We start from the raw sequence: 62216 nt of genomic DNA, 5'->3' as shown, positions 1-62216 counted from the left end.
CACCCCCCCGTGCGCGTCTCTCACCCACCCCCCCGTGCGCGTCTCTCACCCACCCCCCCGTGCGCGTCTCTCACCCACCCCCCCGTGCGCGTCTCTCACCCACCCCCCCGTGCGCGTCTCTCACCCACCCCCCCGTGCGCGTCTCTCACCCACCCCCCCGTGCGCGTCTCTCACCCACCCCCCCGTGCGCGTCTCTCACCCACCCCCCCGTGCGCGTCTCTCACCCACCCCCCCGTGCGCGTCTCTCACCCACCCCCCCGTGCGCGTCTCTCACCCACCCCCCCGTGCGCGTCTCTCACCCACCCCCCCGTGCGCGTCTCTCACCCACCCCCCCGTGCGCGTCTCTCACCCACCCCCCCGTGCGCGTCTCTCACCCACCCCCCCGTGCGCGTCTCTCACCCACCCCCCCGTGCGCGTCTCTCACCCACCCCCCCGTGCGCGTCTCTCACCCACCCCCCCGTGCGCGTCTCTCACCCACCCCCCCGTGCGCGTCTCTCACCCACCCCCCCGTGCGCGTCTCTCACCCACCCCCCCGTGCGCGTCTCTCACCCACCCCCCCGTGCGCGTCTCTCACCCACCCCCCCGTGCGCGTCTCTCACCCACCCCCCCGTGCGCGTCTCTCACCCACCCCCCCGTGCGCGTCTCTCACCCACCCCCCCGTGCGCGTCTCTCACCCACCCCCCCGTGCGCGTCTCTCACCCACCCCCCCGTGCGCGTCTCTCACCCACCCCCCCGTGCGCGTCTCTCACCCACCCCCCCGTGCGCGTCTCTCACCCACCCCCCCGTGCGCGTCTCTCACCCACCCCCCCGTGCGCGTCTCTCACCCACCCCCCCGTGCGCGTCTCTCACCCACCCCCCCGTGCGCGTCTCTCACCCACCCCCCCGTGCGCGTCTCTCACCCACCCCCCCGTGCGCGTCTCTCACCCACCCCCCCGTGCGCGTCTCTCACCCACCCCCCCGTGCGCGTCTCTCACCCACCCCCCCGTGCGCGTCTCTCACCCACCCCCCCGTGCGCGTCTCTCACCCACCCCCCCGTGCGCGTCTCTCACCCACCCCCCCGTGCGCGTCTCTCACCCACCCCCCCGTGCGCGTCTCTCACCCACCCCCCCGTGCGCGTCTCTCACCCACCCCCCCGTGCGCGTCTCTCACCCACCCCCCCGTGCGCGTCTCTCACCCACCCCCCCGTGCGCGTCTCTCACCCACCCCCCCGTGCGCGTCTCTCACCCACCCCCCCGTGCGCGTCTCTCACCCACCCCCCCGTGCGCGTCTCTCACCCACCCCCCCGTGCGCGTCTCTCACCCACCCCCCCGTGCGCGTCTCTCACCCACCCCCCCGTGCGCGTCTCTCACCCACCCCCCCGTGCGCGTCTCTCACCCACCCCCCCGTGCGCGTCTCTCACCCACCCCCCCGTGCGCGTCTCTCACCCACCCCCCCGTGCGCGTCTCTCACCCACCCCCCCGTGCGCGTCTCTCACCCACCCCCCCGTGCGCGTCTCTCACCCACCCCCCCGTGCGCGTCTCTCACCCACCCCCCCGTGCGCGTCTCTCACCCACCCCCCCGTGCGCGTCTCTCACCCACCCCCCCGTGCGCGTCTCTCACCCACCCCCCCGTGCGCGTCTCTCACCCACCCCCCCGTGCGCGTCTCTCACCCACCCCCCCGTGCGCGTCTCTCACCCACCCCCCCGTGCGCGTCTCTCACCCACCCCCCCGTGCGCGTCTCTCACCCACCCCCCCGTGCGCGTCTCTCACCCACCCCCCCGTGCGCGTCTCTCACCCACCCCCCCGTGCGCGTCTCTCACCCACCCCCCCGTGCGCGTCTCTCACCCACCCCCCCGTGCGCGTCTCTCACCCACCCCCCCGTGCGCGTCTCTCACCCACCCCCCCGTGCGCGTCTCTCACCCACCCCCCCGTGCGCGTCTCTCACCCACCCCCCCGTGCGCGTCTCTCACCCACCCCCCCGTGCGCGTCTCTCACCCACCCCCCCGTGCGCGTCTCTCACCCACCCCCCCGTGCGCGTCTCTCACCCACCCCCCCGTGCGCGTCTCTCACCCACCCCCCCGTGCGCGTCTCTCACCCACCCCCCCGTGCGCGTCTCTCACCCACCCCCCCGTGCGCGTCTCTCACCCACCCCCCCGTGCGCGTCTCTCACCCACCCCCCCGTGCGCGTCTCTCACCCACCCCCCCGTGCGCGTCTCTCACCCACCCCCCCGTGCGCGTCTCTCACCCACCCCCCCGTGCGCGTCTCTCACCCACCCCCCCGTGCGCGTCTCTCACCCACCCCCCCGTGCGCGTCTCTCACCCACCCCCCCGTGCGCGTCTCTCACCCACCCCCCCGTGCGCGTCTCTCACCCACCCCCCCGTGCGCGTCTCTCACCCACCCCCCCGTGCGCGTCTCTCACCCACCCCCCCGTGCGCGTCTCTCACCCACCCCCCCGTGCGCGTCTCTCACCCACCCCCCCGTGCGCGTCTCTCACCCACCCCCCCGTGCGCGTCTCTCACCCACCCCCCCGTGCGCGTCTCTCACCCACCCCCCCGTGCGCGTCTCTCACCCACCCCCCCGTGCGCGTCTCTCACCCACCCCCCCGTGCGCGTCTCTCACCCACCCCCCCGTGCGCGTCTCTCACCCACCCCCCCGTGCGCGTCTCTCACCCACCCCCCCGTGCGCGTCTCTCACCCACCCCCCCGTGCGCGTCTCTCACCCACCCCCCCGTGCGCGTCTCTCACCCACCCCCCCGTGCGCGTCTCTCACCCACCCCCCCGTGCGCGTCTCTCACCCACCCCCCCGTGCGCGTCTCTCACCCACCCCCCCGTGCGCGTCTCTCACCCACCCCCCCGTGCGCGTCTCTCACCCACCCCCCCGTGCGCGTCTCTCACCCACCCCCCCGTGCGCGTCTCTCACCCACCCCCCCGTGCGCGTCTCTCACCCACCCCCCCGTGCGCGTCTCTCACCCACCCCCCCGTGCGCGTCTCTCACCCACCCCCCCGTGCGCGTCTCTCACCCACCCCCCCGTGCGCGTCTCTCACCCACCCCCCCGTGCGCGTCTCTCACCCACCCCCCCGTGCGCGTCTCTCACCCACCCCCCCGTGCGCGTCTCTCACCCACCCCCCCGTGCGCGTCTCTCACCCACCCCCCCGTGCGCGTCTCTCACCCACCCCCCCGTGCGCGTCTCTCACCCACCCCCCCGTGCGCGTCTCTCACCCACCCCCCCGTGCGCGTCTCTCACCCACCCCCCCGTGCGCGTCTCTCACCCACCCCCCCGTGCGCGTCTCTCACCCACCCCCCCGTGCGCGTCTCTCACCCACCCCCCCGTGCGCGTCTCTCACCCACCCCCCCGTGCGCGTCTCTCACCCACCCCCCCGTGCGCGTCTCTCACCCACCCCCCCGTGCGCGTCTCTCACCCACCCCCCCGTGCGCGTCTCTCACCCACCCCCCCGTGCGCGTCTCTCACCCACCCCCCCGTGCGCGTCTCTCACCCACCCCCCCGTGCGCGTCTCTCACCCACCCCCCCGTGCGCGTCTCTCACCCACCCCCCCGTGCGCGTCTCTCACCCACCCCCCCGTGCGCGTCTCTCACCCACCCCCCCGTGCGCGTCTCTCACCCACCCCCCCGTGCGCGTCTCTCACCCACCCCCCCGTGCGCGTCTCTCACCCACCCCCCCGTGCGCGTCTCTCACCCACCCCCCCGTGCGCGTCTCTCACCCACCCCCCCGTGCGCGTCTCTCACCCACCCCCCCGTGCGCGTCTCTCACCCACCCCCCCGTGCGCGTCTCTCACCCACCCCCCCGTGCGCGTCTCTCACCCACCCCCCCGTGCGCGTCTCTCACCCACCCCCCCGTGCGCGTCTCTCACCCACCCCCCCGTGCGCGTCTCTCACCCACCCCCCCGTGCGCGTCTCTCACCCACCCCCCCGTGCGCGTCTCTCACCCACCCCCCCGTGCGCGTCTCTCACCCACCCCCCCGTGCGCGTCTCTCACCCACCCCCCCGTGCGCGTCTCTCACCCACCCCCCCGTGCGCGTCTCTCACCCACCCCCCCGTGCGCGTCTCTCACCCACCCCCCCGTGCGCGTCTCTCACCCACCCCCCCGTGCGCGTCTCTCACCCACCCCCCCGTGCGCGTCTCTCACCCACCCCCCCGTGCGCGTCTCTCACCCACCCCCCCGTGCGCGTCTCTCACCCACCCCCCCGTGCGCGTCTCTCACCCACCCCCCCGTGCGCGTCTCTCACCCACCCCCCCGTGCGCGTCTCTCACCCACCCCCCCGTGCGCGTCTCTCACCCACCCCCCCCGTGCGCGTCTCTCACCCACCCCCCCGTGCGCGTCTCTCACCCACCCCCCCCGTGCGCGTCTCTCACCCACCCCCCCCGTGCGCGTCTCTCACCCACCCCCCCCGTGCGCGTCTCTCACCCACCCCCCCGTGCGCGTCTCTCACCCACCCCCCCCGTGCGCGTCTCTCACCCACCCCCCCCGTGCGCGTCTCTCACCCACCCCCCCCGTGCGCGTCTCTCACCCACCCCCCCCGTGCGCGTCTCTCACCCACCCCCCCCGTGCGCGTCTCTCACCCACCCCCCCCGTGCGCGTCTCTCACCCACCCCCCCCGTGCGCGTCTCTCACCCACCCCCCCCGTGCGCGTCTCTCACCCACCCCCCCCGTGCGCGTCTCTCACCCACCCCCCCCGTGCGCGTCTCTCACCCACCCCCCCCGTGCGCGTCTCTCACCCACCCCCCCGTGCGCGTCTCTCACCCACCCCCCCGTGCGCGTCTCTCACCCACCCCCCCCGTGCGCGTCTCTCACCCACCCCCCCGTGCGCGTCTCTCACCCACCCCCCCGTGCGCGTCTCTCACCCACCCCCCCGTGCGCGTCTCTCACCCACCCCCCCGTGCGCGTCTCTCACCCACCCCCCCGTGCGCGTCTCTCACCCACCCCCCCCGTGCGCGTCTCTCACCCACCCCCCCGTGCGCGTCTCTCACCCACCCCCCCGTGCGCGTCTCTCACCCACCCCCCCGTGCGCGTCTCTCACCCACCCCCCCGTGCGCGTCTCTCACCCACCCCCCCGTGCGCGTCTCTCACCCACCCCCCCGTGCGCGTCTCTCACCCACCCCCCCGTGCGCGTCTCTCACCCACCCCCCCGTGCGCGTCTCTCACCCACCCCCCCGTGCGCGTCTCTCACCCACCCCCCCGTGCGCGTCTCTCACCCACCCCCCCGTGCGCGTCTCTCACCCACCCCCCCGTGCGCGTCTCTCACCCACCCCCCCGTGCGCGTCTCTCACCCACCCCCCCGTGCGCGTCTCTCACCCACCCCCCCGTGCGCGTCTCTCACCCACCCCCCCGTGCGCGTCTCTCACCCACCCCCCCGTGCGCGTCTCTCACCCACCCCCCCGTGCGCGTCTCTCACCCACCCCCCCGTGCGCGTCTCTCACCCACCCCCCCGTGCGCGTCTCTCACCCACCCCCCCGTGCGCGTCTCTCACCCACCCCCCCGTGCGCGTCTCTCACCCACCCCCCCGTGCGCGTCTCTCACCCACCCCCCCGTGCGCGTCTCTCACCCACCCCCCCGTGCGCGTCTCTCACCCACCCCCCCGTGCGCGTCTCTCACCCACCCCCCCGTGCGCGTCTCTCACCCACCCCCCCGTGCGCGTCTCTCACCCACCCCCCCGTGCGCGTCTCTCACCCACCCCCCCGTGCGCGTCTCTCACCCACCCCCCCGTGCGCGTCTCTCACCCACCCCCCCGTGCGCGTCTCTCACCCACCCCCCCGTGCGCGTCTCTCACCCACCCCCCCGTGCGCGTCTCTCACCCACCCCCCCGTGCGCGTCTCTCACCCACCCCCCCGTGCGCGTCTCTCACCCACCCCCCCGTGCGCGTCTCTCACCCACCCCCCCGTGCGCGTCTCTCACCCACCCCCCCGTGCGCGTCTCTCACCCACCCCCCCGTGCGCGTCTCTCACCCACCCCCCCGTGCGCGTCTCTCACCCACCCCCCCGTGCGCGTCTCTCACCCACCCCCCCGTGCGCGTCTCTCACCCACCCCCCCGTGCGCGTCTCTCACCCACCCCCCCGTGCGCGTCTCTCACCCACCCCCCCGTGCGCGTCTCTCACCCACCCCCCCGTGCGCGTCTCTCACCCACCCCCCCGTGCGCGTCTCTCACCCACCCCCCCGTGCGCGTCTCTCACCCACCCCCCCGTGCGCGTCTCTCACCCACCCCCCCGTGCGCGTCTCTCACCCACCCCCCCGTGCGCGTCTCTCACCCACCCCCCCGTGCGCGTCTCTCACCCACCCCCCCGTGCGCGTCTCTCACCCACCCCCCCGTGCGCGTCTCTCACCCACCCCCCCGTGCGCGTCTCTCACCCACCCCCCCGTGCGCGTCTCTCACCCACCCCCCCGTGCGCGTCTCTCACCCACCCCCCCGTGCGCGTCTCTCACCCACCCCCCCGTGCGCGTCTCTCACCCACCCCCCCGTGCGCGTCTCTCACCCACCCCCCCGTGCGCGTCTCTCACCCACCCCCCCGTGCGCGTCTCTCACCCACCCCCCCCGTGCGCGTCTCTCACCCACCCCCCCCGTGCGCGTCTCTCACCCACCCCCCCCGTGCGCGTCTCTCACCCACCCCCCCGTGCGCGTCTCTCACCCACCCCCCCGTGCGCGTCTCTCACCCACCCCCCCGTGCGCGTCTCTCACCCACCCCCCCGTGCGCGTCTCTCACCCACCCCCCCGTGCGCGTCTCTCACCCACCCCCCCGTGCGCGTCTCTCACCCACCCCCCCGTGCGCGTCTCTCACCCACCCCCCCGTGCGCGTCTCTCACCCACCCCCCCGTGCGCGTCTCTCACCCACCCCCCCGTGCGCGTCTCTCACCCACCCCCCCGTGCGCGTCTCTCACCCACCCCCCCGTGCGCGTCTCTCACCCACCCCCCCGTGCGCGTCTCTCACCCACCCCCCCGTGCGCGTCTCTCACCCACCCCCCCGTGCGCGTCTCTCACCCACCCCCCCGTGCGCGTCTCTCACCCACCCCCCCGTGCGCATCTCTCCGTGCGCATCTCCCATTCCCCCCACTCCTAGTTAATTGTATTTAAAAAAAAATAAAACTTGTTATACTTACCCCCATGCGATCCCTGCAGAATCCTGGCGCTCGTCCAAATCGCTGACACCAGGTTCTCCTGACTTCCGGCCATGTGACGGCGCCGTCACATGACCGGAAGTCAGGGGAATCATGAAGTTGCTGCCGCAGCAGCGCAGCGCTAAGATGTCCCGGACCCGGCGCTTAGCATGCGGCCGGGGGCCCCATGAGGAGAGAGACGCACAAGAGGGGGGCTCCGAGGGGGCTCCTACCGGCCGGGCCCCATACTGGAGTCAGGGCAGTCATGCCCTGATGGCGGCCCTGCTGGAGGCTGGAGGGGCCCCCTCTCCCCGTGGACCGGCTGAAAAACCCCAACGGCCCGGTCCTGGTCCGCGGACCGGCGGTTGGGGACCTCTGTTCTAGGGAACAAATGGATCGGCCGTTGGAAATCAACAAGCCTGATCCTTCCCTGACATATGTTGGTGACGCGTCGGGAGGCCCCCGTGCACATTACTGTTGGCCGATATTGGCAATTTCGGACTGCTTCATTCTAATCCGTCTGGCGGCCTTTAAACTAAAGTTCACCATTTATCTAATGTGCATGGAGCCTCCCGACTCTCCCTCGATAGGAGATGATGAGGACAGATGGATTTCATCCGCCTGGTCTTTGTGTTCCCTGGGAGATAAGACTCTGTCAGAGGGGTCTATCGGCAGCTTGCGCCCCTCTTTCTACCAATAACACATTGGGCAGAGCGCCTGGAGAGCTGTGTATGCGATGTGTATGGCCAGCGGACGTGGTGTGTGCCGTATCCCCGCTGTGTTTCTTGGCTTTGTCCTCTGTATGTCTCAGACATGTGTAATGGTTCCTGGGGATACACGCTACAGATAATTGCAGGTATTGTTGACTTGGTCTTAGAAGGGCAGATGTGTACACTGAGCAGCACATTCCCATGAATGGGACACAACATACTTACAGTTATATGAAAAAGTTTGGGCACCCCTATTAATCTTGAGCTTAATGTTTTATAAAAATTGGTGTTTTTGCAACAGCTATTTCAGTTTGATATATGTAATAACTGTTGGACACAGTAATGTTTCTGCCTTGAAATGAGGTTTACTGTACTAACAGAAAATGTGCAATCTGCATTCAAACAAAATTTGACAGGTGCATAAGTATGGGCACCCTTATCATTTTCTTGTTTTAAATACTCCTACCTACTTTTTACTGACTTAGTAAAGCACTTTTTTTGGTTTTGTAACCTCATTGAGCTTTGAACTTCATAGCCAGGTGTATGCAATCATGAGAAAAGCTACTTAAAGTGGCCACTTGCAAGTTGTTCTCCTGTTTGAATCTCCTCTGAAGAGTGGCATCATGGGCTCCTCAAAACAACTGTCAAATGATCTGAAAACAAAGATTATTCAACATAGTTGTTCAGGGGAAGGATACAAAAAGCTGTCTCAGAGATTTAACCTGTCAGTTTCCACTGTGAGGAACATAGTAAGGAAATGGAAGAACACAGGGACAGTTCTTGTTAAGGCCAGAAGTGGCAGGCCAAGAAAAACATCAGAAAGGCAGAGAAGAAGAATGATGAGATCAGTCAAGGACAATCCTCAGACCACCTCCAGAGAGCTGCAGCATCAACTTGCTGCAGATGGTGTCACTGTGCATCGGTCAACTATACAAGGCACTTTGCACAAGGAGAAGCTGTATGGGAGAGTGATGTGAAAGAAGCCGTTTCTGCAAGCACGCCACAAACAGAGTCGGCTGAGGTATGCAAAAGCACATTTGGAGAAGCCAATTTCTTTTTGGAAGAAGGTCCTGTGGACTGATGAAACCAAGATTGAGTTGTTTGGTCATACAAAAAGGCGTTATGTATGGCGGCAAAAAAACACAGCATTCCAAGAAAAACACTTGCTACCCACAGTAAAATTTGGTGGAGGTTCCATCATGCTTTGGGGCTGTGTGGCCAATGCCGGCACCGGGAATCTTGTTAAAGTTGAGGGATGCATGGATTCCACTCAGTATCAGCAGATTCTTGACAATAATGTTCAAGAATCAGTGATAAAGTTGAAGTTACGCAGGGGATGGATCTTTCAGCAAGACAATGATCCAAAACACCGCTCCAAATCTACTCAGCCATTCATGCAGAGGAACAATTACAATGTTCTGGAATGGCCATCCCAGTCCCCAGACCTGAATATCATTGAACATCTGTGGGATCATTTGAAGAGGGCTGTCCATGCTCGGCGACCATCAAACTTAACTGAACTGGAATTGTTTTGTAAAGAGGAATGGTCAAAAATACCTTCATCCAGGATCCAGGAACTCATTAAAAGCTACAGGAAGCGACTAGAGGCGGTTATTTTTGCAAAAGGAGGATCTACTAAATATTAATGTCACTTTTCTGGTGAGGTGCCCATACTTATGCACCTGTCAAATTTTGTTTGAATGCAGATTGCACATTTTCTGTTAGTACAATAAACCTCATTTCAAGGCAGAAACATTACTGTGTCCAGCAGTTATTACATATATCAAACTGAAATAGCTGTTGCAAAAACACCAATTTTTATAAAACAATAAGCTTAAGATTAATAGGGGTGCCCAAACTTTTTCATATAACTGTATATAACCAGTGTGTGGACAACTGCTACTATAGTGTAGAATGAAAATTGTCCCCTGGACTGAAGTGAGGCTGCCATCTATTCTGGTTCCTCTTTCACAGGCACCGTATCATATGTGACCTTTGCCCGTCGAGTCACAAGCTGTCTCTGGGCATCTGCCGGCTGTTTTACAGTTGTGGACATGCGGCCACCCGACCTCACATTGTGATCTATGCAAAAAAAGCTCCGCACCCAAATGGGCACGACAGCTGCCAGCTGTTGTTGTTTCAGTCAATGTCGGCTGCTGTGAAATGTGGTCATTGTAAAAAGTGAGACTGAGACAGTGCTGCTGTTTGCAGAATATGGCAGATGGCTTAACCCCTTCCTGACATTCACTGTATATGTATGACGCATGTCTGGTGCGGGAGGGCTGGGCCGGCCCCATACCCAGAAGATGACGTCTAAACTAAAAAAGAAAAAGCTATATAAGTTTAGATTTGCCATAATTGTACTGTCCTGGAGATCAATTTTACCTCACAATCAATACTGTTACAACAAGACCAAAGAAACTATGTCAGAATTATGTTTTTTATGCCATTTCACTGCACTTAGAATTTTTTTTTTACCAATTTTAGTACATTATATGGTAAAATGAATGGTTTAGCTACAACTCCTCCTGCAGACTAATAAAACCTCATGGCTATGTCCACAGTGATTAAAAGTAATTGCCTTTTGAAGAAGGCGAAGAAAAAATGAAAGCACAAAAATTGGAAGAAGTGGGAAGGGGTTAAGTACAGGCAGTGAATGCAGACATTTCAGTAAGTGCACCAAGTGCCAGGAGGCTGCTGTAAAGTCACTGAGACGTGACTGACTACAGGAGACCACAGCACTAATGTCAATCACATTTACTTGATCCCAGCAGCAGTGATGGGGGAGATGTGCCCGCTGAGCCCACACTATGGGGGGCACGCCCTGGGTTGTAGAGGTTTTCAGCTGTGTCCACTGAAGACAGTCTGATCCTCACAGGCCACATTACCATAAGAGATATTTAGTGTAAAACTGTGGGCAGATGGCACAGGATCACTCCTCTAAGTGATGGTCAGCACTCACCTCCTCCCCCTCTCTGCACAGTCGCTTCTCTATCTCTGTCAGAGCGGGCGAATGAGATGCATTTTATTTAACATATAGGACTGTGTTCACATTGGTTTAATAACCTCTTTAATGTGTGTACCAGAAAAAGGTCCTTTCAATCAAGGCTATATGAGAAGAAACTTGGCACGCTAATGATATGGGATGATTTTTTACTGCAATCCACACATTTCATATACTTGTTTCTTATTAAAGTGAACCTGTCACCAGATATTTGACACATAATCTGCAAGCAGCATAATGTAGGTGTAGATACCCTGATTCCAGCGATGTGTCACTCAGAGATGCTTAGTGTATCTTTATAAAATCACTGTTTTATCAGCAGGAGATTATCACTAGAGGACTACATGGCTTGCTGCCAAGTTGTCCAACCGCTCTACTCTACTACTACCTCTACTGATTATCAGCTTTCTGCCTATGCACAGTGTTCACACAGCTGCCAATCAGTGGTGTGGGCGGGGTTATACAGGGCTCCGCATTGAGAGCACTGCTATAACTGCAGCAGAGAAAACGATGATTGTATCAAAACTGCAGCAAGCAGCCCAGTAAGTGACAAATCATTGGAATGAGGATCTTTGCCCCTGCATCATGCTGCTCTCAGATGGAGTAGCAAAAACTTGGTGTCAGATTCACTAGCGAAACTGATCCAAAAGTTAAAGTGAATCAGTGGAAACCGGTAATGGAGAAAGTACATTTATAAGTTTCTTACTAATGTGTTGTCTCCATATCCGGTATCCACTGGTCCACTAGCGCCTCTGCCTAAATCACCTGTGACCGAAACGTAATAGGAAATGTGTGGGTTGCATTGAAAAATAATAATTTATACATCATTTGAGTACCAAATTTCTTTTCATATCGTACTTCGAGGTGGGATTCTACTTTGGTGTCGTCGTCTTGTTTTATCTGCTGTACCGGGTGCCTGAGGGACATCCATCGTGAGGGACATCCATCGTGAGGGACATCCATCGTGAGGGACATCCATCACCCAAGGGCTGATGTGGTATCTGATCAACAGATGTCGGTTTCCCACTTATGGATTGGGCACAGTCTAGTGCCCTAGTCCATTTTTAGCACCCTGACCTGTAATAACATGAAGACGCTGTATTGGGCTCTTAGGAGATGTTTGGCATGTGTTCTTTCATAGGGTATAAGGGTATGACGTAGCCATAGCCCATCAGCTTCTCCCGCCGCTCCACTACCTCATGCTTGGATGACTCCGCTTTGCCCGACCTGAAAGTTTCCTAGGTGCAGACTGGAGATGATGTAAATGTCTGCTCTACTCCTTGTCTTCATTCTTGTGCAAGTAGTAACAAGCCGGTGAGACTAATCTCCATCCATGGTTTAAAGACTATGATTCTTGTGATTACTTGTCTCATATAATAATTACAGTTCATTAATGTTGCTTCAATTTCTTATTAGTAAAATCTTTCATGAGGACGGCCATATTGGAAACACATTCTTCCTGTTGTGCCCATGTAACAGCAGGAAGTTTTGTGCTTTTTGGCAACTCTGATCAGTGGAAGTCTATAGACTTTCTCCAGTCTTCAGGCCTTGCAGGTTGTTACAAGGTGCTGCATAACGAGCCTAACCTGGGTGTATTGTGATCGTAATCTGCTTTATTTCAGCCTCCAGCAGCTCACTTAAGCTCATCATTTAAAGTTAGCCTTTAATTAGAGATTAAACATGGCTGACCCTTCGCTTCCCTTAACATCTGCTGTCAGGGAAGACCTGAGACACAACAGTACAAAAAAAATGTTTGTCAATAGTAGTCTCTTTCAACATTCATCTTATGAATATGGGCAACTTATATCCTCTGGAGATCCTGTCACAGTCTACACAGCAAAGCTAACAAATGACTTGCTATTCTGTGTTCCCTGGTGGCTACTGAGAAAACCTGAATAGATTAAAGGTTTTTTTTATTTATTTTTTTAAGGGGGTGGTTGGTCATACAAAAAAAATGAAATGCCCCAAAATATAATATAAGGCCAATTTTAGATAGTTATTTTCTAATTCTGTATTCCATGTAAATACACATCCGTTATTTCTCCAGAAGTCTCTTTGCCTCCATGTGAGATCGTACGTGGTTTGTATATATGGACTATAGTTTTATACTGCTTGTAGGGAAATGTTCTGACACTTGGGGGATTGTGTTACAAGCTATGTGCCCACGATGCAGAAATGCTCCGGATTTTTTCCTGAGCATTTCTGCATCTCCCTGGCAGAAAAAACACATGTGGATTGTACATGCGGATTGTACATGTGTTTTCCTGCCAGGGACATGCGGATGTGAAGCGTTCTTCACTTGCATTTCCGCATGCGGGTTGACAAGCGCTTTTCCAAGCGATTTTAGCATCACTTGGAAAGTGCTTGACAACTTGGTCACACTATATAAATCCATGCAACCGGCATGGATTTATATACTTTGACCGAAAGAATGGTAAAAAAATAAATATCGCACTTACCTTCTGATGGCCCCGGTGTCTTTATTCGATGCATTTCTGCTTGCCGGCAGCTCGCGGTACACTGAAATGACCTGCCGACGTCAGTGGTCGCGTGACCCGTCACATGACTAAATGACGTCATGGCAGGTCCTTGAGTCCACTGCCATCTGCCGGCAAGCCAAGACAAAGACACCGGGGGCCATCAGAAGGTAAGTATGATATTTATTTTTTATTTTTGTTCTTTTTTTTTTTTTTTTTACAGGTTCTATGGTACCCGGGTGCGGAGGAGAGTCTCCTCTCCTCCAGACCAGAGTACCATCCGCACATTGAAACGCATGGAATCCGTATGTAGTGATGCAGATTCCATTCGTTCCAATGCAAGTCAATGGCGGCGAAAACGCAATGCTTCCGCAAAATAATTGGTAGTGCTGCGTATTTTTCCGCAATGATAATCCGCAGTGGAAATTTCCGCAGCATGTGCACAGCACATGCGGATTATCATTGGGGAACATAGCAGACCTTCTGCCAAGCGTATGTAAGCATTTTCTGCAGCGGAATTGCCGCTGCGGAAACGCTTAAAAAAAAAACGCATCGTGGGCACACAGCCTTAAAGTTGTTCTAAACTGGAACTTCACTTGGGATATGAGGTTTCCAGCGCCTGCTGACAGTGGCAGAAGCCAATCTCGTGTTTTGCTTATAAAAATGTCTAATTGCGTAATTTGCTTGTGGTTCCCAATAGGAAGTTGAGTCACAGCAATGTGCACATGAAGCTAAAGACGTTGCCTGGTTTCTAGATAGTCGGATTAGTTTCATACTAGTTTTGCTCTTTTACTGTGTTTTCTGTTATGCCCGGTGCTTTATATGGGCCCAGTATGCTGCTGCCTCTTTTATGGGTAAATGGGGTCATTAAAAATGTACTATGGGTAATCTTGAGTAATGCCATCCCACCTGCAATATTGTAGGTGAGTAATCTGTTTCATCCCGGATCACTTTATTATGGGCAGCTGTTGTGATGCCCAGTTTTGTGCAGACAGGAGGTCAATCTCTTAACTTGCTGTGAACGTCAGGATATTGTTCCTCCGTATGTTCCCCATACGTGGTTGTGCTGAAGATGTCCTTTCTGTTGTACTTGATCCTTGCAATGATTAGTCACAGGTCTAAACCTCCCCTGGGTTATTCTGCCTTCCTATAGTTTTGTAAGTTCTGTATGCAGGTTCTCCTGTGTACTCTGTGAGATGCAGCTTTAGTTTCTCTTCTGCCTTCTGCTTGTAATAGGTTTCTCCCTGTTAGCTGTCACAATTAAGAAGCGGGATAGATTGGCTAAAGCTGTATAACACAAAATAGACTAGAACCCTGCTGTGTGAGATTACTGCAATCATATGTCACTGATGTATTACTGCTGCATTTTATATGGTCTGTTTGCAGTACTGTGCAAAAGGTTTAGACAGGTGTGAAAAAAATTCTGCAAAGAGAGTGCTTTCAAAAATACATTTGTTTAAAAGTTTTTTTACAGGTTTTTAACAAAATACAAAGTGAGTGAACAAAAGAGAAATCTAAATCAAATCACCCTTTTGCTTTAAAAATGTCAACAGTTCTTCGAACTCTTGCACAAAGTGAGGTCTTTTTTGGATTGTCAGGTGTGTGAGTAACCAATCATACCAACAGATGATAATATCATCATTTTCATATTTGGGTTAAAATCGTCATTAACAGAAACAGCTGCATAGGAGGCTAAAAACTGGGTGAGGAAGAGCCAAACTCTGCTGCAAAGGTGAGGTTGTGAAAGATGGTCTCATGTCACAGGTTATACGCTATATAGCAAGACTGAGCACAGCAACAAAACACAAGGAAGGAAGTATACTGTATTAGCAACATATCTCCCAGGCAAATATTTCAAAGCAAATTGGGGTTTGAAGCTTTTTTTGACAAAGCATCAAGAAATAGACAATGTTGAGGGTGCAGCGGATGAGACACATAATGTTTCACTTCAAAATAACATGTTCAGTGCCATTATGTCAGAACTGTCAGCAACCAGAGGGACCCAGCTACACCCATATAAAGTTCAGTTGTTTTCATAGAATAGTTGTGTACAAAAGGCCATTCTTTCGACAAGTAAACAGGCCTCAATTATACACAATTTTATTTGTTTGCCAAAAAGGTGGAGATTTGTACAATAATAAGTGTCTGCAGGCAACAGTGAAGCATAGTGGGGGTTCCTTGCAAGTTTGGGGATGTTATTCATTAAATGGTGGTCTCAATGTTGAGAAATACAGGCAGACATGTAATCATCATGCAATAGCACCAGGGAGGCTTCTGGCTCCTAATTTATTCTGCAGCAGGACAAAAAAAACAATGTCATCAAGAACGGTCTTCACTGTAAAGAACAAAATGGAATCCTGACAGTAATGATATGGTCCTATAGAGCCCTGAACCCAACATAGTCTGTCTGGGATTACATGATGAGACTGAAGGACTTGTTGAAGGTTAAATCCACAGATCTGTGGTTAGCTCTCCCAGTTGTATTCTGAGTTCATCAGCAGGCTTTTGGACTTAATGGTGAACTCTGTTTTGCTTTTATAGTAGAATTGATTGAAGGTTCAAGTCCCCTAACAAATATAGTAAAAAGGAGAGGGAATTTTTTTTTTTTTTTTTTAACATTAAAGTCCTCCCCCATCCCCTTTTTTCCCCAGTTAAACATATATATGTTTAGTATCACTGCGTCCAGAAAAGTTAAATGTTGTAAATAGGGGAAGAAACCACACCAGAATTGCGTTTTTGTTTTTTTTTTGGAGGGGGGGGGGGCAGTTTGGTTGCCACAATAATGAAAAAAAAAAGAATAAGAAGCAATCAATCATAGTATGTATCCCAAAATTGTATCAATAAAATCACCAGCTCGGATCAGGTGTCGGAAAATAGTGACCCCTATCAAATATACAACCTATGTAAAAACCTATGTGTGTTTGGTGTTTTGGTAATCAAGCTGATTGGTAAAATCCTGTTTCCTGGAAATTTTTAATGCACACTTAATGTCATTAAAAAAAAAAAAAAAACAATGGTTAAATTGCTGTATATTCACCATATCACAGCACTTGAAATTTTTATACCATTTTTCCTTTACTCTTTATGATAAAATGATGTCATTCAAAACTACAACTTGTCCCATAAAAACAAGCCCTCATCTGTCTGTGTAGAAATGAAAGGTATGGCAATTTGAAAAAGGAGTGGAAAAAAATTAAAACTCAATCGAAAACTTGTCTGTGACTTTAAAGGGTTAAGGGTATAAGTATTCAATATATGAAAATTGTTAATCTTTCGAATGGTTTGTCAAATTTCAAATATTTTCACACACAAACTTGAAGTAAATGTACAATTACCATAAAGTACAATGTGGCATGACAGAACAGTCTCAGAATCACTGGAATATGTTGAAACATCCCAGTTATTACCACATACAGTGACACGTCAGATGTGAAAAATTGCGCGTGGTCACTAAGGGGTTAAGCTTTATATACATAAAACCACAAAATCTCTCATGTGACATGTCCAAAATATTAATTGATGGGGGTCCCTGGTCTTTAGACACTCGCAATCTCTAGAATGAAGGTGAAGAACTCAACTAAGCGCTGTGATCAGCTTTGCTCCACTCGCCACCCAGACGTGAGCAGTGTGGTCTACTGACTTGTATAGTTTCTGTAGGCCCGTAGCCCCCTAACCCAGCCTCTCTGAGAGATGAGCCAAAAACTCAGCTGAAGGGGCCCACTGCTCAGCGGACTTCTTATTCCTCTTTGATGCAGCTGTTGGTGAAGGTCTCAGGACTGTCACCGATCAAAACTTTCATGAGCGGACAAAAGTTTGAGCCAAGAAGAAGTTTACTTACGGTACCATAATGTTACAAACATTGATCATTAGTAGCAAGTGTTGACACAAGATCAGTATAGGAATTTTCTACCGTCCTAGGTAATTTTTCTGTATGAAATGGCTAAACCCGACACTCAGACTTTAGGCAAGATCCTGGATTACTGTCAATCAGAAGTAAACTCCAGGATTAGTACATAGCTGAAAGGCAAGCCGATGGCGTTGGCCATCCAGCAGTCATCAGCTGTGACCCGTGTATGCACATTATGGAAAATATCAGCTCCTACATTGTCCACAGGATTGATCAAAGATCCATTAAGCAAGAGAGTTGGTAGATGTCTGATCTAATCACTAAAGATAATTTAGTGACAAAATGTATAATTGGTGGAGAAAGGTTGAACTTGATGGACCTAGGTCTTTTTTTTTTTTTTTTTTTTCAACCTATGTAACTGTATATTGGATGGTTGTGGGCGGCCTGCTGTACTCATGGGTCATAGATTAACATGGACAATTATAACCTCGTTTATGGTATTTTGTTGGCCAGGATTAGTAAAAAATGACCACAAAGCGAGGAATGCGATAAAATGACCAGAACTACTACACCCCAGCCTCTATAGCACTTCCACTGAGTTGGCATGTAAAAACTCTGCGGAATAGGTCATAAAGCCTGCCATGGCCACTAAGGTGCAGAAGAAGACAGCAGCCAATGACTGGGTGGTCCACGTGTCATCCCTACAGGACTGTTCACAAATATCAGGGGACTACTTGAGTATTCGGGGATTTACTAGGTGAAATAAGGCCGCAGTCAGACGACCATTTTTTGGGGAGACTGTGTGTACAAAACAGACAATGACCAATGTGGGTGAAAGGAAAGGTGCAGGTCAGTACTATTTTTTTCACATGGACTGAGTGTAAGACATTGTGCATATCCCATGTGTTTCTAACGGATCCATTGTAAAGATTATATAGAAATTGATTTGAGCCTTTCACTTTTATTTTTATATTTTATAAAAAAAAAAAAGTCAAAAAATGATAATCCCGATGATATACAGACTGGAAAAATGGAAATACAGAGCACCTTACAGATTTTGTATTACCCGTCTGAACCTGACCGAATTATTTTATTGCATTTTCTGCTATTTGACCATTTACTTAAAAAATTCTGGACAACCTTTTAGGTAAAAGCGTCTCTTCTCCACTTTCCTGCTGAACGCAGTGTTTGGTAAGAAGTATACAGTTCTTGTATGGTCTATTCACATACCTGTCAGCCAAAGTCCCTTCCTACTCCAGTTAGCGGATAGGGCTCCATGTATTAGTGAATTGAATGCAATAAAATTGTGATGCTTTTAAGGCCCTTTTTTATACAGGCCATTAATCAGCCCAGCAGTCATTGGCCTGTGTAATCAGGGCTGCGATTAAGTGGGTGAGCAAAGGTTAGTTTGTCGACTGATCACATCTTCTATGTGGCTAAAACAATAATTGTATATTCCTTAAAATGAAAGCTCAAGTACAGTAAAGTCCCCCACACATTAGACTAAAGTTGGTCGATGAGTTCAGCCAAAAGCCTAATGTGTGCCCCTAATGTGTGCCCCTAATGGGTACACAAAAGCCTAATGGGCCCCTGATGTATGATTGTCAGGGGAGTTGCTTATCCGGCATGCCTGGTTTTGGACTGCTGACCCTCTTTTTTTTCTAAGGATAAGACTCCGCCAGAGATGTCTGACAGCGGCTCTCTGAGAACTCTGGCGCTCTGGGCAGAGCGAGTGCACCATCTTTGGGAGAGTCAGACGAGATCGCTGCCAGCCAAACAAACAGCTGTATATGGGGGCTTATCTACAGCCAATCCACATGGAACGCAGGGGATTCCTGCTAAAGCAAGTCACAGCATAACACTAGACAGAACGCCTGCTTATCAGTGAGGTCCCTGCATGAAGGCATGTCCTAGTGAGATGGCAATTACCGTATTTTTTGGACTACGAGGTGCACTTTTTTCCTCAAATTTTATATATATATATTTATTACACAAACATACACACTATGTGGGGGCAGCGGGGCACAGGAGGCAGCAGTCGCCTGCTGCAGCCTACACTGTCCCCACTGCTAAAGAAAATTAATATTCAGTGCTCCTTAATAGCAGCACACAGTGTATCCGTAGTGCGGCTCCTGCTGCTACCGGGCAATCTCTTGTGCCTTCTATTAAAGGGCATAAATATTCACCCCCTCTCCACACCCATGGATCCCATGCTGGGACTGTGTGTACAGGGAGCAGTGACTTCTGGCAGCTGATCTCTCCTTGTGAGCCGCTCATGGCAGTGACGCCATGCGCGGCTCACATGAGAATAGTGTGGGTAGACAGGACACAGCGCTGGAGGAGAGAGAAGGAAGGTGAGTAGGAGTGTTTATATTCTTTTTTTTTTTATGTGCAGTGTGATGGGGATGAGGGGGGCTGTACACACCAGGATAAGGATGAGGGGGATCATGCATGCCAGGATAAGGATGAGGGGGATCATGCATGCCAGGATAAGGATGAGGGGGATCATGCATGCCAGGATAAGGATGAGGGGGATCATGCATGCCAGGATAAGGATGAGGGGGATCATGCATGCCAGGATAAGGATGAGGGGGATCATGCATGCCAGGATAAGGATGAGGGGGATCATGCATGCCAGGATAAGGATGAGGGGGATCATGCATGCCAGGATAAGGATGAGGGGGATCATGCATGCCAGGATAAGGATGAGGGGGATCATGCATGCCAGGATAAGGATGAGGGGGATCATGCATGCCAGGATAAGGATGAGGGGGATCATGCATGCCAGGATAAGGATGAGGGGGATCATGCATGCCAGGATAAGGATGAGGGGGATCATGCATGCCAGGATAAGGATGAGGGGGATCATGCATGCCAGGATAAGGATGAGGGGGATCATGCATGCCAGGATAAGGATGAGGGGGATCATGCAGGCCAGGATAAGGATGAGGGGGATCATGCAGGCCAGGATAAGGATGAGGGGGATCATGCAGGCCAGGATAAGGATGAGGGGGATCATGCAGGCCAGGATAAGGATGAGGTGGATCATGCAGGCCAGGATAAGGATGAGGTGGATCATGCAGGCCAGGATAAGGATGAGGGGGATCATGCAGGCCAGGATAAGGATGAGGGGGATCATGCAGGCCAGGATAAGGATGAGGGGGATCATGCAGGCCAGGATAAGGATGAGGGGGATCATGCAGGCCAGGATAAGGATGAGGGGGATCATGCAGGCCAGGATAAGGATGAGGGGGATCATGCAGGCCAGGATAAGGATGAGGGGGATCATGCAGGCCAGGATAAGGATGAGGGGGATCATGCAGGCCAGGATAAGGATGAGGGGGATCATGCAGGCCAGGATGGGGATGAGGGGTGCCATGCAGGCCAGGATGGGGATGAGGGGCCACATATAATAGGAAGGGGGGGCATATATACTGTACCAGGATGGGGGATATTATCAGAATTGGGGGATATTACCCCTAGACCAGTGTCAACAGCAGGCCTTCTCCCCCTTAATAGTGCATTGTGACCACATTTTTTGCTTAATTTTTTTCTATTTTCCTCTTCTAAAACCTAGGTGCATCTTATAGTCCGAAAAATACGTTACAGCCGAATATCTGTAGAACGCACTGCATTGGTCATGTTCTTTCTGCATCTTCACAGGGATTGTGCAGTGCCAGATGAAATCTATCCTTTCTTGTGTTTTAGTACCACGTCATGCCGTTATGATACGAGTCTTTCTGATTCCTCTGCTCACAGGTGTCCCTTTTCCCAAGAACTTCATGTCCGTGGCAAAGACCATACTGAAGCGCCTGTTTCGGGTGTACGCTCACATCTACCACCAGCACTTTGACTCTGTTATGCAGCTACAGGAGGAAGCACATCTCAACACCTCGTTTAAACATTTCATCTTCTTTGTACAGGTGAGAGCACAGATGTACCTATGAGAACCTCCCCGATGGTCGCTCGTAGACTTCTATAGAAATGTAAATATTGTTTTATGTGAAGACTTTTTGTAGTGCACCATCAGGATGACCATGGTGGCTATTCCCGGTAATCTATACAGTCTTTGCATACATAGTCACATGGAAGTATATTCTCACCAGCATACCCCCTCTAGCAGTGTTACCAATGATTGGGGTGAATCATAGTGTCATCTATTACCGTATAAAGGCTACACCCTATCTCACCATTTGCCCACGTAATTTAGGCACCTATAGTTAGAGCAACTGATGTCTTCATTGGTTTTCCTATAAAATGGTGGCCAATGACTTAGTAAAAATCTTGCAAACTTAGAGGGATGGTGGCTGTAAATCCGCACTGCCAGGGGTCCAATATGCGATAGGAGACCAGGGGTGTTTTAATGCTTTTTTTTATTTGTCAATGTGTTTTGAAATATTCATACTACATCAGGACAAACCACAATGATGGAGTACAGCTTGCAAAAATGCGACAATAAATGGGCAACACATTCAGGAGGCCAAAAAAAAAGTCCTCTTTGATCACATAACCAAGGTACCACGTCACCGTGTGAAGAAATGTGTGCAAAAGAAAATACTTCATTTTAAGATCACATAAAAGACTACACAAAAATAATGTGTGATATGAAGTAAAAATACTTCGAAACGCGTTGACAAATAAAAACCGCATTAAAACACCCTTGGTCTCCTATCACATTGGAGCCCTGGCAATGTGGATTTACTATATCAACAAGCTATTATTTGTGGGGATTGTGACTGTCACAACCCCATCCGGTGAGCATATCCTATTTTCACTTGTTCTTTTTAAACCAGATAAGACCCTATTGCTCTTTGTTCCAGATTGGACTTCATTAGTAAGAATCATTCATGGCTGTGGGCTTTCCTGTGGGCATTTTTCTGGTCACCGTTCTACCTATTGTGTCCCCCTATTTCCATATAGCTTGCCAGCAGGGCCCTCACTCCTCCTGGAACTGGTGAAATGTGATACGTTGTATTGTTTTTATTGTTTGTACATGTCCCTGCTTAATTGTAAAGTGCTGTGGCATATGTTGGCGCTATAGAAATAAAAACTATTATTAAATCACGCAATAGACTTTCCCAACACCTTCACCCTTAATTGGATAATTGGGAAACATTTAAGTGTTGGCATGCCCTTGAAATTAAAGGGTTACTCTGAGGAAATTAAAATCTATTTACATCAACATAACATCAAAAAATGATAAAAGCTCATATCCATATTACTGTTTTCAGTTATTACTTTGTTCTTTTTAGAACTAATCACTGCAAGCTGATGCTGCTCCTCCCTTCATGGATGCTATGTTGCAGATCCGGGGGCGTGGCTTGTGTGGCCACACCCCCTGACAATCTTCTTTCTGTTCATTTGTACCACAACGTCATGAGCAGTCCACCACCACTTGCCTGCTTATTCACAGATTGTCTTTCACATGTCATGGCTCTTTCCCTACAATCATTCCATGCTCCTTCACCTGTCACATACAAGCTGTGAAGGAACATGCACGGACCAGAACTTTCATGGCTCACACCACAGCTTGTATGGGACAGATCAAGAAGCGTGGAATTGATCGTAAGGGATGCCGAGAGAGCCTTGACATGTCACACACAAGTTGTGAATAAGTGGACGCAGGGCACAAGGAGAATGCTGAGCTCTGTATAACCCTGCCCACATACTTGTTGCTCATTTCTGTTTCTTGTCATTTTTCACACAGGAATTCAACCTGATCGACCGCCGAGAGCTGGCCCCCCTCCAGGAACTGATTGAAAAACTGGGGTCTAAAGACAGATAAATGGTAGAGAAGGGTGGTCTTCCTGTGAGACCTGGTCTCCTCTGCTCACAGTACATAGCAGCTGCAAGCCTTTCATATAACCATTAGCTACCTGAAGGAACCCGATTACCACTGAATTCCCAGAGGAGGTCGCCGTCACCACTGGAAGTCGTCTTTTACATAGAGATTGCCTTGGGTTATTTTTATATGAACTTTTATAGAGATGCTTTAAAGGAACACTCCACTAGATGTGCATGGGCGCTGCAGTCTACGTCACATCTGCTGGTTTTCTGTTGGGGTGCGAGGAGATCTTAATCCCCACCATGTTTTGTTTGTTTTTTTTTGTTTTTTTAGTCTGTTGCTGCAAGTCATCCAACAGACGTGGCCTTTCTATACCACCGTATACTTTTCTGCGTTACTATTCTCTCGCTCTATGTACAGTTTATATTCTGTCGGAGGCTTTTCATGTACAACAAACTTTTTTTTAGTATCTTTTAGTTATGATAGGTTACCGCTTTTGAGTGGATCCCACAATAGATTCAGACTTGGGCAGTAAAGGCCCAAGGATTATATCGAAGGACATTGGGGTAGGGGGGAAATAACTTTTTTTTTCTTTTTTTTTTATTTTGTTCTGCCACTTCAGTCATTTTTGTCTGACTTGCATTTTTATAAGGTTTTAGATGTGATGAGCGGACGTTGTATTGAATACAAGTCTAATATTCCCAATTTTGGAACAAGTTTTAACTTCCTGCAATGAAATCTTATTTTTTTAAAATTTCCTATGATAAAGAAAATGACAGCGTTGGTTTTCTGGGATGAAGTTAACTTGTCTTCTGTTTTATGAAATGAAAAATAAAAGTGCGATCAATGCAAGGAGTGTGGGACACGGTATGAATTGGCATTTTGCATAGCCCATGAAGGCAGTAAAAGGTTTTCAGTTGAAGCGTCACATTAAACAATACAGCTCATGTTTTACGAAAATTGTGCATTAACCTTTCATGTGCTGCATATGAGCCACATAAATGAGTATTTAGGTATTGACATGCCTTAAAGGCTAACTTTTACTTAAATTGTTCTTTTTATATAGTGCTGTCCTGGTCCTGAGACTCCCTCTGGTCGGGCAAAAGACCGTGCAGATCTGCTTTAAGGGAAGATATCGTCAAAAAATAACTTATTGTTTTAAGGGGTTGTCCACTACTAGGGCAACCCCTTCTTAATCTAAATGTTTGGCCCCGATAAAATAAATCTTATACTTTCCTTCTGCGTCGACACTCGTGGTCCAGGGGCTCTCGTGCGGTTGTATGACGCCTGGATCCCAATCAGCACTGGCGTCACTGTCCCCTCCTTCGTACTAATGGAACATGAAATCCAGGCTGCAGCTGATCTGACTTCATGTTCAGAACGTCCGAAGGCGGGGACAGTGACTCCAATGGTGATTGGGCGCTGGGCACCACATGTCGTACAAACGCACGAGAGTCCTGGGACCGCGAGTGCCGACACCAGTGAAGGTGAGTATAAGCTTTATTTTATCAGGACCAAACATTTAGATCCAGAAGGTGTTGTCCTAGTAGTGGAAACCCCCTTTAAATCAGGTTTTTGTGTTAATGTATTTTTTTTCTGCCCATTTTTTATTTGTTTTTTTTACAGAATTTTTATTAAAAATCCTGCAATTCTCATAATGGCACTATGGATTTTTTTTCAACTCCTGTTTCACTAACTTTAGCCACAATGAACAGACTCGTAGCCACTCTTGTATTAAAGCATCTAATGAGCGTGTGCAAAGGTGATTGTGAAGGGAGAGGGGCATCACCTATTGTCATTGTTAGATCCTGTACCAGCTGTGTATGTGTTACCTTTCATTGTAATTCTGCGGATAAAGAGCCTGCTGAAAACTGTTCCTGAAAGGGACAGAGGAAATAGAAGCCTAAAAAAAGCATCTATGGCCAATGTGAAAATTGCAAGATTACTATTTTTTTTTTAATTGAGATTGTGGTATAAAAAATAATGTGCAAACATTTTTTGAGAAAATTACATTTAAAACAAAAAACTGATTTAAACCGTAGTTCATTTTCTAATGGTGACTTTCCTGTACCTCCTGGGTAAGCGCACAGAGTGCGGGCTCAGTAGAAAGTCTGTCCATCAGTGTGTGCGTGATCGATCTATTGATCGATCAATAGTGCTCAGTATAAAGCACGTTTAAAGGAGTTTTCTCATCATTCGTGGGTAAAATTGCAAAGTTCTTAGTAGAAACTTCTCAACTCTTATTGAAAATCCCCTCCTCAAGAACAGTGGAATTTTGTTAGTTTTCTGCTCGTTGCCTAGGTTACCAGCCACCTCTGCTGCAGTACATCAGGGGTAGCCGGTCTCCTAGACAAGGATCTTAACAGCTTATTTACATGTTAAGAAAAATGTGGATTTCTCTGGAATAAGACATCAGATCAGATATCCAGGTATCATTTTATCCTACTTTATATTACCTTAATGCCATATAAAGGCTTGGGAGGGTTAATCCTACTGAAATATGGGGTAGCAAAAGCCTGCTAAAAGATTCCCTTTAAATGAAATCTGAGAGCAGCATAATGTTGGGGCAGAGACCCTGGTAACAGTGATGTGTCACTTATTGGGCTGCTTGCTGGCATTATGATATTATAAAAATCACTGAATGCTGAGCTCATTATAACCCTGCCCACATCACAATCTTTTGTTGATAAAACGGATTTTTATCAAAAATTACATTAAGTAGCCCAATAAGTAACACATCACTGGAATCACAGTCTCGGTCTCTATATTCTACTGCCCTCAGATTAGGTGGCTATAACCTTACTGGATACCCCAATGTAAAATAAAAATGTTACTCTCCTCCTGCACTGACGCTGTTCCAGCGATGTGAGCACTGCAGCCAATCAGCGGCACCTCCTCCAGACATCTGAGGGAAGGTGGAGAACTATAACCCATTAGTGGCTACTGACTTATCAACGTGTTCCCGTGGCATAACAATGTCTCGGGAGACTCGACATCGCTAGTACTGCACCATGCGGGAGGTAGCTGTTTTGATTTTACATTGGAGAACACAGTATTTAAGAAGGGGTTGTCCAAGATGTGGACAACCATCTTAAGGCCCCCCACACACAGAGGAAAGTAATATGGACCCCTCATTTTCAGAACTGACCAGCCATATAGTGTATAGGCAATATAAACAAAAAAAAAAAAAACAAGCGCTGCATGTGTGGATCAGTAGACCATGAGTAATACACGGACTGCTCAGCTGGTTGGGTTGTGTGAGACGGGCACAACACTGAGTAGACTAGGAGTGGATCCCTGACAACTGGCTGCAGCTCCAACCATGAATTCCAAGACTCGTAGGGTCAAAGAATGGAGGAAAACCTCAGCATTGTCTTCATAAAACTTTTCCGATTCTCTTCCTTGGCCATCGTGAATCCACTAATTGCGTTCGCCTTCCACCTGAGTTTTCCCCCACCCTTCCCAATGAGAATAGTGTATAGGAGCCTCCTGCCATTACACCTATATTTGAGGATGATCAGACTTGTTTAATTTCATTGTCCTCATGTGCCCTGGGGATAAGCTGCCACCAACAGAGTTGCCTGACAGTGGTTACTCCACTCTCCCTATAGAAAACACATGCACCCTTGGCCAAAGATGGTGGCTATGGGGGAGTTAGGAGAGGAAGCTGATGGCTGCCCAACTGTATGGCATGTCTTCATCAGTAGAGGTCAGGGAGTGCACACAAGGCCGTTCATTCTGAAATTGTATTCAATCAATTCTAACAAAATTCATCAGGTCTTAAAATGTTGTGTAATCCTAATCTACAATTAAAGGCCTGTCCAATACTATTGTGCCTGGATCTGGATTAGTTTTTACCTGCCTGATGTTAGGTGTAACTATTGACTCGTCATTTATGTGACAATGTCTTCCAGGTGGCTTCTCCGGATTCATCTTATTACATCTGTGCACTGAGGAAAGTAAAATGTTGACTGGACCTACAGTAGCTCCTGAGTGATGATGAAGAACACGGTGGTGCTCCCCTTACTGAGGTGTTGCCGAGGGCAGATTTTTGCTTTAGGGTATGTGCACACGTCTCTTTCAGCTGGATTCCGCCTGAAAAAAAATCATAAAACGCTTAGAAGAATGAACATAAAAACAGTGAGCTGTTTTTCCATAGAAATGCTTATGTTCAGGCTTGTGAGCATCTTTTACCAGCTTCAGGTTTCCAAAGACATCAAGTGGTTAAAAGAAGTGACCTGTCTTCAAGCATCTTAAGCTCTATACTTTACAAGTCAATGGGAAGGCTGAAAGGACGCCTGGTCACCTGGTTTCGCTTCAGAATAGTTTCTTCATTGTTCAAAGTAGTGAAAAAACTATGGAAAAACGCACCAAAAACCAACGGTGTTTAAAAACAACGAAGTAGATGCTCAGAACACTACCAAAAAGAGTTCATTTTAAGGATCCTGTCACCAGACCAAAACCCAGTTAATTTTTCTTATTTTATATTCACTGCCCCCCTCCCCCAGAAGGGCCCCTGTGCAAGGACAGTATATGGGCCCTTTGCAGTCCAATAGCTCATTATAGTGCACCCCTTCATGTGTCTGTGACAGAAGCTACTTTGGAGGTGGAAATGGGCCCCTGTATGGCTTCACAGGTAGCACCAATGATATGTCCACCACTGCGATATACCTGCAAGGACGAGTGCATGATCGGCAGGAATCATGCACTTGTCAGAATAGGACACATCGATCATGGGATGCCATTGCACGTGCTTGACCACTGCTGCATCCATGATCTCACTGGGAGGAAAAACAAAGGTCTCGGGATTGCTTTTCTGGTCGATGTGAGTCCTAGCAGTACAGACCCTAGTGCATAGGTGATAAATATCCACTGTCTGACAGCCCTACAAGTAAAAAAAAAATAGAGGAGCCGTGAGCTCTCTTGCCAAGTCTGTTGAAGTAAATTAATGCATTTTCCATAAAATTCATATTCTGGAACACTTAGAGCTTCACATTGTACTATTAACCTACAACTTGACGTTGTGTCCACAGTGATGTGACCGAGCCAATGGCTAATATGAAACATCACTGCCCCCAAGTAATCACAGCATGAACAGTACCAGGGTGAAGAATGTGCAAATAGGTCCATCTGCTGGTCAGTCATGGGTATAACAAGCTGGCTGATTTGTATTAGGCTACGTCCCCACGATCAGGAACCAGCAGCTCTTTGGATGCAGCGTATTTTCGCTGCGTCCGATCACGCAGGTAAATCCGCATGTGTTCATTGAACACATGCGGAGTTACCACACCCTATACATTCAATTGAGGAAATTTCTGTTGCATCTCCACAACAGAAATTGACATGCTGCGGCTCAAAGCCGCGTAGCTGGTGAATTTACGCGGCGTCAAATAGAAGCACAATGGGCATGGGATTTCTATAAACAAGAAACATTGTCACATTACATTACATACATATACATTACAAACAAACTTTAGCATTTTCCGATTAAGAAAAAATTCTTAAACTGAGAACACACCACCCCCTCATCACCCAAAATCCAACAATTCGCTCCTCGCTTTCTGGTGCGCAACCCAACACTATTTCAATCTTTATTATAGTATTAGTAAGTTAAACAACACATCCCTTGCTTGTAGCAGAGCTGAAGCTGTCGTGGGAACCATGGAAAGGTAAGGATGATGTTGCTTAATTATTTTACTTTTATTGCAGAAGACATTGGCTTCAGCTGGAATGGGCGTGATGGTAAGTATGGTTTAATTTAGAACAATAAAGAATTGTGTGTTTATTTCAATTAAAGGACTTTTTTCTGGGTGTTGTGTTTTTTTAAATACTTTACTAGAAATTCATGGTGGTCATGTCTAATATTGGCGTGACCCCATGAATTTCGGGCTTAGGGCCAGCTGATAATGCCAAGCTGGCCTTAACCCCTTTATTACCCAGTGAGCCACCGCACCAGGGCCCTGGATGAGTTGGGTACAGCGCCAGAAGATGGCGCTTCTATGAACGCGCCATTTTCCGGGGTGGCTGCGGACTGCAATTTGTAGCGGGGGGGGCCCAGAAAGCTTGGGCCTCCCTGCGCTGCGGATTCCAGCTCCCAGCTGCCTAGTTGTACCTGGCTGGACACAAAAATAGGGCGAAGCCCCACGCATTTTTTTTAAAAATTATTTCATGAAATTCATGGAATTAAAAAGGGCTTCCCTATATTGTTGTGTCCAACCAGGTACAAATAGGCAGCTGGTGGTTGGGGGCAGCCCGTCCCTGCCTGCTGTACCTGGCTGGACACAAATATAGTGCGAAGCCCCACGTCAATTTTTTTTTTATTATTTCATGAAATAATTTTTTTAAAAAAGGGCTTCCCTATATTGTTGTGTCTGGCCAGGTACAAATAGGCAGCTGGTGGTTGGGGGCAGCCCGTTCCTGCCTGCTGTACCTGACTGGACACAAATATAGGGCGAAGCCCCACATCAATTTTTTTTAAATTATTTCAGGAAATTCATGCTCTGACAGCTTCAGCTCTGCTACATCGAGATGACAGGCTGGACCGCAGCAGAACGCTGCCATCCAGCCTGTCATCCCGCAGACACTGAGAAGCGCAGGCTTGCTTGCGCTACTCAGTGTCTGGCTGTGACGGCATCCAGATGAGCCGAGGTCATGTCCAATGAACAGCGTGGGAAAATTCTCACGCTGAAGCGCTGAGTGCAGGAGAATTTTCCCACGCTGTCAGTGACGTGCATGAGGTGCGCCGAGTTCATTGGACATGAACTCGTCTCATCTTTATGCCGTCACAGCCAGACACTGCAGAGCGCAAGCATGCCTGCGCTTCTCAGTGTCCGCGGGATGACAGGCTGGATGGCAGCGTTCTGCTGCGGTCCAGCCTGTTATCTCGATGTAGCAGAGCTGAAGCTGTCGTGGGAACCATGGAAAGGTAAGGATGAGGTTGCTTTATTATTTTTCTTTTATTGCAGGAGATCGTTGGCTTCAGCTGGAATGGGCGTGACGGTAAGTATGGTTTAATTTAGAACGATAAAGGAATGTGTCTTTATTTCAATTAAAGGACTTTATTCTGGGTGTTTGTGTTTTCTTTTAACTTTGACTATGGGGTTAGTAATGGGGGTGTCTTATAGACGCCTCTCCATTACTAACCTGGGCTTGATGTCAGCTGGCATTATAAGCTGACATCAACCCCAACCCTATTACCCCCTGCCACCGCACCAGGGCAGCGTGGAAGAGCGAGGCTAAGTGCCAGAATTGGCGCATCCTATGGATGCGCCATTTCTGGGGCGGCTGACGGCTGGTGTTTCTAGCCTGGGAGGGGGCCAATATTCAAGGCTCCCTTCCTGGGCTATTAATATCAGCCCCCAGCTGTCTGCCTAGCCTTTGCTAGCTATTAAATTAGGGGGGACCCCACGTCTTTTTTTTGGGGGGGTCCTCCATTTTAATAGCTAGTAAAGGCTAGGTATTCAGCTGGGGGCTGATATTAGTAGCCTGGGAAGCTCCGTGGGTATTACCCCCTTCCCAGGCTTCAAACATCTGCCCCAGCTGTCTGCTTAACCTCCGCTAGAGACTAAAATTACGGGGAACCCCACGCCAATTTTTTTTAATAATAAATCCTTTATTTTAATACTAAATGACAAGTACAGTAACCAACACTGTCACGTTTCTATCTACCTAATCTATGTGTGATTCTCTATTCTGTCTGTTATAAATTGTCGGGTACAGATGCTGAATTGCCGGCCGGCTTTTTTAAAGAGACGGTGCATGAAAACACTATTATTTTTTTTAATAAATCCTTTGCAGTAAATGACAAGTACAGTAAGCAACACTGTCACAGTACTTCATATATATGTGACTGACATGTTTCTATCTACCTAATCTATGTGTGATTCTCTATTCTTTCTGTTATAAATTGTCGGGTACAGATGCTGAATTGCCGGCCGGCTTTTTTAAAGAGACGGTGCATGAAAACACTATTATTTTTTTTAATAAATCCTTTGCAGTAAATGACAAGTACAGTAAGCAACACTGTCACAGTACTTCATATATATGTGACTGACATGTTTCTATCTATCTAATCTATGTGTGATTCTCTATTCCTTCTATTCTAAATTGTCGGGTACAGATGCTGAATTGCCGGCCGGCTTTTTTAAAGAGACGGTGCATGAAAACACTTATTTTTTTTGATAAATCCTTTACACTAAATGACAAGTACAGTAAGCAACACTGTCACTGTGCTTCTTATATGTGTGACTGACATGTTTCTATCTATCTAATCTATGTGTGAAGCTCTATTCTTTCGGTTCTAAATTGTCGGGTACCGGTGTATGCCGCTGCTGAATTGCCGGCTTTTCATGTTTCACTGTGAGCACTGTTCCCATCGATTTGGGCAATCACTGTAATGCCACAACCACCATGGCTGTGGCATTACAGTGAGTGGCAGACAATCCCTGCATGATTGGTGCTCTAAATAGCTCCAGACATGCAGGACACGCTTTTGGTGCACGAACAGTTATCGAACATAACCTCGAACAGCCGAATTTTTTGCAAATCGTTCGGGTTCGTCGAACAACTCGAACACCGCCCAAAACAGCTCGAATTTGAGATTGGCGAACAGTTCTAGTCGAACACCGCTCATCTCTAGTCTTAACTCTCAGCAAACTCTTGCAAGTCCACCAAATTTTATGTATAAGGAATAAAGCAGGAAGACATCTTGAGCTACCTTTGAACTTATAAGATTCCAAAAACTCCAACGAGTTTTCACTCCTTACTTCCACCTCCAATTACTTCATTACTGATGTCCCCTTCCAAGGCTCAAAGTGCTGGAATTGGGAAGCTAAAAAATATCCCTAAATATGTGGCAGTTCTAATCCCCCTGATCCTTAGGTAACTACAACTTCTCCAATTTAATTCTAGGAATATCCCTTTTTTATACGAAATCCCTGAAAATGTTGTACATTCTGCAAAATTAGTACTTAGGAATCCACCCTGGGGAGTTATGGAGAGTGTACAGAACGCAGGGAATAAGGCACATTTTGATTAGGTTCCTTCTACTTAACGCAGACAAGGATATTTTCCCCCAAACACTAACTTTATCTTAGTCACCATGGGACTAAGATTTAGGGGAATATAATCCTGCGTTTTCCTTGCAATATGAATACCAAGATATTTAAATTTCTGAATCACTGGACTATCTGAAATATTTTCAGGGGCCAAGGTGTCCCTGTTGTCCAAGGAGAGTAGATCTGGGTTTAGAACAGTTGATATTTAGTCCAGAGAATAGCCCAAATCTCTCTATAATTTCCATTATGACGGGGAGTGAAGTATCTAAATTAACAAATAAAAGTAGGTCATCAGCATGTAGAGCGATCTTTACTTCCTTACACCCATATTTAAAGTCTTCTATCCCAGGATTCCTTCTAATAATGCAGGCTAGAGAATCAATTGCTAAAGCAAAAAGTAATTGTGGTAGAGGGCATCCCTATGCAGTTCTAGACTATCAGAGATATTTCCGTTAGCCCTTATTCTAGTGGTCGGGGCCCTATAAAGTTACATTACCCATTTAATGAAATTAGGACCAAAGCCCATTTCTTTTAGAATAGTCCATAGATATCCCCACTCCGCCATCAAAGGTCTTAGTGGCATCTGAGGAAAAAATAGCCCTATATCTCGTATCAACCTGGGACGCTTGTATACAGTATATAGGAATAGCCTGTGTAGATCAATTGCAGTAGACTTACAGGGCATGAAGCCGGCTTGATCAGAATGTGTTTCCGAGCTTATGACAGTATTAAGTCTTGTTGCAAGTATTTTGGCCAGAATCTTGACATACGAAGTCGGCAGTGAGATAGGCATGTATGAGTCCGGTAATTCCTTATCTTTACCCTCTTTGGGTAAAACCACAATCACTGCCTTATATAGGCCCAGACAAAAATGCACTATTAATCACTTCCGAGTAATGCTGCAGTAGTTCCCTCTCAACAAGCTTATAAAGTTCTATTGGAAGATCATCCGATCCAGGGGTCTTATCATTGGACAGTGACCTCACCGCTTGTTGGATTTCTTCCAGCAAGATTGGCAAATCCAAAAAAATCTCTATCCTTAACCTCTAGAGAAGGGAGACCAACCCCTACCAAGTACTCCAAGAGATCATCCTGGGTATATTTGACTCTGTAGGATTATAGTCTAGCATAGAATCCATGCAGAATCTGAAATATTTTAGAGGTTTGAGTAATGACGTTTCCCTCTGTATCCCTTAGTTGATAGATAAAGGCATTCTCCCTCTGTGCCTGCACTAATTTAGCTAATAGTCGGCCAGTAGTTTCTCCTTCCTCATAACATTGTTGCTTCAAAAATATACGTTTATAATCTGCTTGTTCCAATAAGAATGACTAAGTGTTTTTGGGCCTCCTTCCATCATAATGAGTTTTCAGGGCATTTATTTTGAACATAGGCCAGTTCTGTCACTTGTCCTTTGTTCTCTACTTCCACTGCCTTTTACCTAGAGTTATCCTTTACTATCTTTATTTCATTAATTATCACCCTCCTCAAAAAAGCCTTCATGGCCTCCCATACTACATTACAAGGCGCGAACCCCAAATTAGTGTCAAAAAATTCCACTAACTTCTCCTTGATGTTAGTACAGTTAATAACTTAAGCCAGGATGGGTTAAGTTTCCAGCCCAGAGAGTGCTTAGCCCTAAATGAGTCTACCTGTACCTGGAATAATAGGAGGAGAGTGAGCCAATAAGGATTTGGGGGGAGTACTCAATATTTAATATAAAAGGGACCATAAGAGGATTGGAAATAACCAAGTCAATTCTTGAGAGGGTCTAGAATGTCGCAGAGGCACACGAAAACCATCTTTGATGAAGGGAACTTTTCCCTCCATATATCTATTAAGCCCAATTCACTAATAAGCCGACCGAAGTGAGATAAAGTGTCAGCACCTCCAGGAAACCTATCTTTACCAGAATTACAAATATAAGTCACCCATAACTATTAGATATATATCTGGCCAATTAGCAAGTTTACCTAGAATTCTGTTGAGAGGGATGTTAGAATACGGAGGAAGAACATAGATTAATACAATAATACATTCGAAATGAGATATTGTACAAAGCAATCCAACAAACCAACCCTCATCATCTTTAAAAGGAGTCGATGTATTTAAAGGAGATATTCTTATGCACCAAAAGACTAACTCCTCTGGAATAATTAGAATGTACAGAATGCAATGGCGTCATTTGTCATATGTGTCTCTTGCAGGCCTATGATCGCAGGATTAGCTTTCCAAATATACTCAAATATTTGCATGTCTTTTATAATTCTCTCTCAGGCCTCAAATGTTCCAAAAAATAACTGACCATCAAACCCATTTTTTTTTTAAAAAAAAAAAAAAACACAATGTATGCAAATATCACTGACATTGCGATAATTACCATATTAACTACTCTGAAGGTTAAACAGAAACTAGTACATTTTCACACCTAGAGAACCCTTCCCCCCAAAAAAACCAGTCCATTCACCCAAAGTGATATATTCCTACCCTTAAACATAAGGGATGGGGCATAAAAAAAAACAGGTGCCAGTGTCTCTAGGACAGAGTTCAACCATTGCTTCGAAAAACCGCCCAAAAAGTCCAGTCTCCTAGGGGGATCAGAGTTACAACCCGGTTAGCACCTCGGCCCATTATGTCCGGAGGCTTACTTCCGTCTCCATGACCCATGTTTAATTCAGGCCCTCTTGGCCTTCGCATCTGGATGGATCTGACGTTCATGGGTGTCTAGCCATCTTAAGGCATCCATGAGAAACTCAAAGAACGAAGTTGAACCAAGAGCCAAGACTCTCAATTTAGCAGGATAAATCATAGAATATTGTATTCCCAATGCCCTCATTCTCTGTTTAATGCTACTTCCACAGAAAAATCTGGAAAGATTTAAATCTTTTGTCCACCCAGCTGGAATATCTTGCTTTTCCCTTGCCTTACTCAAAATAATGTTCTGCTCTTTATAGTGAGAATTTTAAATAGGATAGGTCAAGAGGGTCTACCCTCTGCACCGGGCCTTGTAGGGACCCTATGTGCCCTCCCCACCGGAAACAAAGGAGTAAGGGTCTCTTTGGCCAAAATATCCAGTAACCATTTTTCAAAAAAACTGTCGGGTCCCCCTTCCACCTTTTCCGGCACCTCAACTAATACGTAATGTTATTACATATCAGGCAATTCTCCAGGTCATTTGCCTTAGCAAATAGTGCCGCCACAGTTTGAGTATGGTTATGAACATCCCTGCAGACAGAGGGGAGAGCATCGTCCAACTCGCTGACTCTGCCTTCAACCGCCGTGGTTCGTTCTGCTCCTTTCTGAACATCATGTCAGATTATGCAGATGGTTTCCTGGATATTGCCCACCTGCCCTGTCAGTGTAGTAAGGGTCAGTGTCTTCCGTGGGCATAACACTACTCAGACAACACAGGTTGAGGGTAAAACAGCGTGGCAATACTTTATTGAACCACAAAGCGGACAATAAAACACACAGAACAGTCCCAGCAAATGCCCAAGATGGTACAACATTACGCAGTCTCACCCTTCTGCACCGCCCGCCTGAGATAGAACAGCCAACTACCTCAACCAGTGGCCCCCCGCTTCTGACGGCCCCCACAGAGGGAAGGTAGCGGCAAGCTTAGGAAGCTGGCAGTCCATTGAGGTACAAGGTCAGGAGACCCGAGAGTCCCACCCTGGCCTCTCCGAGAGTTTTCATGCTGCCAGATGACCGGCAGTTCCAAATCTGGCTTCTCCGAATGTCTCCATGGGTTCCAGGTGACTGGCGGGTCCAAATCTGGCTTCTCCGAATGTCTCCATGGGTTCCAGGTGACCGGTGGGTCCCTCCTGGCAACCCCAAACAACATATCCATGGGGCCCGGTGACTTCCTCGTCCCACCTTGGTCTCCCCAAAATGTATTCATGTCTCTCTGATGGTCAATGGAGCAGATCTGAATCTTTCCAGTCAGGGCCGATACCCTTAGGCTAGAATCATGTAAAGTCCAAATCTGTGTCTCTTTGGGTAATGCTATGCAATCCATCTACTGTCCAGAAGGATGTCTCTCATTCATCTTGTAAATTCTTTCCAATGCTCCTTGATTCTCCTTCCAGCACTACAGACATCCCTATTTATATTTACATCTATGTAAGGTCATCAGTCAGAGGTTGGGGTTAGGGAGGGCATTACTCACATGGCTCAGCTCTCATTGTTTGAGCTAATCTATTTACATAGTTGGTATAGTAAGGGGCTCTTGTAAATAAACCTCTATCTGGCTTTTAGTACAATATGTCATTAACCTAGTAAACAGTTTTTCCAAACAAATAAAAGTTAACATTCAGGGTTATACAAATAGTATGACCTTTTTGATCAGCAAGAGAAATAAAAATACATATATAAGTCAACACAACACAATAGTGTATTTCTCTTGACTTAACAAATTTAATCGTCTGGCTAATTAAGATTTTAAGCTGTATTGTCACAGGTGGCAATACATTTATTGACCGCAGTGAGGACATCCATCAATGAAGGGGATTCCCCTGTGGATACACCATCATGAGCCCCCTTATTTCCCATATTGGATTTTGACACCCCAGGGGTACCCAGTTTAGGAAAGGCCACGTCGGGAGATCCCTCATCTTCATCATCTTGTATTAAGGCTGAGTGTCTGGATCCTGTTGGGGACATTCTGAGACCCCTGCAGATTTATTCCCCATTTCTGGCTATTGGGGGGGCTATTGGGGGTTGTAGTATGTGATTTATGAGCATACTGCTCCAGCCTGGCTGCTACATCTCTGCCAACGTCCCTCTGCCTCCTCCCACAGGACGGGCGCCACCTTGGGAGCTCACAATCTTCCTTTCCCGAAAGCAGGCACAAACATCAGGCACCACTAGGACCCAAGGACTATGGCACACCTCCTGCCGAAAGGATCCAAGGCTCCCCACCGCAGTTGGAAAGCTGATAGTAGACCGCTCCGATCCAGCAGCACCCTGGCACCGGAGGTATGTATACTGCCGCCGAGCCAACTCCTGATCTCATTGCTATGTCAACACAGCAGTGTGGCAGGGGGCAAAAATGGCCTCTGGCACCTTCACCACGAGCTACAAGCCAGGAAACATAAGACCTTACTAGGGCAGTTTTCACGAGACCACCGCACTTTCCTGCAGCACCACTACAGTCCTTCACGCTCAGGCTCTTTCAGGGTGAGTTTTGACCTGACACAAAACACACAACAGGTGAAGACATTAAATCTGAGACTTTTTAAAAGTTTATTTTAAAAGGGAGGACAATTTTATTATTTTTTTTACTATGGGCCTAAATACTTACAGCAGATAGTTGATAACAGAGCCAACTACCTGCTGTTCTACCAGGCGCCGGCCTACAGCGGCCACCGACTGCTCCTGCCGAAATTTCAGCTGATCCACATCAATAGAGCAGCTCTTCTTCTTCTTGTAGGCTGCTCTGTGGACGTCATGCTGATTGACATGACTGCAGAGAGATGGCTGTCCATCAGCAGGACAATGGCAGTCACACCCCAAATAGAATCCGCTGCTCTGTTGACTTGACGTCAGCGGAAGCCACTGAATCTCCGGCAGGAGCGGTCTGCAGAACTCTGTGCGCACTGGGCAGGACAGGCAAGTAGTTAGCAACTACATGCCTGTACTTTGTTGGGCACAAAGTATAGTAAAGTATAGTAAATTAGTCCTGGATAACTCCTTTAATAAAAAGATGCAAATGAAAAACAAGCAAAAAATAAAAAAATAGAGTAAAAGCAATGAGTCAGGACAAAAATGTCACTATTACTAAGTACAGCAGTTTCAAAATTATTCAGCCCCTTTATGATAAGCTGCTTATGTACTTAGTCAAGCAACTTTCGCTTTGGCACACCTGATTTAAAGTCAGACCCCAGCTTCTTCTTGAGGGATCTTAGATCATTCCTTATGATCAATGGCCTCAAATTCACTAATAATCTTGATTTAATGCTGCAACCACCTCCTTCAAATCCTACAAAATATTTTTTGAGCGATTCAAGTAAGGAGATGGTAGGGTTGTATAATTTTGATTGCAAATGTATCTTATCTATCCCACAGACAATCTACTGCAAGTTACTATTTTGTGTATGCAGCGAGGGATGAGCGAACCTGTGGATGTTTGAGTTCGTCAGGTTCAAGCGAACTTTAGTCCAAAGTTCGGTTTGGGTACCAGAACTCTACCTGAACTTGAACCCGTTAGAAGTCAATGGGGACCCAAACTTTGGTCCTGTAAAATGGTTATAGTAAGGGTCTCTCGCTCTGCCTCGCTCCTCGAACTCTAAAACGGACTTCCGGAAGATGTCTGTGTTCGGGACACTATGTGACCGGTACGAAACCCGAACTTTACAGTTGGGGTTTGCTCATCTCTATATGCAGCACCTATGCGACACCATATTTAGAGAGACTGCAAACAAACCCTTTGTGCAGTCTGATCGTGAAGTCAGCTCTTTCTCCTCTGTAAGTTAAAGGGGTATTCCCATCTCCAAGATGCTATCCCAATATGAAGTAGGTGTAATAATAGTAATATTAACAAATATCTCCGATTAGAAATGTAGTATATTTTTTTTCTGATTCGCTATCTCTTGTACGTCATGTCCAGGTATAGCAGGACCTTAGGAATTCATGGTTACGTCCACTGATAAAGTCACAGTTGCTGCTATGTAGCTAGCAAGTGGTCGTAATCATGGATACCTAAGTTCTTGCGATGCCTGCACATGAGGTAAGAGAGATAGAGAATCAAAAATACTATACTACATTTCTAATCGGAGATATTTTCTAATATTACTATTATTACATCTACTACATATTGGGATGGGATCTTGGAGATGGGAATACCCTTTTAATGAGGACGAACGAAAACACAGTATGATTGTAGGCTTAGCCTACACATAAGATCTGCATTGACGCTGTTTACACAAAACAGGAGCAAAGTTCCTTCATTTGTTGCAATGAAGCAGTAAAATAAAACAGAACTGTGCATATTGTGTTACTTCACTTTATTAGAATACCAATTTTATATTCTAGGTAGCAAAACTATAATGTGCAACGTCTGTAGCTTCATATAAATAGATCTCCACTATCCATGGTCACATGAAATATTGCCGGAGCCCCAGTCAGGTCTCAGGAGTACACCCAAGGTGACAATCCAGTTACATATTGAACTTCTCTTCTGCAAGGGACGACTTCAGGGTTTTGGGACAGACGTGAATATCCTGAGCCCGTGCATTGCTTTAATCTCTTCTTGAAGAGCCTAGAAGAAGCGGGAAGCAGAGATGGAAATATGAAACGAAATAACCAAATATAAGCCATATTTTTCAGACTATAAGACGCACTTTTTAGCAAGAAAAACTCTTGCTAAAAAGCATGTGCTCCTTATAATCCGGAGGCAGCTTCTTGTGATGGAGAACGCAGACACAGCAGCTTTCTGATCACAGAGAGCTGCTGTCTCTCCTCCTGCCCCACACTGATCTATGTGATCGGTGCAGAGCAGGAGAGGGAACTGCATGGAGGCTGCACATCTTGACCCAACTATCTCCAGGAACTTTCAGATCGTGTTACTTGCATGTTTTTTTGTCCTGTAGAAGTGTGTATACTTTGAAACACGTAGACAAAATAAAAAACACAAACCCATTTGTGTGTGTCTGGATCTACCATTCTCCCTACCAGTAGCGCGGAATATCCATAACTCCTTTTTATGAGAAATTTCTGGTCTGAGGACCCGTGGTCCTGCAGTAGCTGGGATTCTATGCCTTAATATCATTGTGTGAACACAACCTTACCAGGTTAGCATAACCTTTTTTATATCTATAATTGTCAACCGGATAAGACCCTATTGCGCTTTTTCCTGCTCCCATAAAAGAATAAACAAGGCAAATCCTGTTTTTTTCATCATAATGCCACAGAAAAAGTGGAATAAAATGGTCATATATGAATAATAATGGCATCACTGAAAACATTGTCTCATCATCATCAAAAAAAAAAGAAAAAAAATGCTCTGTCAGCAGAAAAATAAAAACAGCTATAGCTCTCAGAATAGGGTGCAATGCACAGTGCCTTGAAGAGTATTCATACCCTGTGAAATTTTCCACATTACACCCACAAACTTAAGTGTATTTTATGTGATATATCACAGAGTTGCAAGTACTTGTAAAGTGTAAAGGAAATGATCCTTTTTAAATATATTACAACTATGGGCCTAGCTCTTGATGTGAGAGGTCGGGTGGCAGTGCCTCTCCAACACCATTAGCTTCAATTATCCTGCACAGAGCCCGAACCAGCCAAATCCCTTATCAGGAACTGCTGTCTGAGGGTCCCGGGAGTCAGAGGCGAGCTTCTGCCAGACTCAGAGAGTCCAACATGGGCTGCAAAAGGCAGAAGGATGCCGGGGCCTGCAGCAGTGCCTCAGCCCAAGATGGCACCGAGACAGAGGAAGAGGCGGGAAGGAGGAACACAGCCTATGCACGGAGGCTGGAGGCTTCAGCACGGCTGCACAGGTATGCGAGGGGCATGAAGGCAGATGAAGAAGGAAGTGAAGGCAGTGAGAAGCATGGAGATGAGGAGGAAGATGGTGAGGAGCTGCCTGTGCTACATAATGAACAGCAGGAGCAGGGGGATGGTGACACTGTGCTGGCAGCTGAAAGTTCAGATGAGGCAGAGCCGACTCTGCGAGATGTATTCCAGGCTGTCTTATACTGCAAGACTGCTTTAACTGCTCTGACAAAGCAGGTGAACGGTCTGAAAGCCGACATGGGAGGCATTGAGGCTTCTATGCAGAAAGTTACAGCCAGATTGACTGAGGTGGAGGGCAGAGTTGGTGAAACAGAAGATCATTTAACCTCAGTGCAAAAGACGCAGCAACAGCACACTCAGAGGATCACGGTAGTGGCTAACAAAAACGATGACCTGGAAAACCGGTCACGCAGGAACAATTTGCGTATTGTGGGCATCCCTGAAAGAGCTGAGGGTGCTGACCCCACGATCTTTGTTGAAACCTGGCTGCTGGGAAAGTTTGGGTCTAATATCCTGTCGAGGGTGTTTGCTGTGGAGCGTGCCCATCGAGTGCCCATGAGACCCCCAGTGCCTGGAGAGGGCCCTCGTACGATGTTAGCCAGAATCCTGAACTGCAGAGACCGGGACACTATCTTACGTAAGGCCAGAAAATTGATAGATCTTACCCTGGAGGGCAAACGCATTGAAATATACCCGGATTACTCGGCTGAGGTGCAAAAGCTGCGGCTACGGTATGGTGAAGTGAAGAAACAGCTCCGCTCTTTGAATGTGAAATACTCTACAATTTATCCTGCCAAATTAAGAGTGGAAGCCTTTGGAAAGGTCAATTTTTTCCCGTCACCGGTAGAGGCCGCCTCGTGGTTGGAGCGGAACCGGAGCAAATTGAGAGAAGCTGAGGACTCGGCACGGTGAATGCACGACCCTGCTATCCTGACCACTGGACAGGGTTGTGGCTCTGCATTGCTCTGCGAAACCGCAGAGGAGGGGGAGAAACCCCCGCTGGGATCTACGTTTTATAGTTTTATAGTTAATTTGTTTGATTAATGGTTCGGGACTATGCATACTATTGATTATGTGGTGGAGAGACTGCCAATGCTGGAGGAGGACACGGCGCATGTTGATATGCGGTATACTACGATGTTGCTCAGGTTCTTTGAGCTCCCACTCTCACGTTGGGAAGAGAGTGACAAGAGAAGGGTGGGGGGAGGGGAGGTGGATGGGTTGGATTTGCGGGAAAATGGGGTTGCTTATGCTGTTTGACCTGGTATGCTGGGGAACAAAATGGAAAGATGTTACTTGATGATGGTGGATTGTTTTTTCTAATGCACAATGAGTAACCGTACGGTTCGGATTTTAAGTTGGAATGTACGTGGTATATCTGACAGGATTAAGAGGGCAGCAGTTCTGAATCACATCAGATCTTGTGATCCTATGATTGCGTGCTTACAGGAGACCCATCTCACTAGAGATACTAGGCACTGGCTATCGAGAGGGTGGATGTTAAAGACATATCATTCCACTTATTCCTCGTACTCCAGGGGGGTGTCAGTCCTAATACACAAAAACGCTCATTATGAAGAGCTGGCAGTGCAAGTAGACAGTGAAGGGCAGTATGTATGGATTGCGTGCAGATTGTATGGACACAAAATGATTTTAGTGGCTTTATATATCCCTCCACCTTATTCTAAAAAGGAACTTCAAGCAGTAATGGACTTGACGGCCAGATGGGGAGAGGCTCCGATGTTGATTATGGGAGATGTTAACAACACCATGAATGATTACTGGGATAAAGTACGTCCGGCAGGTATGGAAGCTGGACGGGACGGAATGACTGCATTTGGCACCTACGTGGGGGAGCTGGGGCTGGTGGATCTGTGGAGAGTACGAAATGAGGGTAAGAGGACCTTCTCGTGTCACTCGGCTACACACGGAACACTGTCAAGGATAGACCTGGCTTTTGGGGATACTGTTATGGATGGGATGGTTGGGGAGGTGGAATACCTACAGAGGACTCTATCGGATCATAGTCCTATGGTTGTCACGCTTCTAGTGGGATCTGCTCAGGGTCAGAGGGGAGGTTGGCGTCTTCACCCGACGTGGCTTAAAGTGGTGGATATGGGTGGCATAACCAAAGAACTAGAGCACTTCTTCCAAGTGAATGAAGGGAGTGCTGAGGCCACAGTGGTGTGGGAGGCTATGAAGGCATTTACGAGGGGACTCTTTATAAGTGAGATCTCACGGTGTAAGACCAAAACTAAATTGGCAGATCAACAAATAAAGGATGACTTGACAAGGGCAGAGGCAGACATGATTTTGGCGCCAACGAGTGTAGCTCACAATAGACTAAAATTGGCACAGGAGGCAGTTAATAAACTGCACATGATGCAAGCTGAGAGGAAAAGGGCATTTCAGCAAGCCCAATTCTTTGAGGAAGGAGAGAGAGTGGGTCACTTGTTGGCGGTGATATCTGCGGCACAGAGGGAGTCTTCCAGGGTGTACAGGTTGAGAGACCAAACGGGGACGACTCTGACAGACACAAAGGACATATTGGAGGTCTTCAAGGAATATTACATGGCACTGTACAATTCAAGAGTACGGGACACAGAGGGGGCCGTAGAGGAATTTTTGGAAGGCATCTCACTGTCTAAATTGTCTGAGGAAGATAGGATGAGGTTGGATGAACCTGTGAGTATGGAGGAGGTGGAATGTGCAATTCTGTCTATGCCCAATAACAAATCACCGGGTGCTGATGGTCTACCTGGAGAGGTGTACAGGGAGCTGGTGGAACTGCTAGCTCCAAAATTGAAATCTGTGTTTGATGAGGCTTTGGTGAAGGGGGCGTTACCGAGATCAATGGAGGAAGCGGTGATAGTGGTTCTGCCAAAGGAGGGGAAAGACCCCATGGATGCGGAGTCGTATAGGCCCATATCGTTGTTGACAACGGATGTCAAAGTACTCGCTAAGATCCTGGCCACCCGGCTCACCGGGGTTGCGCATACTGTTATTCACGAGGACCAGTCGGGCTTTATGCCCAACCGCTCCACGGCTGTTAACTTGAGAAGATTATTTCTTAATATGCAGCTGCCTGCTGATAATGGTGGCGGGAGAATAGTGATGTCATTGGACGCTAGAAAAGCATTTGATAGCGTGGAATGGAAAGATTTATGGAAAATCATGGAAATAATGGGATTTGGCCCCGCATTCATGGCCTGGGTGAAGTTATTGTACTCATCCCCAAGGGCGGTAGTTAAGGTGAATGGTGAACGGTCCGGGATGTTTGACTTACATAGGGGCACAAGGCAGGGGTGCCCGCTGTCCCCGCTATTGTTTGCGGTGGCAGTGGAGCCCCTGGCGGCCAAAATAAGAGCTGAGAGAGGAGTGGTCGGATTTAATTTTGGGAGGCTGGAAGAAAAAATATCACTGTATGCCGATGACATCCTGTTATTTCTGGAAAATGCAGGAGAGACATTGGGGTGCACGATGGATGTAATTAAACACTTTGGGAGCATTTCGGGACTGGAGATAAACTGGCACAAGTCTTATGTCATGGCTGTAGATAGACCAATAAAAGCGGAGGAGATAGATGAGAGGGGGAAGCAGCTCCAGCTGGTTTCACAATTTAAATACCTTGGGATATGGGTGGCGCTTCCATTGACTCGATTCATGGATCTGAATTTAGTTCCTCTGCTAGAGAAATTTAAAAAGAAAATAGGCGCATGGTGCCAATTGGCTTTGACGGTGACGGGTAGAACTAACCTGATTAAGATGGTCCTTATGCCACAACTAATGTACGTTTTGCACAACTCACCGATATGGCTACCAAAAAAACGGTTTCAGGGTATTGATTCTATCTTCAGATCCTTGATATGGGGCAAGAGGCAGGCAAGGATTAAATTGGGAACGCTGCAAAATGGGAAGGAGGAGGGAGGATTGGCCGCACCCAATCCCTGGGTCTATTTCTTGGCAGTACAGGGCCAGCATGTCAGGGGATGGAGAGAACCCGATTGTGGAGGGGCAGCTTGCCGGGTGCTGGTACATGTGTCGGGGAGACGCCCACTGGTCCAGGCGTTAGAGGATGGTACCTTTAAGAAATTGGGAGCAATATATCCTACCTTAGGCTTGACTCAGAAGGTATGGGACACTATTAAAAAGATCAGGGGGGTGGACGGGCTGACTAAGTACTCACCGGTGTTGGGCAATGAACATCTGCCGGAACTTAATAAGCTGTGTCAAATGGGCAATTGGAAGGCGCAAGGAGTGAGATATGTGTGCCAGCTGCAGAGTGGAACGGACCTGAAGACCTTTGAGAAATTGAGAGAAGAATTTGATTTGCCTTTGGTGTGGGGATTTCAATACTATAGGCTTCGACATGCTTGGAGGGCACAGTGTGGATTGGGAGCCATGACGGTTCAGGGTGACATTGTACTAGACTCTGTGTGCATGAAGGGAGGGACGAGGGGAGTCATATCGAGCCTATATCATGACCTACTGCACTCCTATCTGGGGGGAAATCACTTCATTGCAAAGAGTAAATGGGAAAGGGAGGTGGGTACCCTCACAACAGAACAATGGGAGGCAATTCTAGAATATGTCCCGAAGATCTCTCTAAGCGAGCAGGCACGGATCTCCCAATTATACATAATACATAGGACATACAAAACACCGCTGCGCCTGTACAAGGCGGGCTTGAGGGGAGATTCCAGTTGCCCTAGATGTGGCACGGACCAGGCCGGACTGCTACACATACTATGGTCATGCCCGCGGCTAGTGGCTTATTGGTTGGTCGTTGTTAACAAAATTGAGAGGGCTTATACATGTACAATTGACAGAAACCTGGTGCTGTGTGTTTTGGGGGAGGAGGATGGAATACCTGTCTCAGAACATTACAAAGTGGCGATAGCGCGATTGCTATATGTGGCACGCAAACTAATAGCACGAAAATGGACAGATTCGGAACCCCCCACTTGGAGGGAATTTATTGCTCTGACACGTACGGTAATGCATTTAGAGGAAAGCATTTACAGGCGGAGGCATGGAGAGAGAACTTTTGGGAAAATATGGTCCGCATGGATGGCGGTAATATGATTGTCAATGTTCCCAGGTATGCCCGGCATAAGGAGTATTGGCGGGAGGGGGGAGGGGGGAGAGGGTTTTGACTGTATTACTACACGTTATGTGAATTGTTATATGTATATTGATAACTGTTTGCTGTAAATTTTTGAAACCTAAATAAAAATAATTGGTTTAAAAAAAATATATATACAGTACAGACCAAAAGTTTGGACACACCTTCTCATTTAAAGATTTTTCTGTATTTTCATGACTTTGAAAATTGTACATTCATACTGAAGGCATCAAAACTATGAATTAACACATGTGGAATTATATAATTAACAAAAAAGTGTGAAACAACTGAAAATATGTCTTATATTCTAGGTTCTTCAAAGTAGCCACCTTTTGCTTTGATGACTGCTTTGCACACTCTTGGCATTCTCTTGATGAGCTTCAAGAGGTAGTCACCGGAAATGGTCTTCACTTCACAGGTGTGCCCTGTCAGGTTTAATAAGTGGGATTTCTTGCCTTATAAATGGGGTTGGGACCATCAGTTGTGTTGTGCAGAAGTCTGGTGGATACACAGCTGATAGTCCTACTGAATAAACTGTTAGAATTTGTATTATGGCAAGAAAAAAGCAGCTAAGTAAAGAAAAACGAGTGGCCATCATTACTTTAAGAAATGAAAGTCAGTCAGTGTGAAAAATTGGGCAAACTTTGAATGTATCCCCAAGTGCAGTTGCAAAAACCATCAAGCGCTACAAAGACACTGTCTCACATGAGGACCGCCCCAGGAAAGGAAGACCAAGAGTCACCTCTGCTTCTGAGGATAAGTTTACCCGAGTCACCAGCCTCAGCATTCGCAGGTTAACAGCAGCTCACATTAGAGACCAGGTCAATGACACACAGAGTTCTAGCAGCAGACACATCTCTTCAACAACTGTTAAGAGGAGACTTTGTGCAGCAGGCCTTCATGGTAAAATAGCTGCTAGGAAACCACTGCTAAGGACAGGCAACAAGCAGAAGAGACTTGTTTTGGCTAAAGAACACAAGGAATGGACATTAGACCAGTGAAAATCTGTGCTTTGGTCTGATGGGTCCAAATTTGAGATCTTTGGTTCCAACCACCATGTCTTTGTGCGAAGCAGAAAAGGTGAACAGATAGATTCTACATGCCTGGTTCCTACCGTGAAGCATGGAGAAGGAGGTGTGATGGTGTGGGGGTGCTTTGCAGGTGACACTGTTCGGGATTTATTCAAAATTGAAGGCACACTGAACCAGCATGGCTACCACAGCATCTTGCAGCGGCATGCTATTCCATCCTGTTTGCTTTTAGTTGGACCATCATTTATTTTTCAACAGGACAATGACCCCAAACACACCTCCAGGCTGTGTAAGGGCTATCTGACCAAGAGGGAGAGTGATGGGGTGCTACGCCAGATGACCTGGCCTCCACAGTCACCAGACCTGAACCCAATTGAGATGGTTTGGGGTGAGCTGGACCGCAGAGTGAAGGCAAAAGGGCCAACAAGTGCTAAGCATCTCTGGGAACTCCTTCAAGATTGTTGGAAGACCATTTCCGGTGACTACCTCTTGAAGCTCATCAAGAGAATGCCAAGAGTGTGCAAAGCAGTCATCAAAGCAAAAGGTGGCTACTTTGAAGAACCTAGAATATAAGACATATTTTCAGTTGTTTCACACTTTTTTGTTAAGTATATAATTCCACACTTGTTAATTCATAGTTTTGATGCCTTCAGTGTGAATGTACAATTTTCATAGTCAAGAAAATACAGAAAAATCTTTAAATGAGAAGGTGTGTCCAAACTTTTGGTCTGTACTGTATATATACATTACAACTATAAATCTGAAAATTGTGACGTGCATTTGTATTCAGCTCCTGTAGTCTGATACCCCTAAATAAAGTCCTGAGTGACCGGTTGCCTCCAGAAGTCACATAATTAGTGAATTGAGTCCCCCTGGGTGTAATGTATTCTCAGTATAACTACAGCTGTTCGGTGAAAGCCTCAGAGGTTTGTGTGAGAACATTATCTATTCCAGACTTTTGAGCTCCAAATGTTAAATTGCGCCCTTTCCCTTCAGTGTATCCAAACATTAGTTTCCAACCATATACTTGATAAGGTCTACTCAGGAAAAATTACACAACTCATTTTGGGGTTCATTTTTTTTCTTCCCTTCTAATTTGCATTAATTCCTGTGAAGCACCTGAAGGGTTAAAAAACTTCCTGACTGTGGCTTTGAATACTTTGAGGGGTGCAATTTTTTTAATATAGGGTCACTTTTAGGAGTTGTCTGACATATAGGCTCCTCATTAGAAGTTGTACAACAAACTGTGGGGAACAATTTCTCCTCTTACTCCTTGTGAAAATGAAAAATTTGCGGCAAAAACAACATTTTGGTGGGAATTTTTTTTTCCCCCATTTTCACAGCCCAATGTTATAAAATTCTATGTTAGCACCTGTTTTTCCAAGATGCTTATCGCACCCCTAGATGCATTCCTTTAGAGGTGTAGTTTTTAAAATACACTGTGTGCAGAATTATTAGGCAAGTTGTATTTTAGAGGATTATTTTTATTATTGATCAACAACTATGTTCTCAATCAACCCAAAAGACTCATAAATATCCAAGCTTAATATTTTTGGAAGTTGGAGTGGGGTTTTTTTTAGATTTGGCTATCTTAGGAGGATATCTGTTTGTGCAGGTAACTATTACTGTGCAGAATTATTAGGCAACTTAATAAAAACCAAATATAATCCAATCTCACTTGTTTATTTTCACCAGGTAAACCAATATCAGTGCACAAAATTTAGAAATAAACATTTCTGACATGCAAAAACAAAAACCAAAAAAAATCAGTGATCAATATAGCCACCTTTCTTTATGATGACACTCAACAACATTCCATCCATAGATTCTGTCAGTTGCTTGATCTGTTTTCGATCAACATTGCGTGCAGCAGCCACCACAGCCTCCCAGACACTGTTCCCAGAGGTGTACTGTTTTCCCTCCCTGTAGATCTCACATTTTATGATGGACCACAGGCTCTCTATGGGGTTCAGATCAGGTGAACAAGGGGGCCATGTCATTATTTTTTCTTCTTTTAGACCTTTACTGGCCAGCCACGCTGTGGAGTAGTTGGATGCATGTGATGTAGCATTGTCCTGCATGAAAATCATGTTTTTCTTGAACGATACCGACTTCTTCCTGTATCACTGCTTGAAGAAGTTGTCTTCCAGAAACTGGCAGTAGGTCTGGGGGTAGAGCTTCACTCCATCTACAATCCGAAAAGGTCCCACAAGTTCATCTTTGATGATACCAGCCCATACCAGTACCCCACCTCCACCTTGCTGGCGTCTGAGTCGGAGTGGAGCTCTCTGCCCTTTACTGATCCAGCCTCTGGTCCATCCATCTGGCCCATCAAGAGTCACTCTCATTTCATCAGTCCATAAAACCTTTGAAAAATCAGTCTTAAGATATTTCTTGGCCCATTCTTGATGTTTTATCTTATGTTTCTTGTTCAAAGGTGGTCGTTTTTCAGCCTTCCTTACCTTGGCCATGTCCCTGAGCATCGCACACCTTGTGCTTTTTGATACTCCAGTAAAGTTGCAGCTCTGAAATATGGCAAAACTGGTGGCGAATGGCATCTTGGCAGCTTCACGCTTGATTTTCCTCAATTCATGGGCAGTTATTTTGCGCCTTTTTTGGCCAACACACTTCTTGCGACCCTGTTGGCTATTTGCCATGAAACGCTTGATTGTTCGGTGATCACGCTTCAAAAGTTTGGAAATTTCAAGACTGCTGCATCCCTCTGCAAGACATCTCACAATTTTGGACTTTTCAGAGCCCGTCAAATCTCTCTACTGACCCATTTTGCCAAAGGAAAGGAAGTTGCCTAATAATTAAGCACACCTTATATAGGGTGTTGATGTCATTAAACAACACCCCTCCTCATTACAGAGATGCACATCACCAGATTTACTTAATTGGTAGTTGGCTCTCAAGCCTATGCAGCTTGGAGTAGGACAACAGGTATAAAAAGTATTAAAGTGATCAAAATACTCATTTGCCTAATAATTCTGCACGCGGTGTAGTGTCACTTGTGAGTGGGTGTTTTGCAATTTTATCAACTTGTGGACTCTGCAAATGTGACATGGCATCCGCAGTCTATTCCAGCTAAAGCTGTGCTACAAAAGTCAAATAGTGATGGTGCTCATTCCCTTCTGTGCGCCCCAACAGTAGATTCCAACCACATATGGGATATCGTTCTACTAAGGAGGAATTGCACAGCAGATTTTGGGATTCATTTTTTTGCTGTTAATTTTCTTTTTTTTTTCTTTCCATTTTGCATTAACTTCTGAGGAAATTTCATTCAAAATAAAAAATAAAAAATGCTGTAAAATATTTTTATCCTTTTCAACATCCTACCATCAAAGAAAAGACATAAAAAAAAAAGACACCGACATATGATATGTTATCTATTAAGTAGTTTGTGTGGCTTGACTGTTTGATTTTAGATCATAAACATTCAAGGTTTGCAAATTGCAAATGTTTTAACATTTTTTTATTTTTTTTTTTTTACAAATTTTAGACATTGACGTGAATAAATGCAAATCTCATGGACCTAAAATTACCACAAACATAAAGTCCAATGTGTCATGAGAAAAAAATCTCAGAAGAGTTATTATTACCACATAAAGTGACACTGGTCAGAACTGAAACATTTGTCCGGCTCTGGCTTAGACAGGAAGGGGTTCACAATCTGGTGAGTTTTCTACCTCAGTATTTCTATATATTTTTTTCTGGTTAGCCAATAAAGGTGTCACTTCAACAATATTTTTGTCATTTTTGAACATAAAAGTATTTACATCGATTTCCTCAGTATTTGTAAGCCGAGAGGAACAATCAGATGAAAAGGATCACAGAAAAAAGTCACCACTTCTGGATTTTTGACCCACTCCTGGTTTTGGCTTTCAAATACTGAGGTAAAAAAACTGACCAAATACTGATCGTGTGAACGTTGCCCAAGAAAGATAACACTCACTTCATTAACCATCTTATGCTGCTGCACTGTGCGCTTCTCTTTGAATTCTTCGGATTCCACATGGATTTCATACATCGCTCCGCATCCTCCTGTGATAAACGAGACCTGGATCAATTCATTATCATATACACCACACAACTATTAGGCCACGTTCACACGTTCAGTGTTTGGCAAGTTTTTTACCTCAGTATTTGTAAGCCAAAACCAAGAGTGGAACAATCAGAGGAAAAGTATAATAGAAACACTTCACCACTTCTGTATTTATCACCCACTCCTGGTTTTGGCTACAAATACTGAGGTAAAAAAACTGACCAAATACTGAACGTGTGCACGTGGCCTTACATAGGAATTGTATCATCCTATTCTCTTTCATTCATTAGCAGCCAGCAGAGATCCAAAAATTATGAGGACCTGACACAGAGTCCTTTTTATTTTATTTTTTTGAGACTGAAGATCCATCCTGGCTGGTTGCCGTTTACAGCAGGAGGTTTGTTACAATTTATCTAGCTCTGATTTCAGCCAAAGACCAAATGTGAATAAGGCCTCATTCAATCGTACGTTTTCCACCTGCGTTTTGCAGATACAACTCGTACCTATCACAGTCTATGTGGCGGTTCACGAGTCCGCGTCATTTTGCAGACCAAAACAAGGAGAAATGTCCGAATTTACTAATATGGGTCCGTGGGGGAATAAAAATAAAATGGACAGCACTCAGATGCCGTCCGTGTGCTGTCCGATTTTCATTTTGCTTGATGGGAGAAGCCTGAGAAAACTTCTAGTGGACAAAAAAAAAGAAAACGAGAAAAATTTGATGTTAATAAATGACACCGACCAAACACTGATGGAAATCTGTCTGGTTTTTACGTGAATGAAAATCACTTACATCTGAATGAGGCCTAAAGGAAAAAGGAATCGGTCATTCTGGATTTCATTAGGAAAGTGTCTGCCGCGGGTTATTCTGAAATAAGTTTACATACTTAGCTAGGACGAGCGTGTCATTTTTTGGGGTGGAGTCGGGTGAAAATTTTTTTCACATTCCAGAATATAACGATATAATAGATAAGCGTGTGGGGGCGGCCATTCATATTAGATGACCATTGGCCGAACCCTCCGATGTCAACTGGGGCTGGACAACTATTTCTGTGTATAAGGACATCCCAGAGGTGTCTGTGAAAGCTTAACGCTCCCATATACATTGTGTCAAAGTTGAAAAAACTACTTGATTTTGGCGCGGTCACCCGACAATGTGTATGGGGGCCACCAGGCTCGACCCCAACAGATGTTGGGGACAGAAGGACCTGGCTTGTTGAATATCAGCGGCTGATCCTTTTGTTCATCTTAGGCTACGTTCAGTATTTGGTCAGTATTTGTAAGCCAAAATCAGAAGTGGAACGATCAGAGGAAAGTATAATAGAAACACATCACGCTTACAAATACTGAGGTAAAATACTGACCAAATACTGAACGTAGGAACGTGGCCTTAGACTTCTGGCAGAGGAGTCTGACAGCGTCTCTCTCGTAGAGAACATAGGAGCTCTAGGTGAAGTTACAAGAGACAGCGGTGGGCTGATGGCCACCTAATGTGTTTATTCTCAATTAAAAACACACATACTGGGGGAGCAGGGAGAAATGGTGGATTTTGGTGACCACCTTACCCCCTGGTAGGATATCTGGGGTAATTGGTAACAATAGTAATGCCCGCTCCTGGCCAGCACCATATCGTATGTAGCAATCTCCCAAAGCGGTACAATGGCTGATTATTACTCTACTGCGGTTTTCTATTCTTCACTTGGTGTTTCCTTGAGGACATTATGCTGGGACGGAATAACTAAGAGATCTACTGGATCCCAAGTCGTTGTCCTCACTCACACTCATTGTACATCACTCTTTATTACCAGAAATATCAATCACATTCACAAAGGAGGCGAGAGGAAACTTGGTCTTCAGCACGTGCGTGATCCGGTCTTCTGCTTCAGTCTTTGAGGTAAACGATCTTCTGAGGTTGCAGAGGACACAAGTCTATCCGGAAGGAAAGTCAATTATATTCCTATAATTAACAATTTAGAACATGTACCAGACATAAATATCACGCACATGGCCGTATACACCATGCGCAGAGATGTAACACGTCTCCATAATTAGTAACAGTAATGGGAAACTAGGTTTAAGGAAGTTGTGCACTACTTTAAACTACCCCCCCCCCCCCAATGTATCCCCCCAGGGGCCCTAATCCTTTTTGCAAATACCTTACATTGCTGTTTTTTTTTTTTTGTAAATACCTTACGTGGCCGCTCACAGGCATCATGTGACCCCGCGCTGACGTCACGACAAGTGAGGCGTGACTCAGTGCTGAGGTCCCCGCGGTGGCTGCTGGGTTGTGAGCGGGGTTACCCTTCGCGTCACACCCAGCATCCACCGTGCGCTTTCCCAATGAATGGGGAGAGGCAGAGAGCACGGTGGATGCCGGGTGTAACGCGGATGGTAACCACGCCCACAACCTGGCATCCACCTGGAACCAGGAAGAAAAAGACCCCCGGCTGCAGCCAGCACTTGTCGAGACATCAGCGGATGTCAGTGCCGGCTGCAGCCGGGGGTCACGTGATGCCTGTGTGCAGCCAGTGATAGCGACACTCACAGGCATTATCTGCAACGGAAGGTATTTACAAAAAGGCTTAGGGCCACCGGGGGGATACATTGGGGGGGGGGGGTAGTCTAAAGTAGTGGACAACCCCTTTAATTTTTTAGATGTTCATGTAAAGAATACACCAGTCCCAAAGTATTCAGGATCCATTTGTGTGAACTCATCAAACATTGTGCACACATTACAAAAGATTTGGCACAAAATCCGCCAATACAAAAAAAAAAAAAGCACTAGTTAGCAACGGACTAAAAATATTTTTAAAAAAGCAAACGATGAATTGGGGCCCATGTGACAGGTTTCCTAACAGACGAGGGTAGAGATTGCCCAGAGTGGAGAACATCTTTAAAGAGAACCAGTCATGTCAAACAATAAATATTAAACTACAGATATGGGGTTAATCTGCAGGCTAATTATGTTCTGAAACTGCTCGGTGCCTGAACTGAGAGCCCCACTGCCAGTAGGAAATTCACTTTATTCCTCCTGTCAGCCTCTGACTGTCAGTCATAGCAATGTGGCCGACTCAGCTTCAGTCACCGCTAAGTGCAATGTGAGCGGCAGCTGTAACCGTGCCCCGACACATGCGGAGTCCGCTGTCAGTCAGTACCATGGATGCGGTTACAACTGCTGCTCACTGTGTACTGAGCAGTGACTGAAGCCGTACCAGTTGCACTCCAATGACTGAAAGCCTGAGGGTGCAGGTAGGAATAAAGTTAATCTTCTCCTGGCAGTGGGGCTCTCGGTGCAATCGCAGGGCAGGTACAGAATGCTATTAACATGCAGATTACAGTACCAGCATTTTTTTTACATGACAGGTTCCCTTTAAGCAGCATTTACACTGCAAGACAGTTGTGGAAGACACTATCAGTGTAAACAGGCAGCCGATCAGCCAATGAACAAGCGCCAATTATCTTCTTTTTTTTGTTTAAATGGTTTTTATTAAGGGCAATTTTACATAATGGGGAATAAAAACAAAAAGCGGATAAAATACATAAGAATAATGAAAAAAAATAGAAGAATATTAGCTAGGAAATGAGAAAAACAAGCTAAACCTTAACCTATCTAAACTAAAGGAGAAGGTAACGAAAGGGAAAGGGAGTGGAAAAGGGGAAGGAAAAAAGAGGAATAAAGGGAAGGGAGGGGAGGGGAAAAGGGGCAGGGAAGGAAAATAGTCCATGGAAACGGGGACAGAAAAGAGGAGAAATAATAGGGGGAAGAGGTTAAATGGGGAAAGAATAAACTGGGAAGGGAGAAGGAAGGAAAGGAGGGGGGAGAACTAAATAATTATCTGAGAAGTGCTTAACTCGAATAATACTATGTACATTATAGTAGACCTAAAACACATTTCATGTTTTAGAAAAAAAAAACAAAAAAAACTGGCTCTCTAATTATCTTTTGTGCGGTTCCAAAGATCATCATTCTCGGCTGTGAATCGTCCTGTGTAAACGCACTGCCGAGACCTATGGATTTGGTTTGCTTTGGTCTGTCTGTGTAAACAGCCATTTAAATGACAGTTGATGGTACCGTGCTGCCAGTCAGGCCATGTAAGTGGGCCCTAAGGTTACGTTCCCACAATGAGCATTTGGTGCCATTATTTTCAGCTACATATGGAAAAAAAGTGATAAAAGCAATACACTCACCTGACCCCGGGGTAAAAGTCAGGATTATACATAGGTGGAATCTGAGAGTTGCACTACATGCCGCAGGATGAGCAGCGCTTCCGCCATTGTTTGGGGATTTTTCCAATGTAGTAATATGACAGTCACTTTACTGCACCGGTCAGTATAGCTGGCCATCAACACCATCGCTGTATGTCAGCCTGCAAGGCCTATAATTATTATTTTCTGGGGTGGGAAGGGTTAATGGTTCCATAAAGAGCTGTGTAACACACTCATATACCTGCATTCACCTCCCAGCTCTCTGCTTGCGGACAGTGTATGGAAACCTGCAGAGCTAATATTCCCATCCAGTCTAGGCAATCTGTCAGCTCAACAGTCTGCACTGATACACTGCAGCGGAAAGCAGAGAGGACACACTGTAACAGCCCCTCTGCTGTGAGCAGTGGTGTGTCCTCCGCATCCCTCCCTCCTGCTCAGACACTGCGCTACTCACCCTGGCCCTGGAGAGCAGGGCTCCGGCCGCCCACATGGTGCTAATGTGCAGGCGACTTATTCAATGTCACTACTGTCCAGCCATAAGGACTATTGTGGTCGGCGCTTAGCAATGACGTCATCCGATGCACCGGCCGCCCATTATTGATACTGGCACTACCAAGTTTTACTACAACCAATTTTTTTTGGCCAACGTGCAACGGAATAAACGACAGACTAAAGCTGTGACTGTATTATTTTCTTACAAGTCTTGCTCCCCTCTTCACTGTTATGTGGCTACTAGATATAAGAGGAGGCGAGGAAAAGGGGCGTCATCAGCAGCGGCTGCGGCAACCTGATCTAGGCGCAGTGTTTTATTGTGGCCACCAGAGGGAGCAGTGCAGGGAACTCTACAGGAGTATGTGACTATATAGTGAGGGTGACAGTATATAGTGACGAGGGTGACTGTGTATAGTGAGGGTGACAGTATATAATCATGGTGGCTGTGTATAGTGAGGGTGACAGTATATAATCATGGTGACTGTGTATAGTGAGGGTGACAGTATATAATCATGGTGACTGTATAGTGAGGGTGACAGAATGTGATCATGGTGACTGTATAGTGAGGGTGACAGAATGTGATCATAGTGACTGTGTATAGTGAGAGTGACTGTAAATAATCATGGTGACTGTGTATAGTGAGGGTGACAGTATATAATCATGGTGACTGTATAGTGAGGGTGACATTATATAATCATGGTGACTGTGTATAGTGAGGGTGACAGTATATAATCATGGTAACTGTGTATAGTGAGGGTAACTGTAAATAATCATGGTGATTGTGTATAGTGAGGATGGCGGTATATAATCATGGTGGCTGTGTATAGTGAGGGTGACAGTATATAATTATGGTGACTGTGTATAGTGAGGGTGACAGTATATAATTATGGTGACTGTGTATAGTGAGGGTGACTGTAAATAATCATGGTGACTGTGTATAATGAGGGTGACTGTGTATAGTGAGGGTGACAGTATATAATCATGGTGACTGTGTATAGTGAGGGTGACTGTAAATAATCATGGTGACTGTGTATAATGAGGGTGACTGTGTATAGTGAGGGTGACAGTATATAATCATGGTGACTGTGTATAGTGAGGGTGACAGTATATAATCATGGTGACTGTGTATAGTGAGGGTGACTGTAAATAATCATGGTGACTGTGTAAAGTGAGGGTGACAGTTTATAATCATGGTGACTGTATAGTGAGGGTGACAGTATATAATCATGGTGACTGTGTATAGTGAGGGTGACAGTATATAACCATGGTGACTGTGTATAATAGTGAGGTTGACAGTAAATAGTCATGGTGATTGTGTATAGTGAGAGTGACTGTGTATAGTGAGGGTGTCAGTATATAATTATGGTGATTGTGTATAGTGAGCGTGACTCTATAGTGAGGGTGACAGTATTTAACCATGGTGACTGTGTATAGTGAGGGTGACAGTATATAATCATGGTGACTGTGTATAGTAAGGGTGACAGTATATAATCATGGTGACTGTGTATAGTGAGGGTGACAGTATATAATCATGGTGACTATATAGTGAGGGTGACTGTATAGTGAGGGTGACAGTATATAATCATGGTGACTGTATAGTGAGGGTGACAGTATATAATTATGGTGACTGTGTATAGTGAGGGTGACAGTATATAATTATGGTGACTGTGTATAGTGAGGGTGACTGTAAATAATCATGGTGACTGTGTATAATGAGGGTGACTGTGTATAGTGAGGGTGACAGTATATAATCATGGTGACTGTATAGTGAGTGTGACTGTAAATAATCATGGTGACTGTGTATAATGAGGGTGACTGTGTATAGTGAGGGTGACAGTATATAATCATGGTGACTGTGTATAGTGAGGGTGACAGTATATAATCATGGTGACTGTGTATAGTGAGGGTGACTGTAAATAATCATGGTGACTGTGTAAAGTGAGGGTGACAGTTTATAATCATGGTGACTGTATAGTGAGGGTGACAGTATATAATCATGGTGACTGTGTATAGTGAGGGTGACAGTATATAACCATGGTGACTGTGTATAATAGTGAGGTTGACAGTAAATAGTCATGGTGATTGTGTATAGTGAGAGTGACTGTGTATAGTGAGGGTGTCAGTATATAATTATGGTGATTGTGTATAGTGAGCGTGACTGTATAGTGAGGGTGACAGTATTTAACCATGGTGACTGTGTATAGTGAGGGTGACAGTATATAATCATGGTGACTGTGTATAGTAAGGGTGACAGTATATAATCATGGTGACTGTGTATAGTGAGGGTGACAGTATATAATCATGGTGACTATATAGTGAGGGTGACTGTATAGTGAGGGTGACAGTATATAATCATGGTGACTGTATAGTGAGGGTGACTGTGTATAGTGAGGGTGACAGTATATAATCAGAGTGACTGTGTATAGTGAGAGTGACAGTATATAATCATGGTGACTGTGTATAGTGAGGGTGACTGTGAATAATCATGGTGACTGTGTGTAGTGAGGGTGACAGTATATAACCATGGTGACTGTGTATAATAGTGAGGTTGACAATAAATAGTCATGGTGATTGTGTATAGTGAGAGTGACTGTGTATAGTGAGGGTGTCAGTATATAATTATGGTGATTGTGTATAGTGAGCGTGACTGTATAGTGAGGGTGACAGTATTTAACCATGGTGACTGTGTATAGTGAGGGTGACAGTATATAATCATGGTGACTGTGTATAGTAAGGGTGACAGTATATAATCATGGTGACTGTGTATAGTGAGGGTGACAGTATATAATCATGGTGACTGTATAGTGAGGGTGACTGTATAGTGAGGGTGACTGTATATAATCATGGTGACTGTATAGTGAGGGTGACTGTGTATAGTGAGGGTGACAGTATATAATCAGAGTGACTGTGTATAGTGAGAGTGACAGTATATAATCATGGTGACTGTGTATAGTGAGGGTGACTGTGAATAATCATGGTGACTGTGTGTAGTGAGGGTGACCGTATATAATCATGGTGACTGTATAGTGAGGGTGACAGTATATAATCAAGGTGACTGTGTATAGTGAGGGTGACTGTAAATAATCATGATGACTTTGTATAGTGAGGAAGACAGTATATAATCATTGTGATTGTATAGTGAGGGTGACTGTGTATAGTGAGGGTGACAGTATATAATCATGGTGACTGTGTATAGTGAGGGTGCCTGCAAATAATCATGGTGACTGTGTATAGTGAGGGTGCCTGTAAATAATCATGGTGACTGTGTATAGTGAGGGTGACAGTATATAACCATGGTGACTGTGTATAGTGAGGGTGACAGTATGTAATCAAGGCGACTGTGTATAGTGAGGGTGACTGTAAATAATCATGATGACTTTGTATAGTGAGGAAGACAGTATATAATCATGGTGACTGTATAGTGAGGGTGACTGTGTATAATAAGGGTGACAGTATATAATCATGGTGACTGTGAATAGTGAGGGTGACAGTATATAGTAATGGTAACTGTGTATAGTGAGGGTGACTGTGTATAGCGAGGGTGACTGTAAATAATCATGGTGACTGTATACTGAGGGTAACAGTATACAGGGTGGGCCATTTATATGGATACACCTAAATGAAATAGGAATGGTTGGTGATATCAACTTCCTATCCGTTGTTTCAGATGCTGCACATCTTGTATCTTGGTGGTATGGTGTGGTATATGGGGTACAAAGATATTGGGGCCATTCTTCATCAATGGAAACCTCAATGCCACTGGATATCTGAAATTGCTACATGATGATGTGTTGCCCTCTTTATGCACTGAAGATGGCACGTTCCCTGAGTTTTTCCAACAAGATGGTGCACCATCACATTATGGGTGTCAGGTCCGAGCATTCCTACATGAACAGTTTCCTGGAAAGTGGATTGGTCGTCGTGGGCCAGTTGAATGGCCACCATGGTCTCCCGATCTGACCCCCTTATTCTTTTATCTTTGGGGTCATCTGAAGTCAACTGTCTATGCTATGAAGATACGAGATGTGCAGCATCTGAAACAACGGATACTGGAAGTCTGTGCTAGCATTTCTTCTGTGGTGTTGCTATCAGTGTGTCAAGAGTGGGAGAAGAGGGTTGCGCTGAAAATCCAACACAATGGGCAGCACTTTGAACACATTTTATAGTGGTCATAAACTTGTAAAAAACTCATGAAAGAATAAAGTTATGTTAAAACCAAGCACACCATTGTTTTTCTTATGAAATTCTCAATAAGTTTGATGTGTCACATGACCCTCTTCCCATTGAAAAAAAAAAGTTGGATCCAAAATGGCTGACTTCAAAATGGCCGCCATGGTCACCACCCTTCTGGAAAAGTTTTCCCCCTCCCATATACTAATGTGCCACAAACAGGAAGTTGATATCATAGAATCATAGAATCATAGAATGGTTGAGTTGGAAGGGACCTCCTGGGTCATCTGGTCCAACCCCCTGCTCAAAGCAGGAGTCACTAGATCATCTCAGACAGATGTCTGTCCAGCCTCTGTTTGAAGACGTCCATTGAAGGGGAACTCACCACCTCTCGTGGCAGCCTGTTCCACTCATTAATCACCCTAACTGTCAAAAAGTTTTTTCTAATATCTAATCTGTGTCTCCTCCCATTTAGTTTCATCCCATTGCTTCTAGTCTTTCCTTGTGCAAATGAGAATAAAGATGATCCTTCTACAATGTGACAGCCCTTGACATATTTGTAGACAGCTATTAAGTCTCCTCTCAGTCTTCTTTTTTGCAAGCTAAACATTCCCAAATCCTGCAACCGTTCCTCATAGGACATGGTTTGCAGACCAGTCACCATTCTGGTCGCTCTTCTCTGAACTTGCTCCAGTTTGTCTATGTCTTTTTTAAAATGTGGTGCCCAAAACTGTACACAGTATTCCAGATGAGGTCTGACCAAAGAGGAGTAAAGACCGATAATGACTTCACGTGATCTAGACTGTATGCTTCTGTTAATACATCCCAGAATTGTATTTGCCTTTTTTGCTGCTGCATCACACTGTTGACTCATGTTCAGTCTATGATCTATTAGTATACCTAAGTCTTTTTCACATGTACTGTTGCTTAGCTCTATTCCTCCCATTCTGTATATGCTTTTTTCATTTTTATTGCCCAGATGTAGTACTTTGCATTTTTCCCTGTTAAAAACCATTCTGTTGGTTGCTGCCCACTGCTCCAGTTTATTTAGGTCTTTTTGAATCCTCTCTCTCTCTTCTCTAGTATTAGCTATCCCTCCTAGCTTTGTGTCATCAGCAAATTTAATCAGTTTACCCTCAATTCCTTCATCTAAATCATTGATAAAGATGTTGAACAATACAGGTCCCAGGACGGAGCCCTGTGGTACCCCACTGGAGACATTCATCCAGCTGGATGTGAAGCCATTTACAACCACCCTTTGAGTCCGATCACTAAGCCAGTTATGAATCCACCTAACAGTTGCCTGGTCCATTGCATACTTGGTCATTTTTTCAATAAGGATGGTGTGAGATACTTTGTCAAATGCTTTGCTGAAGTCAAGATATACTATATCTACAGCATTTCCCTGATCCACCCAGTCAGTGATTCTGTCATAGAAGGAAATTAAGTTAGTCTGACATGACTTGTTAGTTACAAACCCATGCTGACTCTGGTTAATCACTTCATTCTTATCCATGTACTTACATACATGTTGTTTAATAATTTGTTCAAAGATCTTTCCTGGTATAGAAGTCAGACTCACCGGCCTATAGTTCCCTGGGTCCACCTTCTTCCCCTTTTTGAAGATAGGAACAACATTTGCTCTTCTCCAGTCTTCTGGGACTTCTCCTGTTCTCCAAGAATTTTCAAAGATTATGGAGAGTGGTTCTAAAATTTCTTCTACGATCTCCTTCAGTACTCTGGGGTGTAATTCATCTGGACCTGGAGACTTGAACTCATTTATGTTAGCTAAATATTCCCTCACAATCTTTCTGTTTACAGATAACTTTGATTCCTCTATTCCTTTAAAAGGACAGTGAAGATCAGTTGATGTTACATTTTCTTTCTGAGAGAAAACAGATGCAAAATAGGAATTAAAAAGTTCGGCCTTCTCAACATCCTCTCTTACCATTTCTCCATTTTCATCCTGTAAAAATCCTATATCATCTTTGACTTTTCTTTTACTTTTGACATACCCCCAAAATCCTTTTTTATTGCTTTTGACATCTCTTGCAAGCCTTAATTCATTGTCAGCTTTAGCTAACCTGATACGTGCCCTGCAGGATCTGCAGACTACATTATAATCTTCTTTAGATATGCCTCCCTCTTTCCATTTAATAAACATTTCTTTCTTTCTTTTTAGCATGTGTTTAAGTTCTGTGTTCATCCATCCTGGTTTCCTTAAATGCTTCCCATTCTTCCTACTTTTCGGGATTGTTAACGATTGTGCTTTGAGAATCTCATTTTTAAAAATTTCCCATCCTTCCTGGACATTTTTGTCCTTAAGGACATCCAGCCATTGGATCCCTCCTATTCTCTTTCTGAGTCTCTTAAAATCTGTCTTTCTAAAATCTAACCTTGAAGTTTGAGTCTTCACATGTCTTCCTCCTCTAGTTATCCAAAATTCTATAATAGCATGATCGCTGCCTCCTAGGGTCCCAGCCACCTTTACCTCCTCAACCATTTCCTCCCTGTTTATAAGGATTAGATCCAAAGTAGCAGATCCCCTTGTTTTCTCCCCTACCTTTTGGAAGATAAAGTTGTCAGCAAGAGAGGATAAGAATTTGCTTGACCTGTTAGTTTTACTTGAGAGAGATTCCCAACAAATGTCTGGATAGTTGAAATCTCC

At 46.8% G+C, this 62216-nt stretch overlaps 2 protein-coding genes across 3 annotated transcripts in view; one reads left to right on the top strand and one right to left on the bottom strand.

Annotated features, from left to right (window-relative positions):
- Positions 1 to 23259, top strand: part of MOB1A (MOB kinase activator 1A) — a 40086-nt gene extending 16827 nt beyond the window's left edge. Inside the window, exons 5-6 of the mRNA XM_073653574.1 lie at positions 20883 to 21046; positions 22831 to 23259. Coding sequence (XP_073509675.1) covers positions 20883 to 21046; positions 22831 to 22908 — 242 coding nt within the window. The 3' untranslated portion in view covers positions 22909 to 23259. The remainder of the gene's footprint in view (positions 1 to 20882; positions 21047 to 22830) is intronic.
- Positions 23260 to 26823: 3564 nt separating this feature from the next.
- Positions 26824 to 55490, bottom strand: BOLA3 (bolA family member 3). Of its 2 annotated transcripts, none has more exons than XM_073653576.1 (4): positions 55341 to 55490; positions 52486 to 52609; positions 50591 to 50679; positions 26824 to 27003 (listed from the first exon to the last, which is right to left on the bottom strand). In XM_073653576.1, exons 1-4 carry the CDS (start codon positions 55374 to 55376, stop codon positions 26989 to 26991), a joined length of 264 nt encoding a protein of 87 aa, XP_073509677.1. In that variant the 5' UTR covers positions 55377 to 55490; the 3' UTR covers positions 26824 to 26988. The 2 variants fall into 2 exon arrangements, with proteins under 2 accessions (XP_073509677.1, XP_073509676.1); XM_073653575.1 differs by lacking the exon at positions 26824 to 27003 and adding an exon at positions 38952 to 39220.
- Positions 55491 to 62216: the final 6726 nt, after the last annotated feature.

Source organism: Phyllobates terribilis, unplaced genomic scaffold (genome assembly GCF_046119375.1).
Source record: "Phyllobates terribilis strain yellow unplaced genomic scaffold, ASM4611937v1 Scaffold_11__3_contigs__length_659146591, whole genome shotgun sequence".
In the NCBI taxonomy this organism is placed as follows: domain Eukaryota; kingdom Metazoa; phylum Chordata; class Amphibia; order Anura; family Dendrobatidae; genus Phyllobates; species Phyllobates terribilis.
Note: the sequence above shows the minus strand (reverse complement) of the source record. Positions and strands in the feature narration are given on the sequence as shown.

What these genes read in the sequence shown, in the direction of transcription:
- BOLA3 (XM_073653575.1), bottom strand. Translation starts at nt 55,376, where the DNA reads ATGTGGGCGGCCGGAGCCCTGCTCTCCAGGGCCAGG. An exon ending in CCCTGCTCTCCAGGGCCAGG is followed by an intron (nt 52,610 to 55,340) that starts GTGAGTAGCGCA and finishes CCTTCCGGATAG; the next exon opens with ACTTGTGTCCTCTGCAACCT. An exon ending in GAATGTGATTGATATTTCTG is followed by an intron (nt 50,680 to 52,485) that starts GTAATAAAGAGT and finishes CGTTTATCACAG; the next exon opens with GAGGATGCGGAGCGATGTAT.